Raw genomic sequence first — 72089 nt, 5'->3', positions numbered from 1 at the left:
CTTTGGCTTCTAATCACAGATGTTGTCTGTCCTGCATTGACTTCAGATTACGATTCTATTTGTCCATCTTTGGCTTCTTATCGCGGGTGTTGTCTGTCCGGCCTTGACCTCAGATTACGGTTCTATTTGTTTTTCTTTGGTTTCTAATCACGGATGTTGTCTTTCCTGCCTTGACTGCAGATAACGGTTCTTTTTGTCAATCTTTGGCTTCTAATCGCGAGTGTTGTCTGTCCAGCCTTGACTGCAGATTACGGTTCTATTTGTCCTTCTTTGGCTTCTAATCACGGTTGTTGTCTGTCCTGCCTTGACTCCAGATTACGATTCTATTTCTCCATCTTTGGCTTCTAATCACGGTTGTTGTCTGTCCTGCCTTGACTCCAGATTACGATTCTATTTCTCCATCTTTGGCTTCTAATCACGGATGTTGTCTGTCCTGCCTTAACTGCAGATTACGGTTCTATTTGTCCTTCTTTGGCTTCTAATCACGGTTGTTGTCTGTTCTGCAACGACTTCTGATTACGGTTCTATTTGTCCATCATTGGCCTCTTATCAATGATGTTGTCTGTCCTGCCTTGACCTCATATTTCGGTTCTATTTGTCCTTCTTTGGCTTCTAATCACAGATGTTGTCTGTCCTGCATTGACTTCGGATTACGGTTCTATTTGTTCATCTTTTGCTTCTAATCACGGATGTTGTCTGTTCTGCAACGACTTCTGATTACGGTTCTATTTGTCCATCATTTGCTTCTAATCACGGATGTTGTCTGTCCTGCAACGACTTCAGATTACGGTTCTATATGTCCATCATTTGCTTCTAATCACGGATGTTGTTTGTCCTGCCTTGACTGCAGGTTACGGTTCTATTTGTCAATATTTGGCTTCTAATCACGGCTGTTGTCTGTCCTGCCTTGATTAGATATAGGAAGATGTGACTCCAGATTACGATTCTATTTCTCCATCTTTGGCTTCTAATCACGAATGTTGTCTGTGATTACGATTCTATTTCTCCATCTTTGGCTTCTGATCACGGATGTTGTCTGTCCTGCCTTAACTTCAGATTACGGTTTCTATTTTTTCAATCTTTGGCTTCTAATCACGGGTGTTGTCTGTCCTGCCTTGACCTCATATTACGGTTCCATATATCCATCGTTGGCTTCTAATCTCGGATGTTGTCTGTCCTGCCTTTACTTCAGATTACGGTTCTATTTGTCTATCTTTGGCTTCTAATCACGGATGTTGTCTGTCCTGCCTTGATTTCCGATTACGGTTCTTTTTGTCCATCTTTGGCTTCTTATCACGGATGGTTTCTGTCCTGCCTTAACCTCAGATTACGGTTCTATTTGTCTATATTTGGCTTCTAATCACGGATGTTGTCTGTCTTACCATGACTTCAGATTACGGTTCCATCTGTCCATCATTTGCTTCTCATCACGAATGTTGTCTGTCCTGCCTTGACTTCAGATTACGGTCCCATTTGTCTATCTTTGGCTTCTAATCACGGATGTTGTCTGTCCTGCCTTGACCTCAGATTACGGTTCTATTTGTCTTTCTTTGGCTTCTAATCACGGGTGTTGTCTGTCCTGCCTTGACCTCAGATTACGGTTCTATATATCTATCTTTGGCTTCTAATCACGGATGTTGTCTGTCCTGCCTTGACTTCAGATTACGGTTCTATTTGTCTATTTTTGGCTTCTAATCACGTATGTTGTCTATCCTGCCTTGACTGCAGATTACGGTTCTATTTGTCAATCTTTGGCTTCTAATCACGGATGTTGTCTGTCCTGCCTTGACTCCAGATTACGATTCTATTTCTCCATCTTTGGCTTCTAATCACGGTTGTTGTCTGTCCTGCCTTGACTGCAGATTACGGTTTCTATTTGTCCATCTTTATCCTCTTATCACGGATGTTGTCTGTCCTGCCTTGACCTCATATTTCGGTTCTATTTGTCCTTCTTTGGCTTCTAATCACAGATGTTGTCTGTCCTGCATTGACTTCAGATTACGATTCTATTTGTCCATCTTTGGCTTCTTATCGCGGGTGTTGTCTGTCCGGCCTTGACCTCAGATTACGGTTCTATTTGTTTTTCTTTGGTTTCTAATCACGGATGTTGTCTTTCCTGCCTTGACTGCAGATAACGGTTCTTTTTGTCAATCTTTGGCTTCTAATCGCGAGTGTTGTCTGTCCAGCCTTGACTGCAGATTACGGTTCTATTTGTCCTTCTTTGGCTTCTAATCACGGTTGTTGTCTGTCCTGCCTTGACTCCAGATTACGATTCTATTTCTCCATCTTTGGCTTCTAATCACGGTTGTTGTCTGTCCTGCCTTGACTCCAGATTACGATTCTATTTCTCCATCTTTGGCTTCTAATCACGGATGTTGTCTGTCCTGCCTTAACTGCAGATTACGGTTCTATTTGTCCTTCTTTGGCTTCTAATCACGGTTGTTGTCTGTTCTGCAACGACTTCTGATTACGGTTCTATTTGTCCATCATTGGCCTCTTATCAATGATGTTGTCTGTCCTGCCTTGACCTCATATTTCGGTTCTATTTGTCCTTCTTTGGCTTCTAATCACAGATGTTGTCTGTCCTGCATTGACTTCGGATTACGGTTCTATTTGTTCATCTTTTGCTTCTAATCACGGATGTTGTCTGTTCTGCAACGACTTCTGATTACGGTTCTATTTGTCCATCATTTGCTTCTAATCACGGATGTTGTCTGTCCTGCAACGACTTCAGATTACGGTTCTATATGTCCATCATTTGCTTCTAATCACGGATGCTATTTGTCCTGCCTTGACTTCAGATTACGGTTCTATTTGTCTTTCTTTGGCTTCTAATCACGGATGTTGTCTGTCCTGCCTTGACTTCTGATGGCTTTGCTGACTTTCCTAGATTTACTTGTACTTGTTAACCTGGTGCAATCAGATGCGAGTTTTTATTCAACTGATCAATTATAGTTTTATGACGATCTTTTCAGAATCGTAAAAAAAGAGTTCCAGTTGAGACTGCTGTAGGATTTACAAGTATGCTCTTGTTTATTTCTGTTTTGTTTGTAAATAAATGATATACTAGTATTACAAATATGAGTTGTTTTCCTTTTATAAGTTTTATAAGTTTTATAGTACTTAAGTTTCATGTCGTGACTTTTTATATTTCCAACTATCGAGATAAATAACGAAGGGCTAAGATATTAAGATACCAACACCCTTGTTCTACCCTGCCCCATGTGTAAGGGCAAAGATAATAAGATACCAACAACCTTGTTTTACCCCTGCCCCATGTGTAAGGGCTAAGATAATAAGATACCAACAACCTTGTTTTACAGCTGCCACATGTGTAAGGGCTAAGATATTAAGACACCAACAACCTTGTTCTACCCTGCCCCATGTGTAAGGGCTAAGATAATAAGATACCAACAACCTTGATTTGCCCCTGCCACATGTGTAAGGGCTAAGATAATAAGATACCAACAACCTTGTTTTACCCCTGCCACATGTGTAAGGGCTAAGATAATAAGATACCAACAACCTTGTTTAACCCCAACCACATGTGTAAGGGCTAAGATAATAAGATACCAACAACCTTGTTTTACCCCTGCCCCATGTGTAAGGGCTAAGATAATAAGATACCAACAACCTTGTTTTACCCCTGCCTCATGTGTAAGGGCTAAGATAATTAGATACCAACAACCTTGTTTTACACCTGCCACATGTGTAAGGGCTAAGATATTAAGACACATACAACCTTGTTCTACCCTGCCCCATGTGTAAGGGCTCAGATAATAAGATACCAACAACCTTGTTTTACCCCTGCCCCATGTGTAAGGGTTAAGATAATAAGATACCAACAACCTTGTTTTACACCTGCCACATGTGTAAGGGCTAAGATATTAAGACACCAACAACCTTGTTCTACCCTGCCCCATGTGTAAGGGCTAAGATAATAAGATACCAACAACCTTGATTTACCCCTGCCACATGTGTAAGAGCTAAGATAATAAGATACCAACAACCTTGTTTTACCCCTGCCACATGTGTAAGGGCTAAGATAATTAGATACCAACAACCTTGATTTACCCCTGCCACATGTGAAAGGGCTAAGATAATAAGATACCAACAACCTTGTTTAACCCCAACCACATGTGTAAGGGCTAAGATAATAAGATACCAACAACCTTGTTTTACCCCAACCACATGTGTAAGGGATAAGATAATAAGATACCAACAACCTTGTTCTACCCTGCCCCATGTGTAAGGGCTAAGATAATAAGATACCAACAACCTTGATTTGCCCCTGCCACATGTGTAAGGGCTAAAATAGTAAGACACCAACAACCTTGTTTTACCCCAACCACATGTGTAAGGGCTAAGATAATAAGATACCAGCAACCTTGTTTTACCCCAACCACATGTGTAAGGGCTAAGATAATAAGATACCAACAACCTTGTTTTACACCTGCCACATGTGTAAGGGCTAAGATACTAAGACACCAACAACCTTGTTCTACCCCTGCCCCATGTGTAAGGGTTAAGATAATAAGATACCAACAACCTTGATTTACCCCTGCCACATGTGTAAGGGCTAAGATAATAAGATACCAACAACCTTGTTCTACCCTGCCCCATGTGTAAGGGCTAAGATAATAAGATACCAACAACCTTGATTTGCCCCTGCCACATGTGTTAGGGCTAAGATAATAAGATACCAACAACCTTGTTTTACACCTGCCACATGTGTAAGGGCTAAGATACTAAGACACCAACAACCTTGTTCTACCCTGCCCCATGTGTAAGGGCTAAGATAATAAGATACCAACAACCTTGATTTGCCCCTGCAACATGTGTAAGGGCTAAGATAATAAGATACCAACAACCTTATATTTTACCCCTGCCACATGTGTAAGGGCTAAGATAATAAGATACCAACAACCTTGTTTAACCCCAACCACATGTGTAAGGGCTAAGATAATAAGATACCAACAACCTTGTTTTACCCCTGCCCCATGTGTAAGGGCTAAGATAATAAGATACCAACAACCTTGTTTTACCCCTGCCCCATGTGTAAGGGCTAAGATAATTAGATACCAACAACCTTGTTTTACACCTGCCACATGTGTAAGGGCTAAGATATTAAGACACCAACAACCTTGTTCTACCCTGCCCCATGTGTAAGGGCTAAGATAATAAGATACCAACAACCTTGTTTTACCCCTGCCCCATGTGTAAGGGTTAAGATAATAAGATACCAACAACCTTGTTTTACACCTGCCACATGTGTAAGGGCTAAGATATTAAGACACCAACAACCTTGTTCTACCCTGCCCCATATGTAAGGGCTAAGATAATAAGATACCAACAACCTTGATTTACCCCTGCCACATGTGTAAGGGCTAAGATAATAAGATACCAACAACTTTGTTTTACCCCTGCCACATGTGTAAGGGCTAAGATAATAAGATACCAACAACCTTGATTTACCCCTGCCACATGTGTAAGGGCTAAGATAATAAGATACCAACAACATTGTTTAACCCCAACCACATGTGTAAGGGCTAAGATAATAAGATACCAACAACCTTGTTTTACCCCAACCACATGTGTAAGGGCTAAGATAATAAGATACCAACAACCTTGTTCTACCCTGCCCCATGTGTAAGGGCTACGATAATAAGATACCAACAACCTTGTTTTACCCAAACCACATGTGTAAGGGCTAAGATAATAAGATACCAGCAACCTTGTTTAACCCCAACCACATGTGTAAGGGCTAAGATAATAAGATACCAGTAACCTTGTTTAACCCCAACCACATGTGTAAGGGCTAAGATAATAAGATACCAGCAACCTTGTTTAACCCCAACCACATGTATAAGGGCTAAGATAATAAGATACCAGCAACCTTGTTTAACCCCAACCATATGTGTTAGGGCTAAGATAATAAGATACCAGCAACCTTGTTTAACCCCTGCCACATGTGTAAGGGCTAAGATAATAAGATACCATCAACCTTGTTTTACCCCTGCCACATGTGTAAGGGCTAAGATAATAAGACACCAACAACCTTGTTTTACCCCAACAACATGTGTAAGGGCTAAGATAATAAGATACCAGCAACCTTGTTTTACCCCAACCACATGTGTAAGGGCTAAGATAATAAGATACCAACAACCTTGTTTTACACCTGCCACATGTGTGAGGGCTCAGATATTAAGACACCAACAACCTTGTTCTACCCTGCCCCGTGTGTAAGGGCTAAGATAATAAGATACCAACAACCTTGATTTACCCCTGCCACATGTGTAAGGGCTAAGATAATAAGATACCAACAACCTTGTTTAACCCCAACCACATGTGTAAGGGCTAAGATAATAAGATACCAACAACCTTGTTTTACCCCAACCACATGTATAAGGGCTAAGATAATAAGATATCAACAACCTTGTTCTACCCTGCCCCATGTGTAAGGGCTAAGATAATAAGATACCAACAACCTTGTTTTACCCCAACCACATGTGTAAGGGCTAAGATAATAAGATACCAACAACCTTGTTTTACCCCAACCACATGTGTAAGGGCTAAGATAATAAGATACCAACAACTTTGTTTTACCCCAACCACATGTGTAAGGGCTAAGATAATAAGATACCAGCAACCTTGTTTTACCCCTGCCACATGTGTAAGGGCTAAGATAATAAGATACCAACAACCTTGTTTTACCCCAACCACATGTGTAAGGGCTAAGATAATAAGATACCAACAACCTTGTTTTACCCCAACCACATGTGTAAGGGCTAAGATAATAAGATACCAACAACCTTGTTTTACCCCAACCACATGTGTAAGGGCTAAGATAATAAGATACCAACAACCTTGTTTTACCCCTGCCACATGTGTAAGGGCTAAGATAATAAGATACCAACAACCTTGTTTTACCCCAACCACATGTGTAATGGCTAAGATAATAAGATACCAACAACCTTGTTTTACCCCAACCACATGTGTATGTGCTATGATAATAAGATACCAGCAACCTTGTTTTACCACAACCACATGTGTATGTGCTAAGATAATAAGATACCAACAACCTTGTTTTACCCCAACCACATGTGTATGTGCTTATCACAAGTTAGTTACCTTATCAGTTGTTGTGTTTTGATATACTTTGATGATATTTGTCATTTAGAGTTGTTTTGCTGTTAATGACAAATACATATTATGAACACATCTTGCATTTTCTATCATGATTGCATTAAAAGAGGTTGCTACTTACAAAGAAACTATTACACTAAGAGTTCCAAATGGTGAAGTTGAAATCATTCTTTCGAAAATTTTACGGACGCCATCACGAGCTAGTTGACTGTTATGGAATATCTGTTTCACAGATGACGAGGGATATGTTTCAATTGTAGTAACCACAATCACGTCCTCTTTTCCTCGAATTTGACCTACCGAATTAGACTTATCATACGAGCAACATGACGGGTGCCACATTTGGAGCAGCTCTGCTTACCATTCCGAAGAACGTGAGATCAACCTCGGTTTTTGGTGGTGTTCGTGTTGCTCAGTCTTAGTTTTCTATGTTGAGTCTACTGTTTACAGTTGTTTGATCGTTTGTAGCTTTGGAATCTTTTGCATCTCTTTGATAGTCGATTTAATCACAACTTATCAAGACCCAGGTTGAATTTCAAACTGTGTATTGTCATGGGCAGCTTCAAATTACAAAGAGCAATACACTCGAGATCTAGAAGAGACGTACACAACTATTGTTTGTTAAAATCTAAACAGGCGAATAGGGAGGAAAGATGATAAATTAACTCGTACTTACCATATTTAATTTAAAAATAAAATGTATTACGTAAACACTTAATTCTGTGTCATATGTTAAACTTCGGGAAAGGTAGTTTAAAACTCATACTGACGACAAAAGACGACCATTTTTTCCATTATGAACTTAACCTTTGTTTTCAACACTCCAGAAAGCATGCATATGAGATGCTTTCCATAACGGTGACCCCATAAAATTTATATTGTATAGCAATATTATTAAAAGCATTTACACTTTATCAATATATTTATGTCCTCGAAGTAAAAAAATAACAAAAAAAAAAGAAGAAATTAGTGAATTAAAAACATAAGAAAGAATAAACATATCTGTTTACTAGACCTCAAAGATATTAAAAAGGCTAGTTTAATAACTATCTATAGTTTTCTGCGACTGAGAAAAAAGAGTGTGAGCTTGTCGTTCATGTGCGTATACGGAGTCTTATCAATTATTCCATGTCCACAAACTGTTTTGATCAGTAACAACTCTTTATTACCTGTACCCACCAGTTTATATGCTAAACTGTTAAACTGCAGATGAATTCAGGTACATTTACGCCTGACAGCACTATTTTATTACATATTTTATAAGTTGACAAGAATAAAATTCCATATTATAACACCTAAAAATGATAATAATACATGTTTATCGATATTATGGTAAAGGGTTCAATTTTATGCCTGAACTGAGACTATCTTTAGACATTTAAATCGATATCTTAACTTTATGATAAATTTTAGGATATATCCAAACTTGAGACATCTTTATAGATATCAATTAGGACTTAAGATATGTATTTAGACCAGCATAGGATATGTCTTAGTTTCTGTGACACCTTCAAAAACATGGGTGGAGGATAAGATTTGCTTCGAAATAATTTCAAACTATATATTTAAGAAAAAATTCTAAGTATCAGTGACAATAGTCGTAGTAAAAAATTTCTGCCTCACCCCTAGGTTCGTTTTGGGTAAGAAAATGTGGTCAACTTGAACTCTATCGTTAAACATTAAAAATCATGCTGATAAAGCGTCAGTTTGACTGTGTTGGATATATAAATATAAAACCACGGTCAATCTTATTTGGGACGTAAAACAATTAAACAAAGAGTAAGTCAATTTATAAGAGGAAAAATTTGCACTCATTTACCAGTTAGAATTCACAAAAATTTGTAAAACACTTTGCGACCTTTTTTTTTCTTAAACTATGAACACGAAAAAAGATAGTCAAGTACTCCTGACTTCTCCAACATTTATTTTTTCGGACTACATAACCCCAGATATTTTCACACATGTTTAATAAAAAAAAGAAATTCTTTTTATTTTTGTTCAATCTAATAAGAATATATTCAAACGCGTACGTACTGAACCCGACCTCAACACGTCAACATCTGTGGAGTAATATGTTTTGTTTTCATTGAGAACTATTTAAAAGTAATGCATTTCATTATTTTGTGAGATTAATTTATTCAATTGTTTATTCATATAATTATTCAATTTCATTTTTTTTCACCTGCTTTGTTTGGTTCATATACTATTATGTTGAGTTTTGTCCAAGATGGAAAAATAAAATAAAACAAAATAAAACGTTGGTCTGAAACAGGAAAAAAGTATTAAAATCCGCGTGGTTTTGAGTACCAAGGAGTAACCAGGTGTTAAAACGACGTAGATGACACTTTCTATAGGTAATGAAAAGAAAATGAATATATCATAAACATAATTACTTGTTCATTAAACTAGGTAAATAAAAACCAAGGTACCTTCAGGTTGAGTCGCATCAACTTGACAAGTCTCTTCATTTTAAATTTTCATAACCTATTTCATAGAGTATCTTCTTTCATAAACAAAATAATGACGAAATCCGATGATAACAGATGTGACAGCTAGTGTCGGACACATTTATTGCAAAAAAGTATTTAATGTCAACATTTTAAACTTTACAGTTACCAAAGGTTAAATGTAAAATAATATACATACCTAACATTCTAACGTGCGCCTGTGAGGGTCTTAGAGTGGAGCGTAAATCTTATTTATTGTTTTGCAAGTGCGAAGTAAGAGGCAACAAATGCTGTAGTTTGAAGATGTTGAAATATCTCTTTTGAACATACAAATCAAATGAAAAACTTATTATTGAGTCGTATGTATTCTAATGTGAAAAAAAGACCGAACCACCTGTAGTAAGCTTTACAAACTTATGAGCGCTATTTTATGGAGGATGAAAGATAAACGAACTACGGACCTACTTTAATTGACATTTTCATTTACAACGACCCTCAATAAATCATGAAAAAAACCTACTAAATACATGTGATTTATAACGTACATGTAAACCATGAAATAGTGAACTCCATTTTACATAGCATTTGCCAAGCATGTTTTCATCAGTCACTAACGAAAGTCAGAGGTTCGAAGACGATCAGATACCGTCATAGTTTTTACCATAAAAGATGCCAACTAGCGATTTTAACCCAATTACACTTTTTTTAAGTGCTCTAAAAGTCAGGTATATCACAGGGTTAGACTGTAATGAAATAAGGGATATGTGATAAAATAATTCAAGCCAAGCAAAATCATCGTATTTAGATATGGCTAACATTTTAATATTTATAGTTCCTTATTAGCTTTCAAATGTTTGGGTAAGAGCGTAACTGATGAAGAGAAATCCAGAAAAAGCTCTTCGGAAGCACAACATTTAATAAGTATTATTTTTATTGTTCAATAGGCTTAAGCATTCACTATGATTGAAGAAAATACAATTTTTGATATTTCTGAAAGTATTACAGCACAAACAATCATGCTGAACATTTGATAGTTGACTTGGGAAGGTGGAGGGTATCGCTGTTTCCTTGGATCTCGTTGCCTTACCAAAAGCTTAGTCTATAGCACGAAACAAAAAGACGAGAGTGTGAATATTATCTAAAGTAAAACAGTTGAAAATCGCTTTAAATTGTGCATGTTAGCAGCAGAATCGCAGTTTTATTTTACCAAACAAAATCCACTTACACACATTGTCAGATTTATTTATTTGGTTCATGCATCGTACATGCTATTTACATTTTCTCAATCCTATTTTATGAATGAATTATGAATTCTAATCATAGTACACCAAGCTTGTACTTGGTTTCGCGGATGACACATACAAGATGTATCTTGAATAATAAGAAGTATAAATGAATGTTTACTTTCCGAAGTTATTCGGTACTTATTTACATTTAAAAATATCGGTTAGTCACATTAAATGAAACGGTTTTTTCTTCTTCATTTAATTCATCATAAATATTTCCTGTTACATAACTGAGTAAGCAATTCTTATAACGGGAAGAAAAACAATTGTTCAAGAGTCAAGGTTTCAATTTGGCAAACCGCATACAACCTAAATATTATTATCTTTTCTATGTGGTTACAACTTGTTCTATTATTATACAAGATAAATTTGCTACTGTGAAAGGAATTTTATGTTTGTAGTTCCATACTTAAATTATTTGCTGTTCGAACAATTATATATTATTCTATTTAATTCTTCTTCCTATAGCATTATATGATCTATAAGTAAAATCAATTTACGTCAGTAATACATGCTTGTTTAGAAAAAAAATCTTATACTAGATGATCGAATGGAAAGAAATGAGCTACATATCTGCCACGATATTGCAAAAAATATTGCAAATGATATTGCTACATTTGATATCGCAATTAAAATAATATTATATTGATATGATACTAATATACAACAGGTTATATTAAATTAATTTTATATCAAAACACACACACACACACAACAAATATGGTATTGTTTATATAAAGAAAACTTTATACAGATTAAAAAAATGAAAAAAAAATTGGTCAGTATTTCAGCATTTATAATTTAAATCAACGACCAAATTACTTTTTTAAAACAACATAACAATACATATATCATAAACAAAACCAATATATTATAGAGAAACTACTGTCCTAAAAATGTAGACACCTCATGGAAATTTCGAAGCATCTATCTAATTTGGAATGTTTAAAAAAAATAGAAAACGAAACGCTGCTTGTCAAGTTGGAAATAATGTTTATAAAAAAAAATTATAAAAAATTTGTTAGAAATAAAGGAGTTAACAAGAAGATATGATATGACTGCCAATGAGACAACTCTCCACCAGAGACCAAATGGCGTTGAAGTAAGCATCTATAGGTCATCCTACGGCCTCCAAGCATGCTAGAAGTGTATGCAAAAAAAGATAAAAGGGCAAGATCTCATTGTAAACCAATATCGTGTTCAACAAAGGCAAGTATTTTTTTTTAAATTCCAAAATGTGTTTCATACCGGAAGGTTAAGTTGACTTCGTAGATTTTCAATCCAAATATGACACCGTGTTTCTAAAGAAGCACTGATTACATTGATCATTATTCAAAGAAAATGAATGCAATGCTTAAAATCTCAAATCATTTCACATGCAATATTTAAACATTTAGGATAAAATCTGCTCGACTTCATTGCATATTAGTTATATAAAATATATATTAAAGAAGATATTTCACCAAGCAAATGATCGTGTTTTTAATTGTGTGGTTTAAAGTATTTGATATCTATCATAACGGGACGAAGAGTGCAGGTGAAAAGATAGGATCTATTATATCTGATCCTGTCATGCGCAGACTACCTGTACCGATTAGCGACCAGTACCTGTAGTAAATACGTTACTCTATACTGTTTGAATCACGGTCTTATCCATGTCTGAGATCCATGTAAAGGGGAAATATGCTATAATAGTTAATTTCTTCTTTTGTACTTTAAGTTAATTATTTCTATTGCATGTACATGAGTTTTTCTAATATATAATATATTCCAATAAGAAGTACTAAAATATTTTCTGGACCCCTTATTTTTTATCAAAAGAGCTGATACTATCTCGGTACTTTTAGGCAAAAATTACTTTCTCATTAACTGATTAATTGCTTTTTAACAGGAACTAAAGTACAATTATAATAACAATTTGGATGAATTTACTGAGAATATTGGTAAAAACAGGTCTTTCAATGAATTGCATTTAAATTCACACACCCTCAACATTCACACACCCACAACGAGACAGAGAAAACAAAATCAATTTAACAGTTTTTAAAATCATTTTCTTATTCAGTTGTTGCAAGTGAGCAGTTTCTGGATATTTGGCAGTTTTATGACCATTAGCCTACATTTGACTTGAATTTGAATGGCCATTAATATAATGCCTAAATACTTGATACAGAAGGAATCCAATATATATATATAAAAAAAAGAAGTTCAGAATCTAATTTAATGAAACGAATGCGAAAATTCAATTCTTGTCAGTGGTGATTGAATCAGCTTGTCATTGATAAAGAGAAATATGTTTTATTGCATTCTATGTTATGCGTTCTTATATATATGCCGTGTCGTGCCATGCCCGTGCACATGTCGTACATGTGCCCGTGCCATACAGTTCCGTATACTGTGTCGTACATTCATTACGTTACAAGTCGTCTTATAAATAATTAAATCATTTCCTTTTCGCCTCAACAAAATTAAATTAAATCCGATAGTGCACATAAAACCGTATTTCAGTGTAGAGATAGCATGATATTTCATTTTTACACATGAATAAATGTAAAGTCATCTTACAGTTAATGTAGTGCACTGAACTCGTGAGGTACTAATGGACCTCATAAATTAATGTCATACACAAATATTATTTTATAGAAAAAAATATTAATATTAACTGACCTAAATGTAATCAATTCAACACATTTCACGCTCTTACAGATATTCTCGATTTAATCTGCAATAATTAAGAGATGTAATATATTTTAGTGAAAATTTAATTGCATCCCCCATGAAGGTAAAATTAAAAATCATAATTGAAATGTTTATTCTTTTATTTTCTCAAATCTGAGAAGGTTTATATGGCGCCATTTGCAGTGGAGGCATACAGTACTAATACCTTACAAAAATTATGATAATAAAATAAATAATTATTTGAAAGACATTCTGTCAATAACCCGCCACATAAATTGTACAAATGTGTGTCACTAAAAGGAATCTCTAACCGCCAGATGGCAGAAAGATGGGCACTGTCAAAACGCTTATGTAATACAAAAAAAAAATATCCATTATATCACATGCAAGTTTTTTTTTATATTAAATTTTTTGTTTGTTACCAACACATTTTTTTACATTATTTTTCTTCAGCAGATATCACTTTATGAGGGTCTGGATGGGGGTCCTTTATTTCTAATTTTTCAAATGTTTAAAACTCATTTTTCTCTATTCTATATATTTTTTGCCCATTTTTCTCTATTCTTTATATTTTTGCACTGCATTATTCTCTATTTTTTTAAATCCCCCCCCCCCCCCTTATTTGGTACCGTTTGCCCATTATTCTTTATTCTGTAAACCCCATCCGTACCCTCCTTTATATCACGGTTGACATATCAGCTGAGACTATTAAACTAACACTATAACTAATATATAAGTCCGAGATATCAGGTATTTTGACAAGAAACTATATAGACCCAACCCTCTAAAATACAGGACTCTGTATACAAGCGGATTTCCATACATTGAAACATTTTATTAATGTTTTTTTCTCCTGCAGTTGTCATGGAATAGAAGTTCATTTATAATGTTAGTTCCAAATGGAAGAAATATTCAGGAATATTATTACCAGTGGAAAAAACATCATAGACTTTGTTCCTTTAATACGGAATAAAGTGTATATAATATTTGCTCCAACAAAAACATATTATAGCATTTGTATAACAAAGTTTCCGGGGGAACTTCTGTTAGGCGGAATAAATATACGTTGACACAGATTTCCCCAAAGAATTGATACAAATATGCTTCTTAATATCAGTTGTCGAGAACAATCGTCACGTCCATAAAATCAGAAAATAAGAAATAACCAATAACCAATAGAAACAAGTTAATGAAAGAAAGAAAACACAAGAAAACACCCGAAAGGGAATACATATGTTCACCAAACACCCGAAAGGGAATACATATGTTCAAAAAACATCTGACAGAAAACTAAGGATCGTAAACACGAACCAAACTGTAAACCATGGTTCTCCATAATTGGAACAATTCCTTCTTAATTAATAACATCAATTGTGCTGCTCATGGCAAGACATATTCAGTGATCAATGCCATGAATGAAAATTGGATTTAGACTACAAAAATTAATCAAATCTATGTCCATTTATGACATCTATCATATTCAAGAGCAGCCATAATGGACATCAGACCGTAAGTTTTTTCCTTACTTTACATTTGTAATTTCGGGGCATTTTATAGCTTTCTATGCAGTTTGGGTTCTACTCAATGTTGAAGGCCCCTATAGTTGCTAACTTATACGCCATTTGGTCTGTGGTGTAGAGTGGTCTCATTGGCAATTATACCCCATCTTCTCTTTTTGAGGAGGTCAATTTTTAGGTGGTTTACAATTTTTGCGTTTAAACCTTGTACTTGTTTTTTTATTCTTATAACCATTTCGCAACCTTTGCAACATTTGCACGTATGTAGTGTAGATGGCAAAGTCTGGAATAACAGGCTACCTTTAAGTTATGCGTAAAATGTTCTTTTTGGTATAATCATACCGATTACAAACACAATACCATATATATGTCAGTAAAGCCATCAAAACGAGAGGGCAACAGGTATATGTATTGTTTCAGGCCAGTGATAATCAAGGTTAGTTAAAATTGTCGATTCATGATAGACGTAAAACTACTTCTACCTTTGGCAAAACAACAAAGGGAAAATTCTACTTTCACCGATTTGATCTTTAAAGCCAATGATCCGATGAATAGTCGGACAAATACGAAACAAAAACATGCAAAAAATCATTCATAAAAAATAAATCTGATTAATACATTCATACCATATAAGTAATATCTCCTCAAAAAAGGTTCTATCCGTCATCAGATAATCAGAAAGTGTCAAAAGGACACGCGACAAAAATATAAAAAGGTGTGTTTATTTTCATGGAACAAAAAATGTTTACACAACCGACAGACTTTAAACAATATAAACAAATAATTAAGACGTTTCGATTTTCAAGTTGATTTACTTACTAAACCATTAGTGAGATCTTAGTTGATAGATATATGTTTTTAGACGTAAACGAAACCTAGTAGACGTCAACATATGACAATATTTGACCAAGCAAATTATTGTGACCCTGTTTGTCAACACTAAACCATAAGTATTTGTACTTAATATCTTGGTGTGTGTAATTTTTTATTTTGAAAATTAGATGTTTATGGCAGATCTTTGATATATTCTGTTGAATTTATTTACATCTTATCTTACATATATATAGCCAATGTATGCAGTCCCTTAAAGGCTCGACAAACATCACTGAAAACTAATTTAAAACCAAGAAGAGGCAACATATAACAATCCCACCCTTTCTGTTAATTCAGAAATTATTGCGTGCATTTATTATTGAGATTTTTGAAGAAAGGACACTAATGCGAGGTTTATTATTGCAATTTCAGAAAAATCTGCATACATATATATGCAGCTTTTTATACATTGTAACGTGGATGGAGAGTTGTCTCACTGGCACTCATACCACATCTTCTTATTTATATCAGATATCAGAATGCGACATCATATTATCGCGATACTCACCTAGTCTCATTATTCGCATTAACACAAACCTTGGAATAATTTTTGAATTTACAGCATTGAAAACAACAGCAAGCTTGCAATACAGACACATATAAAACGAGTAGGTGGTTAAAAAAGGTATATAATTGACAACTTTTCAGCTTGTGAAATACCAAAACGATAAGCTATTCAGAGTATGCAAACTAAAGATTGGTAAGTACGGAGACTTTTAAATGAAAAGCTTAACATTACATTTTATTTATTGATTGCTATTGTCCTAACGCTCAATGTTAAAGATTTCATGTATATTTAGGACAAGATAAAATTAACAATTATTAATAAAAGATCTGTCAATAGGGTCGATCTGGATAGAGCGCCGGAAATTTAGACTTCCACTGGAAATAGAGGGACTGTTGGACAGTGACAGAAAATGATTTCTTGCAACAGACTTACAACGGACCACAAAAAACTGTTATGGTTCTTCAAAGCACAGAGATAATGGCATTCTCCCTAGGAGAGGCATCAGATGAGAATATTTTTATATCCAATTCAACCCTTGTTATTTAACAATCATGATATCACCATGGAAACTTAAGGGTACACCCTACGGACCGCTAGACAAGGATTACATAGATAAATAAGCCTTCAACTATACTGAAAACTTGATGAAAATAAGGCATCGGTCAGCAATATTAGGTGCTAAAAAGGGATTTTATTGTTTAATCTATATCTATGTGTGAACACTGTCCTATTACCCAAAAAAATCAAGTTCAAGAAAAAACAAATATCCACAAGTCGTTTTCACCGGTAGTGGCCAGAAAAATATCATTCCCAAGTGATGTCCTATTCGGTAAAATTTACGGTCAATTTTACTCTTAAGATTAAGCTACTGAAATAAAAGAACGCTGGTTGCATTTGTTCTCGTTTATATTGTTCAACTCTGTCTTCTTATGTTCGTATTAAGTAATTTAAAATCTTTATAAGATTAAAATCGGCCGAAAAATAATAAAAGAAAGAGATTTACTAACAATAGGCATAAAAAGAAAACAGGAATTGCCAAATATTATAGTGCACGGTACATCAGACAATATTAACCATCAACCCCCGACCCCCCTAAAAACAACAATATACAAAATAAATCTAGCAACAACCTGTCTAGACCATATGTCGTAAATCACTGTCTATACCATATGTCGTAAATCAAAAGCATAATAAGAAACTGTACATTGCAGCTACCAAGACTAATGATAATTAACTTGAACAATGACTTATGCACACAACACATCATTTGGAAAGCAGGGTCAAAATGTGCTCAGTACTTGATAATCTAGCTAATGTGGCTACATCTGTTGGTTGGATATTGCCGCTCAAGAATAAAGAGAAACAAAAAACAGAAGAAAAAAAAAACCAATTATTTATATCATCTTAATCAAATCGTATTTTTTCAAATTGTGATTTTTTTGTAACGCTAAAACAAAATCTGGTCAACGTACGAAATGACCCTTATCATCTCCTACTGGACAACGTCAATGATCGGAATTTGAGTGTGAAAAATGAATTCCTGTCTAACGATAATGTACCAAATAACATTGTATAAAAATGACAAGATTCTTCTCGAGGACAACAAATTATATGTTCATGGTCAAGTGTGACACTTATTGCAAATTGCTTGTCAAATTGTTCTTAATAAAGCCATGATATAGTATTATTTATGCTTAATTTTTCTACTTAATGAACCATGTCCGATATTGAGAATACCCCTTACCGTAGATCGTGGGGATGCTGTGTCAGTAACCTAAGATGAAGAAAAATAATAAATTTAGTCAGGTAATATATATTGACTGGGCTCGGTGACCGAGTGGTCTAAGTAGTTACTACTGTAATCACTAGCCAGTCAACACTGAGGTTGTGAGTTCGAACCCCGCTCGTGCGGGTGCACTCGACTCCAATCTTAATTGACTAGGATTGTCAGTTTTCCTACCGAAGGTCGGTGGTTTTCTCCGGGTACTCCGGCTTCCTCCACCAATAAAAACTGGCCGCCACGAAATAGCCCAAAAGCGGTGCTTAAAAGTGGAGTTAAAACACCAAAAATCAATCAAATTATATTGACTGGATTCGATTAGATCTCGGCGTATCACATAGACACAGTCATGTCTACAGTTGAAAACCGTATGCTGATCTCTGCATTTCCTTCTGATTATTTCGGTTTGTAGGTTACTGTCTCATTGACGAATAACACTAACCCACATCTTCTTTTATTTATAAATTTATCACATTTATCTTAATTCTATATTTAGGAATACGAAGTAGACGACACTGTCACATTACACCAAGGGAATAACATAATAATAAAAATAAGAGGATGTGGTATAATTGCCAATGAGACACCGACGAGAGACCAAATGCCATAGAAGGTAACAACTATAGGTCACCGAACGGCCTTCAACAATGAGAAAAACCTATATCGCGTAGTAATCGTAAAAAAGCCCCGAGATGACTAATGTAAAACAATTCAAACAAGAAATCTGGGGCTTGATTTATGCCCAAAACAATAAACGAAAAAGCAAATATGATATACAGCAACAAACCACAGCCACTAAAATAGGGAATAACATAACACGTTCTTTTTATTTAAATTGTTGGATTGTTGTCAGTAAAAATGGACAAAGGACTGAAATTACCGGGTTTTGTAAAACGTTTCTTTTACAACGTAGAAGGGTCTATAATGAACATTTAAATATATTCAATATAACATGTAATATAAATGTTGTATGGAGTACAACTTCAATATGTGTACAAACTTGCTGTGAGGTTTTAAGGATCTAGGTCTAAGCTGTAGAAATAGTTGAGAAGACAAAATTAGTATCGTCTGTCATCGAAAAATTACTCAGTTCGGAAAGTCTGCAGAAAAATTATGAAATATTCTTCAAACTTTTTCATCATATCAGGTGCACAACTTCGATCTGTGTTCAAAACTGTAGAAGAAGTTGATTACACAATATAGGTAACAATTCGTACAAGGCAGAAAACTAACCGACCATTTCGGCGTTGATATATAAGAGGCATTATATTTTAATGTGTGTTATCAATAAAATACAAAAATGAATGGTAAAGTCGTTTTATTTACACAATCAAGTGCACTTCGACAATGAACACATCTATTATAAAAACTACCTATGCAAACATCTAACGTCTGTTACCATCAATCTTACGTTAGGTAAGCTTCAGTTACATAAATAAAAAAAAAACTTGAACGTTGCCAAAATGTTTGAACTTTGTTTGGTAGTATGACTTTGATTGTATTGAAAGCTTGTGATTTCCCAGTCAGTCAAAATTCGATAATGTCATATGTGAAAAAATACTGTAATTTTACTCCCTCTGTTGTCAAAACGTTGTCAAGTATTTTCATTAAACGAAGTGTGAACGCGTTGAAAAAGATGTAGTTTTGCATTGTCTACTCCCGACCAAACAACAGTGACGATTTACCTAAGCGCTATGTGTTATATTAGTAGTCCAAATTTACCAATTTTCAGTAGTAATATATGTTCTGTCTTATCAAAGGCATTGTTTTGTATTAAAAAAAAATCCTTTACTCAGATAAGATGGATGTTTTTTCCCATATGAAACTTTTTAATTCTTGTGTTAGTCCAATATTATTGAATTGAAGTGAGATATGGTCACTAAATATTGTGAAGAACAACAAAACTCTTGAATCTCAATACTTATCAATGGAATCAGTAAAACTCCAGATCAAATTTGCGAAAAGTCTTCTTAATGTTAATTCAAAGGCAGTAAATACAGCTGTATTAGCTGAATTGGGAATGTACCCTATTGGTATACAGGCCCTTAAGTCTTCTGTAGGATTTTGGTTACATATTTTAAATTCAAATGAAAATGAGTCTTTATTATATAATGTTTATAAAGTTAACAAGCAGTTAAATGATGGATTTGCTTCAAAAATTAAAATGCTACTATCAAAATTGAATTTCACTCATGTTTGGGAAAATCAATGTACCTTTTCTAAAAAACGATTACTTTTAGCCCTCGTGAAGAAGCTCAATGAAAATTACATTATATTTTGGAAAAATTGTCTCTTTAATGATGATAATTCAATAAATGGAAATAAACTAAGAACCTACAGAAAATTTAAAGTAAAGTATGAACTAGAAAAGTACCTTTTATTGAATTTAGATAAAAATGTTACAAAAAAATATGCCAAAATAAGAATAAGTAATAGTATGCTGGCTGTTGAACGCGGTAGATACAACAAAACAGCCTTGGAAAATAGAATATGTCCTTTATGCCATAAAGAGGTGGAAGATGAATACCATTTTATCATAACATGTACAGAAATTAATAAAACTAGGATCAAAATGTTTAATGAAATTTCTAGTATTGTCCCCAGTTTTAATTCAATGAGTAAAGAAAACAAATTTGATTTTATATTTTCTTGTGAAGAATGTGATATTTTACTTATCATTGTTAACAATATAAGTGAAATGTATAATGAGAGAAACAATTATAATGTCAGTATATGAACTGTGTGTGATTGGTGGCTTAACTTATAATGTTATATATAAACATAATATTTGAATTGATAATTTTATAGAGGAGGCATGCTGTCAAAAATAGTATAATACTTAATATTAATAATCTTTATTTTTTTTTTCAATGCTACATTTTTGTATTGTTTAATGTCTATCGTTTTGTCATTAATATGCCTGTCTGTCTGTCTGTTTGTTTGTTTTGTTTTGGTTTTGTATTGGTTTGTTTATTTAGTAACAATCCCATTGTTTGGATTTTAAACTAATAAAATTCTTATTCTTATTCTTATTCTATGGCGTTTAAATATCTCATTGATACGTTACGCTCGTGCATGTTCCCAATATACGGACATCATTAGCAGGGATGTGCTCCCTACACAAACAGTCTGCCCCAATAGAGTCATGAGAGGGATGACTGAAATCGACATCAATTTAACGATCACCTGCACGAAGTGGTTGATCGACACGATATGTTTGTGATTCAACTAACTTGCAAATTGTGTTTGCAGTGTTATATCTTGAGACACCAAAAAAGTCGTCTATTCTGTAAATTTACCGATTCTCGATTGTGACATTTTGGCTGAGTGTGGATTCGCATGACGGGTAATGCATGCACAACAGGAGACGCTTACCCTGTCGACGCACGCAGTCTTGTTCTTTTTAAACTTCATGCGAAGTTCATGCAATTTCCTTACCTTTCATTTATTTTCTTGATTTGTCTTTCAAATCGATTTATCAGATTTGAATATTAGTGAACTACTTTTTAATTTTCTTCCATAATTCATCGATGACCTTGAATAAAGTAAAGTAGTATTACCAGCCCAGTACTTCGGTACTTGCATGACAATACGGATATTGTTTTATTGAACTTCACTGCCATAAAACTTCAGAAATCATTTGAAATTAAGGAATGTTTCTTCTTCATGCGTAGGGCGGATTTCTTGTGCAGGTTTTGCCATCATTTTTGTAGATTTTGGTTAATAACAGTTCTATATTTTTTTTATATAAGGTCTTGTATTATTAAATAGTAAAGCTTTGAGCATCACTAAAGAGAAATTAATTTTCGAAATGAACATCTGGTACAGTAAAATTGGTACCGTTAATGTTATTGCTACCATGCACTGTGTCGATAACTCTCTTGATGGACTGTTTTTTCTCAGTGGTATCAATAGCCCAGTAACTCTGTTCTTCGGTATTGGCATGAAAAGAAAGATAGTGTTTTTCAAAAATGCCCGTATAAAATTAAGGAAATATGTTACAATTTTAGGAATATATTTCCCTCACGCATAGCTCGCTTTCTTTGTCGTGAATTGTCTAATCTATTTGGTCCTTTTTGATTAATATCAGTTCCGCAATGTTTATTTAAGATGCTGACATTTCAAATATTTTGGCCATGAGCTTCACTGACAAATTGTCACTATGCAACTGATGAAAAGATCTGAATCCATGTCTGGATTTGGCTATTCATTTGGTCAGCTCCACAACGTGTATATTAGGGTGTGGAATTTTTCAAACATTTGGGCCATGAGCATCACTGAAGAGAAATTAATTGTCAAAATGTGAAAACCTGGTGTAGCGTACTAGATGTCGTTATTGTTATTACTAGGACTGGGTCGATATTTCTGCTGATGAACTGTTAGACTCATATGGTATTACTAGCCTAGTAGCTTAGTACTTCGGTACTGGCATGAATTTAGGGATATTGTTTTATAAAAAATAGTTGTGTTTCGTAGATATAAATTTCTTGTTTTCGGTCATGAAAAAATTTACTTTGTAAAGAACCGCCCTAATTCCAAAAAATAATTATACATCGAGGATGATTATCATCAAAATGCTGGACAATTGATCAACAACATATTATTAAGTTTTGGTGGACTGCTAGTTCCCGGGGGTATCACTAACCTAGTAGCTCAGTAGCGCGAGGTTTGGATAGCCACAAAACCAGGTTCAACCCATCATTTTTTCTTAAAATGTCCTGTACCAAGTCAGGAAAATGGCAGTTGTTATCTTATAGTTCGTTTCTGTGTGTGTTGCATTGTCATTTGTTTTTTGTTCACTTCAGTCTTTCTGTTGTTTCATTGTTTTCCTCTTATAGTTGATGTGTTTCCCTCGGTTTTAGTTTGTAACCCGAATTTGTTTTCTCTCAATCGATTTATGACTTTCGAACAGCGGTATACTACTGTTGCCTTTATTATTCAGTACTTTGTGAAAAAACCGATATTGGTCTTTTTAATTTCTGTTATGGCTCTCACGCACAGATCTGATTTCTTGTCTGAATTTTACTACTCTTTTTAATCCTTTTCGGTTGATATCAGCTGTATAATGTTTGTCTTAGGTTTTGGAATTCAAATAATTTGTCCTTGAGCGTTAACTGTCGAAATACGCATATGGGGAAAGTAAAACTGGTACCGTTAATGTTATCATTACCACTGGGTCAATACATCTGCTGGTGCAATGTTAACATGTTAATATAATGTTTATTTATTCATATGAGGCTGTCTTATGAAGAAAGAAAAGAAGTCAGCAGTATCCTTTGACTTTACTTTCCGCTAAATAACTCAAAATATGGTGACTCTGATGAACGCATCTATCCCATCGAACTTGAGATAAAGGATACAACAGATACATTTAAGCCTGTCTCATACCTTCACTTACATCTAGAAATTGACAATGAGGCCCGGTTAAAAACAAAACTTTACGACAAAAGGGATGATTTAAGCTTCCCAATTGTGAACTTTCCATTTCTATGTAGCAACATTCCAGCAGCGCCTGCATACGGAGTATATATCTCCCAGTTGATACGATATTCCAGGGCTTGTATTTCCTATCATGATTTCCTCGATAGAGGGTTGCTGCTCACAAGGAAGCTATTAAACCAACATTTCTAAATGATGAAGTTGAAGTCATCCCTTCGTAAATTTTACGGACGCCATCACGAGTTGGTCGACCGTTATGGAATATCTGTTTCACAGATGATAGCGGATATGTTCCAATTGTCGTAACTACAATCCCGTCCCCCTTTCCCGGATTTATACTAACATGAGCAACACGACGGGTGCCACATGTGGATCAAGGTCTGCTTATCCTTCCGGGGCACCTGAGATCACCCCCAGTTTTTGGTGGGGTTTGTGTTGCTCCGTCTTTAGTTTTTCTATGTTGTGTTTTGTGCACTGTTGTTTGACTGTTGATCTTTTTCTTTTTTAGCCATGGCGTTGTCAGTTTATTTTCGATTTATGAGTTTGAATGTCCCTTTGGTATCTTTCGCCTCTCTTTTGCCAGTCCAGTAGCTCAATACTTTGGTAATGACATGAAATTAGGGATATTGATTTACAAAACAATTGCTTTGATAGGATGAAGGGAATACTTTAAAGTTATCGAATGTATCTCGCTGAAACATAGCTCTGATTCCGTGTCTGGATTTGGTGATTCTTCTTGGTACTTTAGAGTTAAAATCAGCTTTGAAACGTTTGTATTTGGTTTTGATTTTCAAATAGTTAGGCCTTGATCTTTCCTTAAGAGACATTAATTGCAAAATGTCCATCTGGTGCACTACAATTGGTTATCTAGAAATTGACAATGAGGACCTGTTGAAAACAAAACTTTACGACAAAAGGGATGATTTAAGCTTCCCAATTGTGAACTTTCCATTTCTATGTAGCACCATTCCATTTGTATTTGGTTTTGATTTTCAAATAGTTTGGCCTTGATTATTACTTAAGAGACATTAATAGCAAAATGTCCATCTGGTGCACTACAATTGGTTAGTTTGATTACTGTATCACTAATTAGATATCTCTGCTGTTGGACTGTTAATCAACGATGGTATCACCACTCCAGCAGCTCAGTACTTCGGTACTTATATGAACATTGACATTGTTATATATTGCAAAGAAGTGCAATTAAATCGTCTGCTCAATCGTATAAGGATTCTTTGTGATATTTTTTGTCGCACATTTATTTGTTGAAATAAATGTATAATTATTAAAGAAGAAACCCAGTTTTGACCATGACTTTTATGCAAAAAATATTACCATTGAATATCTTCTTTTTTCATAATTCGAACTTTATATGACATAAGTATAAAATATGACGACTATTAATTTCCACCAACGCAAATGTTGTGGCGACATATTTGAAGAGTAGCTATGGGGTCTTTGATTCGACATTAATTAGAGTTTTACAGTTAATTTCATTTGTGAAACTGAACAACTTTGATGTCAGGCAGTGCTTTTTGTGCCTTTGGACATTAAATTTGAGATACTGTTTTTTGTTGTTGTTTTAACCTTGATTATTAACTTTCCAAAACAAATTAAGAATTTCAGCCTTATTGCACTTTTTGTAATTAATTATTTTATAAATGTCTTGTAACCAAATTACTGTAAAGTAAGAGCTTTACATATCCGTTAGCTAAACTTCCCACGATAGTGTAACTTCTCAAAGGTCAACTGCCTTTGAAAAAGAAGACATGTCTCTGAGGAAGGCGAAACATAAACCGGTAACTAAATTAAGATAGAGACATGAAGTACAATTTACTAGAAAGAATTTAACTATTTAACCTTTAACAGTTCGGAAGAAATAAAGACTAAACTGAAGACGAAATCCGTCAAATTGACGAAATAATTAATTTCGGCCCTCGGAAAATGTAAGTCTTGCAATCAATTAGAATATCATTGGTTTTAAATTGGCTTAGTAATATACGTCCATACCAAATCAAGTTACATTTGACCTTTTCGAAGTTGTTCAGTTGAACAATAAATGCACATCACATAAATTGACTCACCAAATTGGAAACATTTAAAAATATGCCCGAACCGTCTGTGCATGGTTTTATTTTTCATTGAAACATTAATAAAAATAATATCAACAAATAAAAAACTTAAATGGAAAGGAAATAAAAACATGTGTTCAACACTTATTGATATTATTGTATAAAGTATCTGAACATGGATTCAATGTTTGTATTTTCTATTTAAAGACAAGTATATATTCCAACCAACAATAATGCCTTATATGATGGCACAATGCACGAATTCTGCAACTTTTCGAGGTGGCGTTAGACATAATTTTTTATTCGGAAAACTTTTTCCTATAATGCTTATAATAAATAATCGACGAAAGCATTAACATTAAGTAAAATATATATCAATACTTATTTTGAAAGACGGCTGTCATAGTTCCATTGCAGTAACTTCTGTCACTAAAGTTATTAATGTCAAGGAATGGTGGCAAACATCAATAAGACAGCATTATGAAAAGGGATTGTGTCAAACATAAACAAACAAGGCTTAATAAAAATGGATAGTGTCAAACATAAAGAAACAAGGATTAATGAAAATGGATAGTGTCAAACAGAAACAAACAAGGCTTAATGAAAATGGATAGTGTCAAAGTGAAACATAAACAAACAAGGCTTAGTGAAAAGGGATTGTGTCAAACATAAACAAACAAGGCTTTATGAAAATGGATAGTGTCAAACATAAACAAACAAGGCTTAGTGAAAAAGGATAGTGTCAAACATAAACAAACAAGGCTTAGTGAAAATGGATAGTGTCAAACATAAACAAACAAGGCTTAGTGAAAATGGATAGTGTCAAACATAAACAAACAAGGCTTAATGAAAATGAATAGTGTCAAAGTGAAACATAAACAAACAAGGCTTAGTGAAAAAGGATTGTGTCAAACATAAACAAACAAGGCTTAGTGAAAAAGGATTGTGTCAAACATAAACAAACGAGGCTTAGTGAAAATGGATAGTGTCAAACATAAACAAACGAGGCTTAGTGAAAAAGGATAGTGTCAAACATAAACAAACGAGGCTTAGTGAAAATGGATAGTGTCAAACATAAACAAACGAGGCTTAGTGAAAATGGATAGTGTCAAACATAAACAAACGAGGCTTAGTGAAAAAGGATAGTGTCAAACATAAACAAACGAGGCTTAGTGAAAATGGATAGTGTCAAACATAAACAAACGAGGCTTAGTGAAAATGGATAGTGTCAAACATAAACAAACAAGGCTTAATGAAAATGGATAGTGTCAAACATAAACAAACAAGGCTTATTGAAAATGGATAGTGTCAAACATAAACAAACAAGTCTTAATGAAAATGGATAGTGTCAAACATAAACAAACAAGGCTTAGTGAAAATGGATAGTGTCAAACATAAACAAACAAGGCTTAGTGAAAATGGATAGTGTCAAACATAAACAAACAAGGCTTAGTGAAAATGGATAGTGTCAAACATAAACAAACAAGGCTTATTGAAAATGGATAGTGTCAAACATAAACAAACAAGGCTTATTGAAAATGGATAGTGTCAAACATAAACAAACAAGTCTTAATGAAAATGGATAGTGTCAAACATAAACAAACAAGTCTTAGTGAAAATGGATAGTGTCAAACATAAACAAACAAGGCTTAGTGAAAATGGATAGTGTCAAACATAAACAAACAAGGCTTAGTGAAAATGGATAGTGTCAAACATAAACAAACAAGGCTTAGTGAAAATGGATAGTGTCAAACATAAACAAACAAGCCTTAATGAAAAAGGATAGTGTCAAACATAAACAAACAAGGCTTAGTGAAAAAGGATTGTGTCAAACATAAACAAACAAGGCTTAGTGAAAATGGATAGTGTCAAACATAAACAAACAAGGCTTAGTGAAAAAGGATAGTGTCAAACATAAACAAACAAAGCTTAGTGAAAAAGGATAGTGTCAAACATAAACAAACAAGGCTTAGTGAAAATGGATAGTGTCAAACATAAACAAACAAGGCTTAATGAAAATGGATAGTGTCAAACATAAACAAACAAGGCTTATTGAAAATGGATAGTGTCAGACATAAACAAACAAGCCTTAATGAAAAAGGATAGTGTCAGACATAAACAAACAAGGCTTAATGAAAAAGGATTGTGTCAAACATAAACAAACAAGCCTTAATGAAAAAGGATAGTGTCAAACATAAACAAACAAGGCTTAGTGAAAATGGATAGTGTCAAACATAAACAAACAAGGCTTAGTGAAAATGGATAGTGTCAAACATAAACAAACAAGCCTTAATGATAAAGGATAGTGTCAAACATGAACAAACAAGGCTTAGTGAAAAAGGATTGTGTCAAACATAAACAAACAAGCCTTAATGAAAAAGGATAGTGTCAAACATAAACAAACAAGGCTTAGTGAAAAAGAATTGTGTCAAACATAAACAAACAAGGCTTAGTGAAAATGGATAGTGTCAAACATAAACAAACAAGGCTTAGTGAAAATGGATAGTGTCAAACATAAACAAACAAGGCTTAATGAAAATGGATAGTGTCAAAGTGAAACATAAACAAACAAGGCTTAGTGAAAATGGATAGTCTCAAACATAAACAAACAAGGCTTAGTGAAAATGGATAGTGTCAAACATAAAAAATACCACTTATTGAAAAGGGATAGTGTCAAACATAAATAAAACATAGCTTAATAAAAAGGGATTGAGTCAAACTTAACAAAGCACCTCTTAGTGAAAATGGGATTGTGTCAAACACACACACACACACACACACACACACACACACACACACACACACAAAACCCACAGCTTAATGAAAAGGTATTGGTTGTCATCCCAATGTGAGTTTAACAGACTACAATCAGAGATTCAAGGCAGAAAATCAGACCATATCGAAGTTTAGCAGGCTACAATCAGACGAATTAATTTTTGTTTCAAAATATACAAGACACAATAATCGAACAACAGCAATATTAACACAACCTTTATCAATGAGTCTATTATACAAAAAAAAATTGAAAGACTATTATTTTACCAGTTTGTCTTAAACGATTTATATTACTGCTTAAAACTTGTTTGTAAATAGGAATTTTTGTAAAATCCTGCTGGTAAAATCTTACTTCGGGAATCCACAATAAATCTGTATATTTGTGATTAGGTTTTGTTCACGAAATGCCCTAAAAAGGAGTTCTATTTTCATCTTGTATCATTTTTTATCAAATAAAAATATTACATTCATTGAAATATGTGACGTCACTGCAAACACACAAATATCAAACCAACTGAGAAATTTAAATCCCATCAATAGAAACCAGCGAATCATTAGCATCAAGGAAAAATGGATAACAGGAAAAATCGTTCTATTTTACCGCGTTGACTTTAACCTATACAAAAGATGTTAGGCATATTTGTAGAATTTAAGCTAAATTACTATCGTTACTTAAAATGCTCGTTGATTTTAACAATGAAACGGAAAAAAAGAAAGCTTTTTTTCTAATGTTATGCTGTTTTCATTTCCTACGTTATAGTTCTGCCACGCCCTCCACCTCAACATGGCAAAGGTGATCATTACAAGTCTAAATTTAAACTGTATGAAGAATTACTTTTAGCTTTGCACTGTCCAACCTTACAGTCATTTAACATTGTTTTACCTTGTTAAAGACTTCTAATGTTTCCGTACACAAACTTTACTTAGGTATTTATTTTGTTTACAAAAATAAATGGCTAAATTTGATGTAAAGTTGTAAAACAGTTCCTTAAAATGAATGTAAAACTTAAAGTACAAATTTGTAGACAGAGAATTTCCTTTCCTTTACAGGTAATCGTACTTGATATTATATAAATGTTTTGCACTGGCTTAGGCTAAAGCTGTAACATAATCATTAAAAATGTCACCCTTTATTTTATTTCGCTGAGATAGTCAAAATCGGAAAGGTGATAAAACCTAGTAAAGTTAGAGTATGAGAGGGTAAGAATTACACACTTGATGGGTTTCCGGACAGTTACAGATTATCCATAAAATCAAATGCTATTCAGTACATATATTTTTGTGGTCTTAGTTTTAAGACACCAGAAAAGTCACATGATCTGTAATTTTACCGACTGTGTTTTATTCCCTATAATGTGACAATTTTATTGAGTTGAAAGGCACATAGCGACTGATGCATGCATGCATGGCAGTTTGGCTATACCTGTAGAATCCTTATATAGGTTCCTATTTTTTACGGTGATGTTGTCTATAGATCCCGTAAATTTAGATGCGATCCATGTAAACTTATTGATCCTTTAAATATATTTATTCCTGAAGTTTATGATATCAACATAATAATTACCGTAGTAATATCTTTGAATATTGTCTTTATAGGTACTAACATTGATTTTGTATTTAATAATTTAGATCATAACTAAACATGTATTGCTAAACAGTTGTTGATCATTATGGTCGTAAACCCGAAAATACTTATATTTTGGCATTGCAAAGTGTTTTCAGTAGATGGAATATTTCTCTAATCGGTCGATTGTAATGTGATAGTGGTAGGACCATCGTGGAATTTTCACCAAGCTTAAGCCCGATTAACATATAATTTAAAATATATAATGGTTGCAATAGTGAAAGTATCTCAACATAAATAAAGTAAAAAATTTAAATGCTAAATGTGTTTTTAAGATCTCGTAAGTCATACGCATTTGAAAAAAATCATAGATTGAAACAAGTTATACTTTAGAGAATTGTAATTTTTGCTAAACAACCATGTTTTAGATAAAAAAACTCGTGTTTTTTCTAACCATCAATTAAATTTTACTGCTATTAATTAAGATATAAAACATTTAAATGGGAAGGTAAAATTTTATTTTTTACCACATTACCCATCTAAAAAGCATTTTATATGTTATCTGTTGCCAATCTTTAATATGATATTTTCTTTGATCTAGTACAAAATTCCTCCGGCCAATGCCAATTGACAAATGTCCAACAACCAAGGTTAATATCCTTCTCTTTCCAGATGTTACATGTCTAACTATTTACTGCCCGGATGATTTGTGGTGTTGCACTAAGTCTTATCCATGACATGCCTACTAAATTAAGCCCTTAACAGTCAATCCAGTACTTTGTCATGTAAACTATTAGATACTATAGATATACTGACATCTTAACGATTATTGTGATAGTAAATTATTAGAGTGTTATTGGGATCTAATGAAAGCTGTAGTCGATTATTACACCTTTGCAAGTGCTACACGAGTATTGGCTGTTTTTTTTTATGAAAACAAAATTTGCAGCAGACAGGGTCATATGCAAGGTGTAAGTCACGAACTTCTAGTACATATCTTGTCTTGCTTGCATTGTTATCGAAAGTACAGGTAAACTACTAGTGTATTAAGTGCTCATTAAAGAATAAACTGAACAATATAATGTACTAATTGGTATTACAGCACACAGCTGCAACATTTGGAAATCGGGAAATGGAAGACTTGGTTAAAAGGCAAATAAAAACACAGCTATTAGAACACATATATTTTCGATGTATAAAAAAATTCTGAATGTGGAATTAAATCATATGCCCCGTACTAGGAGTATGTTATGCTATCTGCAACTTAAAATAATTAACCCAAGGGACCCACAACTCATTGGGTACCATCGTCTCTTATTTGCAAAACTGACCTCAACTATTTATTGTTAAAAGTGTACTAGAGATAAAAATCAACCGTAACACCAGAAGCACCGGAAAGCTTAAGCATGATTGTCATACCCCGGATTTATTTTTAGTCAATATCTTTTATTTTAAACATAGTCATAACGTCATTATGTATAGGCTAAGAGATTAGTAGACACAATGATCAATAAAATACTACAAACAAAATAACATCGATTGTTTGTACTATAATAGCCAAAGTAATAACTTGTTATAAGATGAAACTATGACTAGATAACTATATATGATAATTGTACATGTTTCATATTTTTGTCGGCAGAAAATACATTGCTGAAAGATCATGTGTAAATTCAAAGGAAATCGTGATGCTATGTCAATATGATTACGAAGTAAATATAAAAACTGATCTAGATTTCATTTTTAAGGTTGCTTAATTTGCCGACCATGTTCAGACATTTTTTTTTTTATCTATAAACATCTCTCTATAATACAATTTTAATGTCAAGAGCCTGTAATTCAGTGGTTGCCGTCTGCTGCTGTATATTATATTTGTTTTTCGTTTATTGTTTTGTACATAAACCAGGCCGTTAGTTTTCACGTTTGAATTGTTTTAAATTTGTCATGTCCGGAATATTATAGCTTTGCTCATTGTTTTAAAGCCGAGTTGAGCCCAATAGTTGATAACTTCTTTGTCATTTGGTCTCTCATGGAAAGTTTTCTTATTTGCAATCATACCACATCTTTTGATTTTTATATAGTAACATATCTGAGATTTTTTACAAAAAATTACTGCCCGGATATGCACTAGAAATTACAAATTTTACAAAAAAAATTACTGCCCGGATGATTTGTGGTGTTGCACTAAGTCTTATCCATGACATGCCTACTAAATTAAGCCCTTAACAGTCAATCCAGTACTTTGTCATGTAAACTATTAGATACTATAGATATACTGACATCTTAACGATTATTGTGATAGTAAATTATTAGAGTGTTATTGGGATCTAATGAAAGCTGTAGTCGATTATTACACCTTTGCAAGTGCTACACGAGTATTGGCTGTTTATTTTTATGAAAACAAAATTTGCAGCAGACAGGGTCATATGCAAGGTGTAAGTCACGAACTTCTAGTACATATCTTGTCTTGCTTGCATTGTTATCGAAAGTACAGGTAAACTACTTGTGTATTAAGTGCTCATTAAAGAATAAACTGAACAATATAATGTACTAATTGGTATTACAGCACACAGCTGCAACATTTGGAAATCGGGAAATGGAAGACTTGGTTAAAAGGCAAATAAAAACACAGCTATTAGAACACATATATTTTCGATGTATAAAAAAATTCTGAATGTGGAATTAAATCATATGCCCCGTACTAGGAGTATGTTATGCTATCTGCAACTTAAAATAATTAACCCAAGGGACCCACAACTCATTGGGTACCATCGTCTCTTATTTGCAAAACTGACCTCAACTATTTATTGTTAAAAGTGTACTAGAGATAAAAATCAACCGTAACACCAGATGCTCCGGAAAGCTTAAGCATGATTGTCATACCCCGGATTTATTTTTAGTCAATATCTTTTATTTTAAACATAGTCATAACGTCATTATGTATAGACTAAGTGATTAGTAGACACAATGATCAATAAAATACTACAAACAAAATAACATCGATTGTTTGTACTATAATAGCCAAAGTAATAACTTGTTATAAGATGAAACTATGACTAGATAACTATATATGAATAAGAAAAGAATGATAATTGTACATGTTTCATATTTTTGTCGGCAGAAAATACATTGCTGAAAGATCATGTGTAAATTCAAAGGAAATCGTGATGCTATGTCAATATGATTACGAAGTAAATATAAAAACTGATCTAGATTTCATTTTTAAGGTTGTCTTAATTTGCCGACCATGTTCAGACATTTTTTTTTTATCTATAAACATCTCTCTATAATACAATTTTAATGTCAAGAGCCTGTAATTCAGTGGTTGCCGTCTGCTGCTGTATATTATATTTGTTTTTCGTTTATTGTTTTGTACATAAACCAGGCCGTTAGTTTTCACGTTTGAATTGTTTTAAATTTGTCATGTCCGGAATATTATAGCTTTGCTCATTGTTTTAAAGCCGAGTTGAGCCCAATAGTTGATAACTTCTTTGTCATTTGGTCTCTCATGGAAAGTTTTCTTATTTGCAATCATACCACATCTTTTGATTTTTATATAGTAACATATCTGATGAAAGAACCCTACTCGGTCACATAAGACAAGTAGTAACACGTATGATGAAGTACCATTACATCGTCTTCCCCATCAACTGCATGCATTGCTGATGAAGGGAAGCTATATGGTTGCAAATATCGACTATTTGCATGCATGATGATAGAAAGCTACATTGTCTCACATGTTAACTTGTAAAATGTATAAGGAATAAACACGTCTACACTGTCTCATATGTCGATTAAGAACATATGTCTGTTGGAAAACACACAGATGTAAGATGACTTAATGATAAAATGTTTCATATGACAAAACTGAATTATTGAGGTATTACGCGGAAGATCTGACCTTATTTTAATAAAGTATCGGTCGAATGTTCTTAACCGAGCCATATGCGTACCTGTCTTATCTACACCTAATTTTCCCGCGATTTTTTAACATTTTTTTAAATCAGGTAAGAGAAAGAATCAAATACAGATAAGAGTACAAGATTCGGAAATCTCTTTTACTCTCTTGTGCAAGAATTGTCATCGCCACGAACTCAGACTAATCTCGTTAGAGACTGAACATTTTACCTTTTGGCGTCTAAATATTTCCCGTCTTGCATGTAAATACTTCTGAACAAGGGTATAGTTTCTCATGTATGTAAATGGTTAACCACATCTTACGAAACTATTTAAATTATTTATTGTCGATGTTGCGGCAATGCTACCTCTGTGTCTTATCTTACTAGCGACATATTTTCGCGGTCTTAGATCTTTATTATAAATAGTGGTCTGATTTCTACCGATTGTGTCCTATTCCCAACTGGGACATTTCTACTGAGTGTGGATTCGAACGGTGAGTGAAGCATGGGACACGCTAACCTTGTCGACGCAGTCGGTCGCTTCTTTTGGAGTTCGTGCGATTCTCTCATTTTTGATTTGCATTTTCTTAAAGTATCTTTGAGATTTGCCACGAACATAGGTAAATTACTGTTGCCTCTAAATTTTCCTCTTTGCATGTTTTTGATATCTTGTGTATCATAACTAGTAAACGATATTAGCTTGCGTTATCCTGACTAATACGACAACATGAAACTTGTCTTTAGAAATAAATGTACTTTGGTGTATACACTACATGTGCAATATCTGGCGGAGTACCGCCATCTAATGGGGATTTTGAGATCGAGACTTTCAAATTTACACTGTATATAAGATGTTCTAGCAGAGCAAGCATATTCGGTTCCGATTATGTCACAAATATTCGCATTTATTAAACTGAGCATATTTTTCTAAATGAAACCCTTCACCGTGTAATATTTGCACTTTTGATCGCGCTAAATAATGACCTAATGAGTAAAGAAACAACCACTCGTTCTTTGATCTCACACTTTAATGTTTATTTAATTATTTGTGAACATATTGCTAATGAGCTTTCTGGCGGCAAGTATGTCAGTACAAGGGTATAAATTCTCATGTATGCAAATGGATAACCACATCTTACGAAATAAGTTAAATTAATTATTGTCGATGTTACTGCGATGCGATACAATTAATAACATGGTTATTACTAACTATTTCTCTAGTACTATATCAACATTATATAATGGTAATTATAACACATTTTTAAAACGGTTGGTTCTAAGGAAATATATTCATTTTTTACTACATTGTGTAATTTGTTTAGAAAAAATATAGTTCCAATAAGTTTGAAGGTACAAACAAATAATTTACAAATTTTACAACTATAATGTGCAATTTAAATTTGCCGGTAATAAACTAATGCCAATTAAAACATTACAAGTCAATGTACAAACAGACAAATATGGCAGTAAAATATGCAGGAACATCAACTCTAAAAGAAGGAATACTATGGGCCCTGTTATCACCCCGAGACTACTAAATAAGCCGGAGGAGCTATCCGTTTGACATGGGTCGAGTGATGATTCCCGGGCCTTTATGGATCAAGTCGATCACTAATCTGTATATATATACTTCCGATACCCAAATTAACCGATATTAACCCTAGCACATGACATCAGGCCGGGCTGATATGGGGTTTTCAGCCTGGATACGTTCAAGCAGCACTTTGATTACGTTTATCGTACCTTGTTGCTTTTGATAAGTGCCATTTATTTCATACTTAGTAGTAAATGCAGGAAAATTGTATGTGTAATACAATTGATGACAATCGTGCTGTATCAGCCATCCGTGATGATATCGATATTAGTCACGGTTGCAAAAGCTTTATCAAACCCCTAAACTATATGACGTCACGTCATCGATATCGGTCACGGTTGTAAAGGCTTTATCAAACCCCTTATCTGAATTACATCATCTCACGTTAAAAAAAAACACATCTACTTGAAGTATATAATAAAGTGTATATGATATGGCTTTTATAATATCACACCCCGTATCAACCCTCAACCAATTAATATAATCCCTCGAGCAGAGCTCTTTGGATTATATTGGTGTCTCGGGTTGATACGGGTGTGATATTGAAAAAGCCATATGATATTCTCTATTTATCTCTCGGTTTAATTACATACACAGTATTGGACATGTCTTTGTTCATCATAAGATAATAGATATTACTTACTATGGCTCCAAATCTATATCAACCATAATACTATCACACCAGTAATAGCTTTTCTGAAAAGCTAGCCGTCTCATAGCTGATGAAATTTGAAAATGTTTTCCATGCATTATATAGTGAATTACAAAAAATAAACGGCAAATACCAATTTTGAGATTTTCCAATATCTTTTTTGTATGGAATCAATGACACTTGTTTCTGATTTTTTCCACATATACCTTTAAATAACATTAAGTTAAATATGACATTTTTTTCAGAGACAAATGGATGTGGGGGAATGTATAAACACCGAAAAAGAGGGTGGGGGTCATTACTTTTTGAGGCCTTTTTCGAGTATACATTCCGACGTAACTTTCGAAGCGTTCGATAAATATAGATTATAACATGGCATTTTTCATATCAGCCCGAGAGCCGACAGGCTCGAGGGATGATATTGACCATGGGCTGATTAGGGGTCTGATATGAAAAATGACATGTGATGTTCTTTTTATCATATACTTCAGCAGAAGACATACAAAAACTATTTTAAAACTTTGAAAAAATGCATTTGTTGTAATGTTTGTTTTTCATTTTTTAATTATATTTTCTTGATTCCTAATATTTTTTTCATCCAACTTTGTTATGTTTTACACAAAATACGTACCATTTGAGGTGTATTTTCCGGAATTTACCGAATGACGTCGAATTGTCATGCGATAACGTTACAGAAAAGCATGCGCTAATAACCGGAAGCAGTTGATATAAAACGGAAGCAGTTGATATAAACCGGAAGCAGTTGATAACAAAAGTCATATCACACGGCTAAAGCAATTCTTCAAATTTAATGAATAAATATATGTACAAATTAGTTTTATCATGGGGTACAATTATACCATTATTTTCTATAGCTATAAAATTCGTTCTATATCACTTTGTCGCATGATGGACTTGATATTGAGAGAAAAAATAAGGCATTTATCGTACTTACCCTTCAAAGCTAAACATGCTGAATTAACATATTCTTTTGTGGGAGAGAGTTTATATGTTGACATGTAGATGTCTCTCTGTTTATATTGTCTTTTTCATATAGCATGTTTAGTATAAATAGTCAATAAATCTCAAAAACAAGTATAAGACGTTTGTTTCTGACTCTGTTCATTGTTTTCAGTTATATATATTATATTAATTCGTTTTTTACATAATTTTTTTAACATTTATTCACAAATATACTATATCTAGCTAGACTTTGGAGGGTTAAAAGCTGAACATTGTAATGATATAATATGTCCATTGTTGAAGACTTTATAACTTTTGAGAGGCATACTCTGTTTGAACTTTAGAAGTAGTTAAGCAGTTTTGTGTGTCGATTAATTGGGTTGCCTGTCTTTATTGTTTATTTATACTTCTCATCTCCTTTAAATCATATTTAGAAATTAAAATATGTTAACATGGTTAACATGCACAAATAATTGTTGTTTTTTTCTTCTTATTATTATACCCTCGCCTTATGTTTTTCACATTTTGCTATCTTGCCACAAGAAGATAGCTATGCATTTTCTAGCCCAGCGCAAACTCTCCTAAATTATTCCCGTATTAATAAATATTCTTTTTAATCGAAAATAATTGATATGGTTATATCCGTTTTTCAATTAAATTGTTACCTTCGGATTATCTTACATAGTAACAATATGTATAACCGAGGAAAAAAGCATGCGCGGTGTGTCCCTAGGTTTTCATATACGTTTCAACTATAATGACTCTAAACATTCATAACAACGAGCGACTGAATAAAATGTGGAATGATCACGTGTGCGCCAAGGAGTTTCGGCTATATATAGAATCATGTTCCTGTGTACCGATATTCATGTTTGATCACGATGAAACTTTAATAACTAAAATAAAGAGTTCAAACCCGATACTCTGCGGGATTGAAGGACATTTACTAGGTTTCGAATTGCCCCAACCAAATCAACAGACTTTTACTATGAAAGAGTCAGTAATATTTTCCAATCAGGTAGGAAGAAAGCATTCAGTCCGAAGACTGTCCATCGTTCAACTTATACGACCGTCTCCGAGGAGACGGTAACAAAGAGGTTACAAACACTATTACACAAAGTTATTATGAACACTAATTGCAGCCATCACTTTAAGATTTCAGGTTTCAACAGACATACACGAGGGTAAAATAAACAGGATCATTAACTCAATAGAAGTGAGACCAGGTGTAATCATCTCTTGCATGTGATTCTTATGTCATATCTAGAAGCCCCTTACCAGGTACATGTACATTGTTAAACCGACAGTTATAAAGTGTACAGTATAGTGAACATTCTGTATGTGCTTGTCCCAAGTCAGGAGCCTGAAATTCAGTGGTTGTCCCTTGTTGCTGTAAATGATACTTTTGTTTTTGTTTGTTGTTTTGTACAACAATTAGCCCATTGTTTTCTAATTAGAATTGTTTACAAATTTGTCATGTCAGGGCATTATATAGCCTGCTATGCAGTATGGGTTTTGCTAACTCTTAAATGCCGTACGGTGATCTATTATTGCTAACATCTGCGTCATTTGTTCTCTAGTGGATAGGTGTCTAATTGACAATCGACCCACATCTCGCTTATTTTATATTCGACACATTGTAAAACACACGGTAATGAAATATACAGTATAGAGTATAGTGGACATTCGAGCTTTATAAAATCAAAACGTGTTTAGTATGTTGAAACAGTTAGACAAAGTAACGATCAACCATTCGTGATTGCAGCCATTATAAGGTAAATATAAAAATACTGAAATTTCATGGACGAAGCACATTCCTAAATTAGAAATGGTCAGCTTCAAGTGAAGTATGTACTACTAGGTACTGAGCAAACTTCAACCAATTAATCAATCAAAAGATATTTAACATCTATATCAATTAGAATTATCATAAAAATTAACGGTAACACAGTCAGATGCTCTGGAAAACTGTCCTACCCGGATTTTGTTTTTTTTTCAATTTCTATTATTTTAAACATGCATTTGTAGTTATATATTCAAATGAGTTTATGTTAAATCTATGGACATACTCTAATAAAGATTTGTAGTTTTAATTATAACTAAAATACTTCATAACAAGAATGTGTAAATAGTACACGGATGCCCCACTCGCACTATCTTTTTCTATGTTCAGTGGACCGTGAAATTGGGGTCAAAACTCTAATTTAGCATTGAAATAAGAAAGATCATATCATATGGAACATGTGTACTAAGTTTCAAGTTGATTGGACTTCAACTTCATCAAAAACTTTAACCTGAAGCGGGACGGACTAACGAACAAACGAACAAACGAACGAACGAACGGACGCACAGACCAGAAAACATAATGTCCCTACTACTATCGTAGGTGGGGCATACAAATAATGTCAATGGGAGGCGAATAATACTTAAGTGATATTCAAACTCATAAGTCGATGACAAACTGACAACGCCACGAAAAACAACGAAATACGACGAAAAGCCAAGCAACGATCCACAAAACACCGCTAAGTTGAATCATAATAGTCAAAGTTACCACTTGTTACAATACATGAGAGTATTACTAGATAAATATCAGGGAATAAGAACTTGTTACAATACACGAGAGTATTACTAGATAAATATCAGGGAATAAGAACTTGTTACAATACATGAGAGTATTACTAGATAAATATCAGGGAATAAGAACTTGTTACAATACACGAGAGTATTACTAGATAAATATCAGGGAATAAGAACTTGTTACAATACATGAGAGTATTACTAGATAAATATCAGGGAATAAGAACTTGTTACAATACACGAGAGTATTACTAGATAAATATCAGGGAATAAGAACTTGTTACAATACATGAGAGTATTACTAGATAAATATCAGGGAATAAGAACTTGTTACAATACATGAGAGTATTACTAGATAAATATCAGGGAATAAGAACTTGTTACAATACATGAGAGTATTACTAGATAAATATCAGGGAATAAGAACTTGTTACAATACACGAGAGTATTACTAGATAAATATCAGGGAATAAGAACTTGTTACAATACAAGAGAGTATTACTAGATAAATATCAGGGAAATATCAGGGAATAAGAACTTGTTACAATACAAGAGAGTATTACTAGATAAATATCAGGGAATAAGAACTTGTTACAATACATGAGAGTATTACTAGATAAATATCAGGGAATAAGAACTTGTTACAATACATGAGAGTATTACTAGATAAATAACAGGGAATAAGAACTTGTTACAATACAAGAGAATATTACTAGATAAATATCAGGGAATAAGAACTTATTACAATACAAGAGAGTATTACTAGATAAATATCAGGGAATAAGAACTTGTTACAATACATGAGAGTATTACTAGATAAATATCAGGGAATAAGAACTTGTTACAATACATGAGAGTATTACTAGATAAATATCAGGGAATAAGAACTTGTTACAATACATGAGAGTATTACTAGATAAATCTCAGGGAATAAGAACTTGTTACAATACATGAGAGTATATTTAGATAAATATCAGGGAATAAGAACTTGTTACAATACATGAGAGTATTACTAGATAAATTTCAGGGAATAAGAACTTGTTACAATACATGAGAGTATTACTAGATAAATATCAGGGAATAAGAACTTGTTACAATACATGAGAGTATTACTAGATAAATATCAGGGAATAAGAACTTGTTACAATACATGAGAGTATATTTAGATAAATATCAGGGAATAAGAACTTGTTACAATACATGAGAGTATTACTAGATAAATATCAGGGAATAAGAACTTGTTACAATACATGAGAGTAATACTAGATAAATATCAGGGAATAAGAACTTGTTACAATACATGAGAGAATTACTAGATAAATATCAGGGAATAAGAACTTGTTACAATACATGAGAGTAATACTAGATAAATATCAGGGAATAAGAACTTGTTACAATACATGAGAGTATTACTAGATAAATATCAGGGAATAAGAACTTGTTACAATACATGAGAGTATTACTAGATAAATAACAGGGAATAAGAACTTGTTACAATACATGAGAGTATTACTAGATAAATATCAGGGAATAAGAACTTGTTACAATACATGAGAGTATTACTAGATAAATATCAGGGAATAAGAACTTGTTACAATACATGAGAATATTACTAGATAAATCTCAGGGAATAAGAACTTGTTACAATACATGAGAGTATTACTAGATAAATATCAGGGAATAAGAACTTGTTACAATACATGAGAGTATTACTAGATAAATCTCAGGGAATAAGAACTTGTTACAATACATGAGAGTATATTTAGATAAATATCAGGGAATAAGAACTTGTTACAATACATGAGAGTATTACTAGATAAATTTCAGGGAATAAGAACTTGTTACAATACATGAGAGTATTACTAGATAAATATCAGGGAATAAGAACTTGTTACAATACATGAGAGTATTACTAGATAAATATCAGGGAATAAGAACTTGTTACAATACATGAGAGTATATTTAGATAAATATCAGGGAATAAGAACTTGTTACAATACATGAGAGTATTACTAGATAAATATCAGGGAATAAGAACTTGTTACAATACATGAGAGTAATACTAGATAAATATCAGGGAATAAGAACTTGTTACAATACATGAGAGAATTACTAGATAAATATCAGGGAATAAGAACTTGTTACAATACATGAGAGTATTACTAGATAAATATCACGGAATAAGAAGAACATGATAATGTTCTATAAAAATAAGAAGATGTGGTATGATTGCAAACGAGACAACTCTCCACCAGAGACACACCAGAGACCAAATGACGTAGAAGTTAATTGTTATTGTATTTTTATGTTGGCAGATAAGTCACTTCAAAACAAAATGTTGGTAATATCAAATAAAGTCTTGATGCTTTATTAACATGATGACGGAATTAATCTGAAATCTTTTAATTTCAAATCGGTTCTAGCTTCTAATTTACCAGAACAAGTGTACTATTTCTCATATATGTAAATTGGTTACCTCATCCTACGTAATAAGTTTAATTAATTATCGTCGCTGTTTCAGAAATTTCAGAAATGTGTTACAATTAATAACATAGTTATTTCTTACAATTGCTTCTAATATATGTGACCAACAACGATAACAGTATTTCATATATTAGCACTGGGTGGATATTACTGCTGGCGAACTTAGTTCCTAAGTGTATCATCAGCTCAGTAGTCAGTCCTTCGGCCCTGACATAATTTATAATATATTTTTCCCGTTGATAAATTAACTAATTATTATTAAAAAAAAGGCTCAAATTCCCGCAAGCAAAGTTGACCAACAGATAATTTTGGCCATATTTTATGTAAATATGTGGTGTAAGTCTTTTCGTTCTGAATGTTTAGGCAATGATACTGCATATACTTCTTCCTTCCTTAATGCTTGATTTTCCCTTGGCATTGTTTTATTTTTTCATGCAACATTCATTTGATACAATTTGAATTACAGATATTATTGTTACGGAACATTCTGGAGTTGAGATTGTAAATTCACTGAAAGTTAAATCGTGAAAGCGCCATATTTTCACAGTAATATGTTGATAATATGATATTTGTTTTGATTCAATTAATAAGTCTTGTGTAATTGTTTACGCACGCTAAAAGGTAATTATTTGAAACAAAGGTTATTTACAAAATGACCAGAAACAATGCCAATTCACTTTCAACCTTCTCCACCGAATATAATCTAATGGGAAAACAACCCTATAACGAGTGTACGACTGCAGTTAATGTCATATTAAACGCGTTTTTCGAGATGATAATATGAAGGATTTTTTTTAACCAATGCAGGAATATATACTATACTAAGTCTTCTGTGTACGATTTTTAAATGTAGTACGAACCCGGAACTTAAAATCGACTAACAAATATTTCATTAATTTATTATGGAGCGAAATATTCGGCTGCTTGTTTACTTTCGGATTTTTGTGTCGAAGTTTACCAATTGTGACCCTGATAAGCCAATAGACACAGAATCATGGAGCACGTTTAAAATAAGTGAGATAATAGAGCGATGTTTACTTGTCTTTCATATTGTCCATGCGTTCCAATGTTTAATTAAACTTTGTCATAACAGTTGTTAAATGATTTGGTGTATTAAGATTTTTCTTTCAGAATCGATTGATAATATCTTCTTTCCACGCTTGTTTACCTTATTTTTCTTTACCATTTTTTTTTAATACAAACAAGCTGTCGGTGAGACAATATATCAATAACAGTACCTTTTGGAAGATTTTGGATATAACAAAGGATTTTCTTTTAAAGAAATCTATGTTCACGAGTTTTATAGCAAACATTAGCCATTCTAGTATATAAAACATATTCAACTTTGTAAAATTTGAGGTATCATATGACTTTAAGTCCTATTACTTTTGCCGGGAAGTTGCTTGGCTTTCTTATCCTTTATATAAGTTCTGAATTGACCCTTGGTATATTATTTTTAAACATCAGGTTTTATTTTCATTTTTTTAAAGACATTATTGGAAGGAGATATATAAAAAGGACGTGCAATAAAAATCAGCACAGAGGAAGTACTTTACCATATAAAAAGTAAAATAACAAAAAGTACCGAACTCTAAGGAAAATTCAAAACGGAAAGTTCTTTATCAAATGGCAAAATCAAAAGCTCAAACACATCAAACGAATGGAAAACAACTGTCATATTCCTGACTTGGTACAGGCATTTTCTTGTAGAAAATGGAGGATTAAATCTGGTTTTATAGCTACCTAAATCTCTCACTTGTATGACAGTCGCATATAATACCTCGTATAAGATCACAAACATACATGTCAAAACAACGCAATCATTTATAATAATACATTAATTCGTCAACTCAAAATGGAATATCTAGACGACATGTCCTTACTTTTATGATTATAAACAACTTAAACGTAAAATCCTGATTGTGATATTACATGCATTCTTTTTTATCAATTAAGGTTTTTTGTTGTAAAAAAAACCCCGCTGTGGATGCAAAACAACCAACACATTATATGTTTTTGACTTATATCTCCAAAATTAAAACAGGTGGAGAAGAAAAAAACGTCACCTCAAAATGATCTACTACTCATTGTTGGGTATAAAATAGAACATCGACTTCTGATAAGAGTAATTACAATTGTGACTATTTGTTTCTAATTTATGAGCTGTGGATATTAACTTGAAAACTTAACAGATAGATAGAAACTATAACAACACTAATTATCAATAGGACAAAAAACGTCGGGACAAAGAAAATCATATAATTTCTCCTTAATGAAGTAAAAGATTATTTTAAAACAGTTTTAACACTTTATCCCTCTTAACTTTAAATATTTGATAGACAGAAACTATATAAATATATAAATCAAATTGATTAGTAAAACCTTTTTAGAAATGAGGTAATCAGAAAGGATAAGACAAAAAAGCAAATTAGAGGTTACAGTAGTTTACCGATGTTCCAATCTCATAAATCTATTTCGAATATACAAGTCAAGATAAAAAAAACCCCGAGAGAATCGAACATAACTGCAAACATGAGACTTGGTTCGTCGGTAGGGTTAGCGTCTTTTGTTATACATGCATCACCAACCATGAAAATTCATACTCATTCAAAATGCCACAGTAGGGAAATAGACTCGATTAGTAAAATTACAGATAAGGCGACTATTCTGATATCTAAATTTAAAAAAGAAACAGATATATTTTGCTTGTGCGCTGAGGCAAAGACACATCGTATCAGTCAACTAGTGCGTGATGGTGACCGTAAAACTTATATCTGTAGTGTCGATTTCAGTCGTTATCCTTCAAATACCTGCTGGAGCATATTTTGTTTTAGGAGCTCATCCCTGTTAAAGCAATCCGTATAATATAAAAACACGAAAGACGTATTTACGAGTGATAAATGTTTGTTAGTGGTTAGAAATGGGAAGTCGACAATTTGAAAGCTGAAATCGTCAAGTTTGTCATAGATCCAAGTCGTTCATCTATATCAAGATCAATAAAAAGATTCAGATATGAAGCAGACCTTCTAGTTCGGTAGTACCTTTAATTTCAAGTCAGCTGAGATGTATGAGATGCAAGCACTCACTGAAATGATGGTAACTAAATGACAGGACATTATCAGTATATCTGAAAGAGAATATAGAATAATAGTGTAGATCGTCGAAAAGTAAAAAATAAAACGGATTTTGGAGTATTTATTCAGAATTATTAAGAATCCACATCTGTTTGATATCGCTGGTTGAGTCCCAATATTTTTTTAGGCCATCTTTTACTTATTTTAGAAAGAATTGCAGTAAAAGATTTAAAATGATGTTTAGTTGAACATCTAGACCACCCGGCTATATATCATTCTTTATAAGGAATTTTGTGAAGTTAGGCATACAGTCCAAAAAAAAGCAGATTGCCATTGTTCTTTCTTATTTGAATACCAAGGATAGGAGGACTGATTTGCAATCTCCTCTTTCGTGAATGATGTTTGTGAATCGGGGTATTTGTGAGATTCCCAGATTTGAATACCAAGTTCTTTTGTTAGGCAATCAACTTAATGGATATAAAAATGAGAAAATGTGGTATGCTTGCCAATGAGACAACTCTCTACAGGAGACCAAATGACATAGAAGTTAACAACCATAGGTCACCGTACGGCCTTCAACAATGAACAAAACCCATACCGCATAGTAAGCTATAAAAGACCCCGAAATGACAAATGTAAAACAACTGAAACTTGAAAACTAACGCCTTGATTTATGTACAAAACAATAAACGAAAAACAAATATGATTTACAGCAACAAACAAAACCCTTGAATTTCAGGAAGTTTCATATAAAAATGTTATTCTTTCATAAAGCTGGTAATCTTGAATAACACGTTTACCGGGTAGAAAGTATAAAGCTTCTACGACCTCGGACTGGCGGAAAGACTTTTACACCAATGTACTCATGGTACATCGTAGTTTTTGTATGCGCCTCTGATTGCATGACCGAACAACCTTGATTCATTCAGATAAAGTGTTCAGTTTTGGTTCCTCTGGCTCGCGCTTATTCATTTTTCTGAAATGTTTTGTGAACAGGTAAGAAAAGGATGCCTAACAGTCTACAGGAAAACACATAAAATAACTGTACAAAATAAAAATTAAACAATTGACTCTGATGATTAATCTTTATCTTTTATTTTCGAAATAGAACGACTAGAAATTAAAGACAAAGCCATCAAAAAGTATTTCAATTTTAACTGGGTATATCCCATATGAGCTCTAACCTATTTCCCTTTACTTTGCAAATGTATGAAATATCAAAGTAATCAGAGGAAACTCAGTATGCCTGCAAACGGTGTATGTATCTACCAGTTGATAAGATATTCCATAGCTTGTATTTCCTATCACGATTGCCTTAAATAGGTTTGCTGCTTTCAAATAATGTAACATTTTTATGTATTATTTTTTACTACGAAGTCAAAAAAACAGGCATTCTGAGATCAGAAAAAGCGAAAATCAGACAAGACCATGATAAAAAGAAAAACAACGAGCCAACAAGAGGCCACAAAATGCTACACCGAAACTAAAGGTAGGGCAACACAAACCAACCTATTATCCGACGGTGAACCGTGATGATCAGTAAGGGGCAGTATTTTGTGCTACACGAATGACACCCTCATGTCGCTCTTCATAGATACGAGGAAGAGTCATATCCTAAGTCCAAAGGAAATTATTAAATGACTTTTGCCTTTTTCTGTAACATCACCGAATTCACTAACCATCTGCACATGTAAATTCTCTAACTCTTACAATTCACAGAATGTAAAAAAAAATAAGTTTTCCCGGAATTAAAGGACCACCGAATGTGGAAAATGTAGACGATGACATGGAATTATTGGACAAATAATACAAAAGACGTTACCGGTAGAAACTTCACAGAATTCATTAAATATAAATTCTCTATAAAAAGTTGACCGAATGTGAAAACTTTAACTCCAAATTTTAGGAAAAGGAATAGACAAACTTATACGGGAAGAAACAACATGAACATTCGAAAATAAAAATTGAAATATGTATTACTAAAAACTAAAGAAAATGCATCACGAACCCATTTAAAAAAACTAGGGATGACCCTAATTATTCAGAAAAAGAAAGCAGTTCCTGCTCTTCCAGTTGCACACGTCATGTTATTGATTGGGAGTAAAAAGCCGTTCGCTGATGTCACTCTCAAAGGCAGAGATCACGATTATCGCTACAACATGTAGAAAATATCCTTTGTTAACTGTAAAAATAACTCTCACTTTAATGTGTCATTATATCTCACATATCCTAGTGAACTAAATTGAGGATACTTTCAAATTAGAAGGACTGCTTCATATCTTGATATTTTCCTCGATATTGACGCAGATCTACGACTTCATTCTAGAATCTATGACACACGTGATGATTTCAACTTTCCAATTGTCAACTTTCATTTTTTCAGCAGTAACATACTTCTGCTTCATCGTATGGCGTTTACACATCTCAGATGATACGTAACGTTCATGCATTTTCACAATATACGGATTCCTTGTATCTTGATGTTTTTTTATGTCAACTTTCTTTTTTTCAGCAGTAACATACTTCTGCTTCATCGAATGGCGTTTACACATCTCAGATGATACGTAACGTTCATGCATTTTCACAATATACGGATTCCTTGTATCTTGATGTTTTTTTATGTCAACTTTCTTTTTTTCAGCAGTAACATACTTCTGCTTCATCGAATGGCGTTTACACATCTCAGATGATACGTAACGTTCATGCATTTTCACAATATACGGATTCCTTGTATCCTGATGTTTTTTTATGTTCAACTTTTTTATTTCGTTTATGATTTTTTCTTGTTGTTGAACAATTGTTTTCTCTTTAAATTATATTTTGTTATATGATAGTTAAAGAAAATACTAAATATTTGCTTAATAGTGAAAGAGAGGCGAAAGAAACCAAAGGGGCATTCAAATTCATAAGTCGAAAATAAATTGACAACGCCATGGCTAAAAAAGAAAAAGACAAACAACAGTACACAAAACACAACATAGAAAACTAAAGACTGAGCAACACGAACCCCACCAAAAACTGGGGGTGATCTCATGTGCTCCGGAATGGTAAGCAGATCCTGCTCCACATGTGGCACACATCGTGTTGCTCATGTAAGTACAAACCCGGTAATAAGTCTATTTTTTTAGGTCACATTCGGGGAAAAGTGGACGGGGTTGTAGCATTGTAGAATTGAACAAATCCGTCGTCATCTGTGAAATAGATATTCAATGACGGTCAATTAACTCGTGATGGCGTTCGTATAAATAAAGGCAACAGTAGTATACCGCTGTTCAATAGTCATAATTCGATTAAGCAAAAACAAATCCGGGTAACAAACTAAAACCGAGGGAAACACATCAACTATAAAACAACGGAACAACAGAAACACTGAATTACAACAAAAGCAAACGCCAACATACATGAAAACGTACTGTCTGATAACAACTGCGATATTCCTGACTTGGTACAGGACATTTTAAGAAAAAATGGTGGGTTGAACCTGGTTTTATGGCTAGCCAAACCTCCCACTGATATGGCAATATTAAAAATACCTCCAAAATGACAACACTACAGTACAAACAAACGCAAGAACACCCAGCACAGAGAAATACATAAATAAATAATATAATAGTACATTACAATATGTAAACCGCAGAATAACAACGGACACCTCCCATGAATTTACAACAGCACACCAGGACACCACGACACCACACACGAAATATAAACTGCGCGTCACATAAATGGATCTACGTCACAAAAAGTGACGTATTTTTTGTGACGTTAATATTATCACAGGTAAATTTCTAAAAGAAAAATAGATTTGTTTTATTTATAGACACGTACAAGAATATTAAATTGGAATTGAGTCTTAATGATGTTATTTTATGTATTTTCTAACCATGACAAGAATATTAAAACGGAATTGTGTTTGTAATGGTGTTATCATTTGTATTTTCTAACCATGTCGGTTTTTCTTCTAAATCAAAACTGTGTATAAACAAAAAAATCCTATGCATATAGTTGCAGGATCTGCTTACCCTTCCGGTCACCCCCAGTTTTTGGTGGGGTTCGTGTTGCTTAGTCTTTGGTTTTCTATGTTGTGTTTTGTGTACTATTGTTTGTCTGTTTGTCTTTTTCTTTTTCGGCCATGGCGTTGTCAGTTTATTTTCGATTTATGAGTTTGAATGTCCTGCTGGTATCTTTCGCCCCTCTTTTGCATTAACTTTAAATCATATAAATGAAGTAGCTGATTTTTTATCTTAACTTTTACATACATATAGAAAATAAAAATAAAATAACTGTAATATAAGGCAAGACCATGTAAGACCACACATGAAAACAAACAACAAACAACAAACAACATACAACAAAAACCCTGTAGACTAACTCGACTACACTGACAAATAAGACATATGTTTGAAATGTACCGAAAATACAGAATATAATTTTCGAAAGGATGATTTCAACTTCACCACTTGGAACTCTTGGCTTAAAAGCTTCCTTGTGAGCAGCAACACTCTGTCAAGGAAATCATAAAATTTGCTACTTAAGTTCAATATGTCAGTAATTAATATTCCTATTAACACCGAAATAAAATAAATAACTACTTGTTTAACAACCAAAAAGGAGATGATCCGGAAAGTGCAATCAAAACCATGAGTCAAAAGACAAAGAGACACCAGCAATCTACAAAACATTACACATAAAACTATATATTGTGCAATACGAATCAAACAGAATACTTAAGTGAACTAATGTGCTCCGGAAGGGTAACACTTTCAGCTCTACTAGTGACTCCAGTAACTCCTGTAACTTTCACATTAAATCTCATTGAATGGGTTTAGTTTCGGTCCTTTCTGCAATAATTAATATTTTTGAAATGGTTAATAGTATATTACTGGCGATATTAGTACTTGAATGCTTACCAGTCGACACGAAACTTTTTGTGTTTTATGTTTTGTTATCTTTACATGTTTTTCTGAATTATTTCATATCAGATATAAATTAAACTTTTTCATTGGTGTAAAAATGGTCCTGTGTCAGTTAAAAATTCCAGGAATGTGTGTTTAATAGTGCTAATACCCAGTTTGTTCATTTATAGTTACGTACCATTTTGTCTAAACATTCTTGGTTTCTTTAATGAAATAAATATGATAACTACTTTTTGCGCCTTGAGTATTATTTATGTTTTTGTCAATACTAATGTCTCATGGAAAATCACTAAATCACGATAATACCCTCTTGATAATAAGTAACTATTATGAGAAAAATCGGAACACTTGTCCGATTTATTGAAATGACAATCACCCCCAGTTTATGGTGGGGTTCGTGTTGCCTAGTTTTTAGTTTTCTATGTTGTGTCATCTGTACTATTATTTGTCTGTTTGTCTTTTTATTTTTGACCATGGCGTTGTCAGTTTGTTTTCGATCTATGAGTTTGACTGTCCCTCTGCTATCTTTCGTCTCTCCTTTCAGTCCTGTTTCTCACAATAGGCATACTCGCACGGTGGTTATGTGTTAATTATTCGAACGGGGATGCATAAACGTCAAGTAAAATTAAACTACATTTTCATTTTAAATGTTATTTAAATCTAGAACAAATCCACAGATGCAATTAACACTTACAATGTTTACGTCGCGTAAACGAACATAGTCGTACGGTGACATATAGTTGTTAAATTCTATATATTTGTCCGTTGGTCTCTGGTGGAGAGTTGTCTCATTGTCAATCATAACACATGTTCTTATTTTTATATTAGATGGTCAATCAATAGAGGTCAGTTTTGAATAATCAGCTCTTCATGTATTTATTGCTTTTGATTGTTCAAAATTTTGGCCTGGAGCTTTCTTGTTGAGGGTTAGTCCAAAAATGCGCAAAGAAAACCCAAAATTTAAGATATGATGATATACTGGTCATATAACTAATAACAATTTTACAGGTTAGTATTTTTCATTTATATGGATCATGCTGACATGTAATCCAGAAATGTATATCTGGTGGAGGGAGCACAAAATGTATTACATTTTTTCTTCAGTGATATTCTGCTACGACAATATAATATCAAAGGATAATGTTGTACTCATGGGAAAGTACAAATATGATAAAAGATAGATCATGGTAGATATATTTTTTTTGTATGATGCTATTACCTGGACACTCGGAAAAGGGGAACTTTACAAAAAAGCTGATTTTTTAAAAATTTAACCTATAACTGCTTTAATGCTGTTTTTAAAATATTGTTAAATGTTAAGACATAGCCATTTAAGTATTAACACAAATCAAAATAATTTTCCGTGTCTAAATGAGATCCTATTTGTGAAGGAAAGCGATTTTACATGAAATCGTCACTTTTTTAGTATTTTCCAAAAAGTGAACAACAGGAATGGTATTGACTGCAGAAAACAAATTTTTAAAACTGATATTTACATGATTTAAGAGGAAGTGGCCACCTTTTTCCTTACTTCTTGTTTATGGTTAAAAGGGATTATAAAACTTTAGTTCGTTAAATACATTTTTGACCGCATTTAATTAGTTCATTGTCAAGGAAAAAACACACAAAATTCAAGTTCCTAGAAATCGCATTTATAAGTTACTTTTTAAAGAATTTCACATACCAGCATTATTTATCTTGCTTATACTTGCTTCTTAGAAACTTTTTATTTCCAAATCCGTTTTTGCCTCAGGAAAAGTTTGCTGCACTATTCAACCACCGTATGATATATTTTTTGTATAATTCTGTGTTTATGTTGTTGGTTTGTTTTGGATGAAAATTTTGTAAGGTAAGCTTACCAATAAAGAAGATCAGATAATGTTAGCTTTTCGTTCAGCATAAACTATAGATCATTCTGTTTTCTTGAATGCAATTGTGTATACAGGCAAAATGTGGCATACATTTGTAAATCACGATAAACAGATACTTTCCGTATATCATATATAAATAAAAGAGAAATTACCACTGAAATCAAAATATCCGTCCTCCCTTTTTCAAACAGGTCAAAGAGAAACTTAGATATTCACAATTTTGTTTTTGTATTTGCCAAGTCTGCACGATAATATAAAAAAAAACAAAAAGTACCAAATTAATTGCGTGTTTCAAAAGGTGATCCTGAGTGATTGATTGGTGTTTAACGTTACTTTCAGCACTATTGGCTATTTCGTGGCAGTCAGTTTTTAGTGGTTGAGGAAGCCGTAGTGCTCGGAGAGAACCACCAAATTTCGGTAGGAAAAATGACAAATCTAGTCAATAAAGATTGGAGTCGAGCCATCTGCCACGTGCGGGATTCTAACTCACAACCTCAATGTTGACAGAATAGTGATACAGTAGTGGGATTTGTTAGACCACTCGGCATCAAAGGCCTCTGAAGAAAAGGTGTTCTTAATTGATATCCTTAAATAAACAGATTACAATAAACAGCGAATAAAACATATATAGAAAGCAAGACACCAACAAGGGATAAAACAAAAAAGGTAAAACCGTATACGAGGAACGATCAGCATCAGAAATGATAATGACTAACTATCATGATTGACGGACCCAATAAATAAAGTTTGAACAATAGATAAAAAAACACATAGAACGTTACTTAGAGTCTAAACATATTTAACAGAGTTGAAGATTTGTATCATAATATCTTTCGGACATTGAAGAAGAATAAATACAAAAGAAAACCCTCTAGGATATTTCATCTTTAATATTTTGTCAAGTACTAATGTGAACTGTACAATGTAAGTGACCGATATTTTACTCCCTCCACGTGTTGTTTGATATATAACTATCATTTCACTTTTCTTTTATGATGACCGAACCTTCAGATTTAATTATCACTTCACATACCATCACTATATTTTTTTTATCAACATTGACTTCCCATGAGGATCCCGAAATGTCGGCTCTTGTTCACGCCTTTCTGTGAATCTTAAACAATTTTGGTTAACCATATGGAATTGATTTGATTTAAGAAACAAATAAGCAAATATATTTTGAACAAATGAAAATATAAGAATTCAATATAATTTGTTAACTGATGAAACAAGGAATGAAATAAAACAAACGTGTCACAAAACGCTGGTTCAGGGGATTAAGCTTAACCTTGACAAAGAAGGCAACGATGATGTTGCAAAGAGTTGAGAAATTCGATATATCAAAGTTGTGTTGCGAATTTAGGTTTTGTAAATAGCTGCACCAGGGCCAAGAAAGAAGGAAAAATAAAACAATTGTTTGATGTGTGAAAAGTGTCTGTGAATTTATTTGACAATAAAAACATAATAACCGAACAGATATAAGCGTGTTTGTTAGGTCAGGAAAATTAATTTGGGGGAAGTTGTTTTCACGTGTTAAAATTGCTAACTTCCGTAGGGGTCGAGATATGTTCTCTTCAATGCCCTTGTTTTCCCTAGTGGTCTGTTCTCGTCAATGCCTTTGTCTTCCCTAGCTATATATAGTGGTCTGTTCTCGTCAACGTCAGTGTCTTCCTTAGTGGTCTGTTCTCGTCAATGTCATTGTCTCCCTTTGAGTATGGTCTTGTTACCGATGACCACGGATATATTCAAACTGTCGTAAATACAAATCAGTCCCTTTTTTCATAAATTGTGACATCACTTAATGAGACTTATAACCAAATTTATGCTTGCACGAGAAATACGACGGTTGACGCATGTGGAGCAAGAATTGCTTACTCTTCCGGAGTACCTGAATTTCACCCCAGTTTTTTTGATGGGGTGAGTGTTCCTCGATCTTTCTATGTAGTGTTATATGGCTTTGTTCGTCTTCCCTGCGATTTTCGTTTATTGCCATGATTAATAAATTTTGAATGTCCTCTTGTATTCATTCGTCTCTTTTTTGTAAACGAAAGTTACATTTCGGACTATCATAGCTGTCTCCTGTTCCGTCGGAATTCTTACCTAAGATGACACAGAAGTGCACATTTCTTAACTGTATTTGATACCAAGATAACATTAGTTTCCTCACAAATAACGTTGTAGAACTGGAACTTAAAAATACTATGGGAAACTTGTTTATAGATTATTGACATCTATTCTATCATCAATAAAGCCCTGTCTAAGAGATTCTGTAAAACTACATATTCTTTTGACCTGTATAATGTTAAACATTTTAAAAGATGAGTACAATCTAAGTTTGTCTCTTCTCGTGTAGTACTATAAAAACATTTCTCTACAACCTTTATACTAACATTCCTGATTATTATTTTTTCTAATCTATGACAAACGAGAATATTTAAATTTTGAAATTATCGATTTCCCTAACCTTAGCAGCAATATACCAACTTCACCTGCATATGCGATACACATTTCTCAACTCATTCGGTATTCAAGAGCTTGCAGCTGCTTCTCAGACTTTAAAAAACGTCACCAGTGTTTGAGCAGAAAGTTGATGAACCAGGGTTATGTCAAAAAACGTCTCGTCCTTTTTCTAAAAAAGTTCATCGGAGGATACCAAGACCTTGTTGATAAATATTCCATATCAACTTCACAAATAATACATGATGGTCATGAAGTATAGCTTCTATGTACTGAAATAATCTTAATTATTAATGATTAATTAGCTTTTGATTTTGCCATTTGATAAGGATCTCTCCGTTTTGAATTATCCTTGGAGATCGGTATTTATGTTATTTTACTTTTAGAACGTCTCTGCCGGTCGGTTAAATAAGACTTATCACCGGTTTTGTTATTATATGAGTAACACAACGGTGCAACATGTGGAGCAGAATCTGCTTACTCTTGAGATCATCCCTCGTTTTGTGTGGGATTCGGGTTGCTCAGTCTTTAGTTTTCTTTTGTTGTGTTTTGTGTACTGTTATTTTTCTTTTTGTTATGTTTCGTTTTGTGCCATGGCAGCTTCAGTCCGTTTTCGACTTATGAGTTTGAATATCTCTTTGGTATCTTTCGTTTCTCCTTGATAAATAAACTTTACGACTAAAGCGACAACTTCATGTATCTCATTTTTAGCTTTTCATAATTTGTGGAAACATTTCAGCATCGCCTGCATATGGAATACCAGATAATACCATATTACAGGGCTTTCGTTCACTATCATGATTTCTTTTAAACGGAGTAGTTTCTTACGAGGAAGCTATTGTATAAGGTTTCTAAATGGAAAAGTTGAGCTCATCTATTTTAAAGGGTTACGGACATAATCATTATACTTTTGAGCAGTGTCACCTATGACCATGGATATGTTCCATGAACTTATCGTACCCATATTCCAACCTTCTTTCCTTCTTAAGGATAATATTACATAATTCAACGTCTCACTGAATATGTCCTGAAAAAAAAAACGATGCTATCAGAACACTCGAACGTTCAACTAGTTTTTGTGAGGTTTGTGTTGTTCCACAATTTTAAGTTTATCTGTGTTATAGTTCGTGGTCTGGTATAAGTCCTTTTTCTTTTTGTCTTGGTGTTTTGTCTGTAATTTTTCAACTACAGGCTTCCAAATGGCATTGTGATATCTTCTTTCTTCACAAAAGACAACGATCCTCTAGAAATTTAGCTTTGAAATACTGACCAGCTGAAACTATGTTATAAGTCTATGAATGTACAGAAGGATAATCTAGACAAGCGCTTCGGACACACTTAAGTGCTATTTAAATTGTTTTGATTAATAAAGAATTACTTGCTTTATTTCTTAGTTACGTCGGGATGTAAAAGGTATTGACGGTAGGTCATTTGGTGTAAGCACAAAATTTTTATTTCCGATTTAAAACGACTGCAAAAAGTTCTATTTCACAGCATGTATGGAAAAAAAAAACGTCCGTATATCTATGTAAAATATTTGATTTAAAGAGAAGGTGAGCAAAAAAAAAAAAGAATAAAAAAATAACAAATTAAATAACAAATAAATCTTTGAACGCAAGTTTCTCTAAAGTACAACTAGCTTTTTGTTGAACTCTTTCAAATAACACCTATTTCTAATAACTGTAAATAAATAACTAAGTCTTTTATGGTTGATATTATATGTTTATTAATTTGAACTTTTCATGTATTTAAACAATATCTATTAGTGTGTTTATTTTCTATGAAAGTCAGAACAGATGGCACATTGTGAAGCGCTATGTAAATTGTTTTAATAAAATATTCTTCGGTCATGAGCTCCAATACCTTAAATTCCATTTATTTATTTTGTACTTCATTACAAACTACTTAATTTGTCCCCATAATACGATTTCTCAGACGTTAACTATAAGCGTGTTAAATGATTGGTTGTCGACATTTTAAAAATAATTCAAAGGCAATGTAACGAACATTAATTGAAAAAAATAAAAATTTGAAACAAAATACCAGTAAATTATCTATAAAATTACTTAAACAAGGTGTCTTAAGATGGTGAACCTAGGGTATGGTAGATAAACTCAAAACTAAATTCATATATATTGTAGATGTTGCCATTATTTACGCTGTAGACAAAAATTTGCACTGATGTCGTTTAATTACCTATCCTTGTAGTTAGATGTTTAAAACAAATTAATTGTAAGCGTCAAAAAAATGTATCAACATTTTTAGAGTTTGAAAAACAAAACAAAAATGCCTTTAATATATATTTTACAATTTGCAAAAGTAATGAAAATTAACAGACGACTAAAATGATTTCAATTGACAAATTTGTAAATGGACAAAAATGAATAACTGGGTAACTATGCTCAATTCATTTCAGTAGGCGGTAATGGTTGCCTTTTCCTCCATTCCTCTGCCCATATCATAAACTTAGATTGGAGTCGAGCCATCTGCCACGTGCGGGATTCTAACTCACAACCTCAATGTTGACAGGATAGTGATACAGTAGTTGGATTTGTTAGACCACTCGGCATCAAAGGCCTCTGAAGAAAAGGTGTTCCTAATTGATATCCTTAAATAAACAGATTACAATAAATAGCGAATAAAACATATATAGAAAGCAAGACACCAACAAGGGATAAAACAAAAAAGGTAAAACCGTATACGAGGAACGATCAGAATCAGGAATGATAATGACTAACTATCCTGATTGACGGACCCAATAAATAAAGTTTGAACAATAGATGAAAAAAAAAACACATAGAACGTTACTTAGAGTCTAAACATATTTAACAGAGTTGAAGATTTGTATCATAATATCTTTCTGACATTGAAGAAGAATAAATACAAAAGAAAACCCTCTAGGATATTTCATCTTTAATATTTTGTCAAGTTCTAATGTGTACTGTACAATGTAAGTGACCGATATTTTCCTCCCTCCATGTGTTGTTTGATATATAACTATCATTTCACTTTTCTTTTATGATGACCGAACCTTCAGATTTAATTATCACGTCACATACCATCACTATAAAGTGTTTATCAACATTGACTTCCCATGAGGATCCCGAAATGTCGGCTCTTGTTCACGCCTTTTTGTGAATCTTGAACAATTTTGGTTAACCATATGGAATGGATTTGATCTAAGAAACAAATAAGCAAATATATTTTGAACAAATGAAAATATAAGAATTCAATATAATTTGTTAACTGGTGAAACAAGGAATGAAATAAAACAGATTTTGTGACGAAAACAAACGTGTCACAAAACGCTTGTTCAGGAGATTAAGCTTAACCTTGACAAAGAAGGCAACGATGATGTTGCAAAGAGTTGAGAAATTCGATATATCAAAGTTGTGTTGCGAATTTAGGTTTTGTCAATAGCTGCACCAGGGCCAAGAAAGAAGGAAAAATAAAACAATTGTTTGATGTGTGAAATGTGTCTGTGAATTTATTTGACAATAAAAACATAATAACCGAACAGATATAAGCGTGTTTGTTAGGTCAGGAAAATTAATTTGGGGGAAGTTGTTTTCACGTGTTAAAATTGCTAACTTCCGTAGGGGTTGAGTTGTTCTCTTCAATGCCCTTGTTTTCCCTAGTGGTCTGTTCTCGTCAATGCCTTTGTCTTCCCTAGCTATATATAGTGGTCTGTTCTCGTCAACGCCACTGTCTTCCTTAGTGGTCTGTTCTCGTCAATGCCATTGTCTCCCTTTGAGTATGGTCTTGTTACCAATGACCACGGATATATTCAAACTGTCGTAAATACAAATCAGTCCTTTTTTCATAGATTGCGACATCACTTAATGAGACTTATAACCAAATTTATGCTTGCACGAGAAATACGACGGTTGACGCATGTGGAGCAAGAATTGCTTACTCTTCCGGAGTACCTGAATTTCACCCCAGTTTTTTTGATGGGGTGAGTGTTCCTCGATCTTTCTATGTAGTGTTATATGGCTTTGTTCGTCTTCTCTGCGATTTTCGTTTATTGCCATGATTAATAAATTTTGAATGTCCTCTTGTATTCATTCGTCTCATTTTTGTAAACGAAAGTAACATTTCGGACTATCATAGCTGTCTTATGTTCCGTCGGAATTCTTACCTAGGATGACACAGAAGTGCACATTTCTTAACTGTATTTGATACCAAGATAACATTAGTTTCCTCACAAATAACGTTGTAGTACTGGAACTTTAAAATACTATGGGAAACTTGTTTATAGATTATTGACATCTATTCTATCATCAATAAAGTCCTGTCTAAGAGATTCTGTAAAACTACATATTCTTTTGACCTGTATAATGTAAAACATTTTAAAAGATGAGTACAATCTAAGTTTGTCTCTTCTCGTGTAGTACTATAAAAAAATTTCTCTACAACCTTTATACTAACATTCCTGATTATTATTTTTTCTAATCTATGACAAACGAGAATATTTAAATTTTGAAATTATCGATTTCCCTAACCTTAGCAGCAATATACCAACTTCACCTGCATATGCGATACACATTTCTCAACTCATTCGATATTCAAGAGCTTGCAGCTGGTTCTCAGACTTTTACAAACATCACCAGTGTCTCAGCAGAAAGTTGATGAACCAGGGTTATGTCAAAAAACGTCTCTAAAAAAGTTCATCGGAGGATACCAAGACCTTGTTGATAAATATTCCATATCAACTTTACAAATAATACATGATGGTCATGAAGTATAGCTTCTAGGTACTGAAATTATCTTAATTACGTGTTTCTAGTTTTCTTTTTATTTGTCTTTGTATATTTTAAACCTCTTTGTCTATAGAGTGTCCACATGCCATTTTGTACTTCTTTGTTGATATCGTTGTTTGTTTTTATAGTGATTAAGATTAAAACACAATGTTGACTGCTATACTCCTATTTTTGACATTTTTACCTATTATGTCTGTTTGTTTTGCTCACACATTGTTGTCCATATAATGGAATTCTGTGCGACTGTCATACGAGTGAGAGGTTAAGTTAGCCATAAAACCAGGTTTAATCCACCATTTTCTACATAAGGAAATGCCTGTACCAACTCAGGAATAGGACAGTTGTTTTCCATTCGTTTGATGTGTTTGAGCTTTTGATTTTGCCATTTGATAAGGGTCTCTCCGTTTTGAATTATCCTTGGAGATCGGTATTTATGTTATTTCACTTTAAGAACGTCTCTGTCGGTCGGTTAAATAAGACTTATCACCGGTTTTGTTATTATATGAGTAACACGACGGTGCAACATGTGGAGCAGAATCTGCTTACTCTTGAGATAATCCCTGGTTTTGTGTGGGATTCGGGTTGCTCAGTCTTTAGTTTTCTTTTGTTGTGTTTTGTGTACTGTTATTTTTCTTTTTGTTATGTTTCGGTTTGTGCCATGGCAGCTTCAGTCCGTTTTCGACTTATGATTTTGAATATCTCTTTGGTTTTCTCCTTGATAAATAAACTTTACGACTAAAGCGACAACTTCATGTATCTCTTTTTTAGCTTTTCATAATTTGTGGAAACATTTCAGCATCGCCTCATATGGAATACCAGATAATACCATATTACAGGGCTTTCGTTCACTATCATGATTTCTTTAAAACGGAGTTGTTTCTTACGATGAAGCTATTGTATAAGGTTTCTAAATGGAAAAGTTGAGCTCATCTATTTTAAAGGGTTACGGACATAATCATTATACTTTTGAGCAGTGTCACCTATGACCATGGATATGTTCCATGAACTTATCGTACCCATATTCCAACCTTCTTTCCTTCTTAAGGATAATATTACATAATTCAACGTCTCACTGAATATGTCCTGAAAAAAAAACGATGCTATCAGAACACTGGAACGTGCAACTAGTTTTTGTGAGGTTTGTGTTGTGCCACAATTTTAAGTTTATCTGTGTTATAGTTCGTGGTCTGGTATAAGTCCTTTTTCTTTTTGTCTTGGTGTTTTGTCTGTAATTTTTCAACTACAGGCTTCCAAATGGCATTGTGATATCTTCTTTCTTCACAAAATACACCGATCCTCTAGAAATATAGCTTTGAAATACTGACCAGCTGAAACTATGTTTTTAGTCAATGAATGTACAGAAGGATAATCTAGACAAGCGCTTCGAACACATTAAAGTGCTATTTTAAATTTTTTGATTAATAAAGAATTAATTACTTTTTTTTCTTAGTTATGTCGGGATGTATAAGGCATTGACGGAAGGTCATTTGGTGTAAGCACAAAATTTTTATTTCCGATTTAAAACAACTGTGAAAGTTCTATTTCACAGCATGTACGAAAAAAACGTCCGTATATCTATGTAAAATGTTTAATTTAAAGAGAAGGTGAGCAAAAAAAAAATGAATAAGAAAATAACAAATTAAATAACAAATAAATCTTTGAACGCAAGTGTCTCTAAAGTACAACTAGCTTTTTGTTGAACTCTTTCAAATACCACCTATTTCTAATAACTGTAAATATATATAACTAAGTCTTTTATGGTTGATATAATATGTTTATTAATTTGAACTTTTCATGCATTTACACAATATCTATTAGTGTGTTTATTTTCTATGAAAGTCGGAACAGATGGCACATTGTGGAGCGCTATGTTAATTGTTTTAATAAAATATTCTTCGGTCATGAGCTCCAATACCTTAAATTCCATTTATTTATTTTGTACTTCATTACAAACTACTTAATTTGTCCCCATAATACGATTTCTCAGACGTTAACTATAAGCGTGTTAAATGATTGGTTGACGACATTTTAAAAATAATTCGGAAGCAATGTAACGAACATTAATTGAAAAAAAAATAATTTGAAACAAAAATACCAGTTAATTATCTATAAAATTACTTAAACAAGGTGTCTTAAGATGGTGAACCTAGGGTATGGTAGATAAACTCAAAACTAAATTCATATATATTGTAGATGTTGCCATTATTTACGCTGTAGACAAAAATTTGCACTGATGTCGTTTAATTACCTATCCTTGTAGTTAGATGTTTAAAACAAATTAATTGTAAACGTAAAAAAAAATGTATCAACATTTTTAGAGTTTGAAAAAAAAAAAAAAAAAATGCCTTTAATATATATTTTACAATTTGCAAAAGTGATCAGTCAATACAATTCGCAATCAAGCGAGTTCGATCGAGACGTAATGAAAATTAACAGACGACTAAAATAATTTGAAATGACATATTTTAATGGACAAAAATGAATAACTGGGTAAATATGCTCAATTCATTTCAGTAGGCGGTAATGGTTGCCTTTTCCTCCATTCCTCTGCCCATATCATAAACTTAGATATGTATGAAATTTTCACATATATGGTTAGATTTTCGGGGTACGAAGTGATATTATTTTTTCGTAAATTAGCACACCCCGAAAATCCTTATGCGGCTTCTCGAGGTAAATAATCCCTTTTTTCACACAATAAGGTCTTTGAAAATTTAGTTCTTTGTATAGATTTAAAAACTCCATAATTTGTACACCTTTATTCTATGGTCATCTGCTCTCCAAATCAGCACAAATGGTTAAGCTCAATCTCTTGTTAAACATTGAAACATGTCGAATATCATTGCACACAGATTTTGTAGACCAAACTCCTGAGCATCTTAGATGACCCCGATTTTTGGTAGGGTTCGAGTTGCTCAATCTGTAGTTTTTTTTCTAGGTTGTGTTTTGTAGACTATTGTTCGTTTTGCGTTGATTTTAATTTTTGCTTTGTTTTCGAATATCCCTTTGGTATATTCCGTATTATCGAATTAGACCAGTTTTCAATGGAATCTCCCTCAATGAAAGAATAAATAATATATTGAAAATCAGACAATAAAGCTCAATCCCTCAAAAGACAATCTTTATCTTATTCAATGAACCAACATTATAGACAATTACTCTCCCAAGCCTGGATCGAAAAAATGATGTTAAATAATTGTATCTATCTTATGTTATAATTAACTGTGTTTTATTGGATTTCACATTTTCGTGGGAAGAGCAAATTGTCAAGTTTTGACTGACACGTTGTCGTTTGTCGTTAAACGCGGCCTCCGATCAATTTTGGTGGTATTCCAAATTAAAAAAATCAGCATATTTTTTCTTTCAATGTTTTTAAAATTTTGTAAGCATAAATAAACCGTTTCAAATTTATCTAAGAATAAATCATTCAAGATTTATGACAGATACTAAGTCATTTTAACATATTTCACATTTTCTCACTTCCGCGTGTGTTACCATCGTAGTGATTTTGAAATCCCATCAACTGGAAAAGATTGTGATCTGTGCAATGTTATGTGGCCTATTTCGTTTGTAATCATTTATCCATGGTGTTTCTGTTTTCTTCACTTTCTGGTTTTTGTTTGCCTTTGTTGTTCAATACTAAAAACGACAACGAAAATCGCAAAAGACCCGCACGGTACAACAAATCATATCAACCACCAACGACCGACTTCTACAAAAACCAGACATACAAGCAAAGACAAAAGAGAGGCAAAAAATACCAAAGGGATATGCAAACTTATAAGTCGAAAATAAACTGACAATGTCATGGAAAAAACTAAAATACGATAAAAAACAACTTACAGTACAGAACCCAACATTCAACAATACAGACTAAGCAACAAGAACCTCAGTAATCTCAGTTGCTCCGTAAGGGTAAGCAGATCCTGCTCCACATGTCGCAAACAACAACAAACAACACACAATACAGATAGTCGGAGTTGGCACAGTACTTGTACACAAATATGTAGACAATATGTCTTACAATTAAAATTACGAAACCAATACATTCACAGATCAGCTACCAACAGGATGACCACTAAATTTCAAGGAAATAAAATCATCTCACATAACGTAGAAAGTATATAAAAATGATGCTCTACTACATGAAACAACCAAAGGAAGCTTTAGCTGTTCATTTGATACTGCCACTCAAGAAGAAATAAACAAATCAGAAATACATGTAATGAATACGGAAGTATTTGTGAGAGGTCAATGAGTATTAAAAATCATCAGACCATTGAAAAAAAACCTTCCTTCTTATTACATTTTACAACAACAGACTTTGGACCCTACAAATAAAACGTACATTGTACAGAAATTTTTGAAATATAATGAAAAGTAAAATAACAAAAATACCGAACTCCAAGGAAAATTCAAATCGAAAAGTCCCTTATGAAGTGGCAAAATCAAAAGGTCAAACACACCAAACGAATGGAAAACAACTGTCATATTTCTGACTTGGTACAGGCATTTCCTTATGTAGAAAATGGTGGATTAAACCTGGTTTTATAGCTAGCTAAACCTCTCACTTGTATGACAGTCGCTTGTGTGAACAAAACAAACAGACATAATGGGTAAAAATGTCAAAAATAGGGTACAGCAGTCACCATTGTGTTATAATCTTAATCACTATAAAACAAACAAATATGTCAAAAAAGAAAAACAAAATGGAATATAGGCAAAACACATAAGCAAAAATGAAAGACAAGAATACAACAGATGACCACAGCACAACAACACATTGGCGGGATGCATAAGTACCAAGCCACGCCAAAAAAGATATTACCAAAAATGGACTAATCAGTAAAGATTAAAATTTTACAAAGACAAATAAAAGAACACTATAACACGTAATTAAGATGATAAACAACGTCAGTACCTACAATCTATATTTCAAGATCATCATGCATTATTTGTGAAGTTGATACGGAATATTTATCAACAAGGTCTTGGTATCTTCTGATGTACTTTTTAAATAAAAACGACGAGACGTTTTTTGATATAACCCTTGTTCATCAACTTTCTGCTCAGACACTGGTAGCGTTTTATAAAGTCTGAGTAGCAGCTGCAAGCTCTTGAATACCGAATGAGTTGGGAAATGTATATCGCATATGCAGGTGAAGTTGGTATATTGCTACTAAGGTAGGGGAAATTGATAATTTCAAAATTAGAATCGTCTCGATTGTCATAGATTCTGGTACTGAGATGACCGCTACTGTCAAATTCGAGGTATGAGTCTAAAAATGAGCTGGAGGAAGCCGTGTCTGTTGTTTCTTTAATTTCTAGTTCTGGGGGATATAATAAAGGAACGCAATCAGAAAAATTTTGATTGTTAATGGAAAGAACATCATCAATATATTGCCGACCGTGCGAGGGCTTAACAGCCAGTCAAGGTCGTTAAAAACCGCCCAGATCAATATATCTGAATGTGAAATTAAATGATCTGGCTTCTTTGATCTTCTTGTTTTTGACAAATGTCTGAAGGAACTCCGACTCATATGAAAATAAGAAGAGGTCGGCAAGGAGAAGCGCACAGTTCGTTCCTATAAGAATGCCGACAATTTGTTGAAAAAGGATACCCAGTTGTTTCAATTAGGAATTTGATGCTTCCTTTCAGTTTGACAGAGGTAATTACATTTTTACCGAAGTAAATTTTAAGTTTTTCTTTTTCCGTTTAATAAAAATCCAAAATAATTTCGCAGCAAGTTTAATTTTAAAGCTAGTGTGATAAAAGTGTCCTTATAATAATGTAAACTTGTTGATTAAAATGATTAAAAGGCCAGACGAGCAATACAAGTTCGTTAGATGCAATTTATAGTATGAACTTCATTACCTCTTACGTACAACTATGTGTTTATAAGTTCTTTCAATTAACACATGTACTTATAATTGTGGACAAACACCATATTGCGCTTATGATTCAAAGAACATATAATCTAGTACTTTTCCTGAATTATTACTATATTTATAAAGATGTAGTGTTTTAAAAAAAAATCAAGTTCAAAACAAATCTGGCACAGTGTGGAGCGATAACTTGATTCTAGCTTATTCATTTTGCACTTCATTACAAAACTGTGCCTCTCTTTGTCCAGATGTATTCTTTAATTCAGACGAGGCAGACTTAACACATGAGTTTCTTAGGAAGAATGAACAGAAAAGAGAGGCGGAAAATACCAAAGGGATAATCAAACTCGTAAGTCAAAAACAAACTTACAATGTCATGGCAAACCACCAAAGGACAAACAACAATACACAAAACACAAAATAGAATACTTAAGACTGAAAAACACGAACCCCACCAAAAATCAGGGGTGATATCAGATGCTCCGAAAGGGTAATTTTATCCTGCTTCACATATGGCACCCTTCGTGATGCTCATGTAAATACACACGCGGTGATAAGTCTAATTTTTCAGGCCACATTTGAGGAAAAGAGGACGGGATTAGGATTACGACAACTGGAACATATCAACAGATATTCCATGACGGTCAACCAACTCGTGAAGTCGTACGTAAAATTTACGAAGGGATGATTTCAACTTCACCACTTAAACTTTTGGTTTAAAAGCTTCCTTGTAAGCAGCAGCCCACCCCTTTTCAAGGGAATCATTAAAGGAAATACATGCTCTGGAGTATCGTATCAACTGCCGATAATTACTCCATATGCAGGCGCTGCTGGAATGTGATGCATGCATTACGATATTCTGTATAACTCGGCAGTCGCACATAATAAAAAGGTCCGATACAGATCCAAGCCGCTACTACATGCACTACGCTGTTCGAAAATATGATTATTCAATTGAGGTTTGGTAACCCCAGTTACACCATTTTTTTTTCCAGCCAATATATTTTTACAGCTTTTATCTGGGATATTGTACATCACAGACGTTTCAGGCAGGTTGGGGATGTGAAAAATAAAAAAAGAGAAAAAACACTTTAAAACCAAAGGTCTAGATGCCAAAAATTTAGACCTATAAATCCTTTGAATAAATTTAGTCATGAATATTATCAATTTAACACTGAAGTAAGGAATTTTAATATTGTCTTTATTGGAACTATTTTGATAAATTAAAACATAACTAAATATTTGATTTTATAAATGCATATCTTAAGGTTTTTCCGATCGTATCACACATTGAGAGTGGATTGATCAATTGCAAGATTAACCAAAGGGTACGATTTCCTTTCACTGTATAATCCAAAGTTTGGTAAGTTTACCCACCAACTAAAGAAACGCACCACCTCCGTTAATTTCTTTGCGTTAAAAGTTCTATTGCATATAACTTTTTGAAAAGTGATTCAAATGACAACAACATCATCATTTTGAAACAACATTTCTAATGCCAATAACACTAAATTCTGTGAAAATCATATTTGTCTTTCTGCTAATTTTTAACATCTCAAAAACACTTTTCAACCAAACCAAATCAGACTTTCGATTTTTGAATATTTGGATGAGCTCTTCATTCTCGCCGCTAAAAAGAAACTTTCTCTGCAAATATAAAAATAAGGAATAACAACTCTGCATTATTTCAAAGTTATGGTTAACAAATAATATATTTCTGCAAATTTGTAGCAAAAACAGGTAATTGTGAAACTACTATATATGGTAAGATGTGGTACGTCATTTGCGTTGTAAAGTATATATATCACCCTAAGTTTTTGGTGAGGTTTGTATTGTTCATTGTTAGTTTTCTATGTTGTGTTTTGTGTACTGTTGTTTGTTTTCCTTTTTCTATTTTAGCCATGGCGTTGTCAGTTTATTTTCGACTTATGAGTTTGAATGTCCCTTTGGTATCTTTTGCCTCTCTTTTGAAATCAAGGATACAAGTGATTCAATAGTTAAATCTGTTTGTACCTTAAAATACTTCTAGAAATTTACAAGGACGATTTATAAGAACTACACTTTATGACAAAAGTAGATGATTTTTAAGCCCTTCGAAAGTTCTAAGGAGGCCATTATGAGTTGGTTGGCCGTAATAAAATACATGTGATAAAGATTACAATCGATATGTACTTCTTGTCAGTACTTCAAGCCCGTTTGTCTTCTTTCCACGATTTTGATTCACTGGATAGAATTTATCACTAATTTGTTTTCTTTGACATACTAGTAACACGCCAGGTGTCATTATGGAGTAGGAACTACTAACCCACCGGCGCACCTGAATTCACTTCCGGTTTTTAAATGGAGTTGCGTTGCTCAAATGTAAGGTATTCGTTAACTGTTTTGTGCATAGTTGTTTATCCTTTTGTCGTTTTCTGTATTGCCATGATGTAGTCTGTTTTTATTTTAATTGTAGGTTTTCATTATGGTCTTGATTTTGTCCTTTGCGTATAAATGTAAATGCTCTTTTGTTCCGACGTTGGAAAGTTCCGGGCGGAAAGAACTAACTAGCCGAAAAGTTCCGGAGGAACTTATTAACTAGTTACTTTGTTCTTCCTCTGGTTTAAAAGTTCCACCGGAACAAAGTGACTAGTTGAAAAGTTCCAACGGAACATAACAACTAGTTAGAAAGTTCCTTTTTGCCAAATTAGTCAAAACCGGTACTAACAAACTAGCCCAAAAGTTCCAACGGAACTTATCAACCAGGCAGAAAGTTCCTATTATATTTGAACCTTTCAAAGGGAAACCAAGATACTGATTACAAAAGTCAAAAGGATCTTATCAACTAGCCACAAAGTTCCACTTTGGCAAATAAGTCAAAACCGGAACTAACAAACTAGCCCAAAAGTTCCAACGGAACTTATCAACCAGTCACAAAGTTCCATTTGGAGAATTGATGCAAAGAACCACATGAGGAGGGGGTATTCTTCCCTCTCTTGAGGGTACTATGAATACTAAATTTGCATGATAATGCAACTTATTCCGTTTTATGTGAGCTATGAAATACAACTTAAATTTTGCATATTTGTCCCCAAAGAAACCCCTTTCAGTGCGTTGGGTATTCTTGTAAATTAATTATTTGCTCTTATATATACTGATACTCATTCTTCCCCATCTTTCTACAAAAAGGACGATGTAACTAGTTGTTCAACTAGCTACATTGTTCCGGGACTTTTCAACTAGCTACTTTTTTCCGGAACTTTTCGACTGCACTCGGAATAAAACAACTAGTTGGAAAGTTCCATCGGAACGAAATAATTAGTTGAAAAGTTCCGCCGGAACAAAGTAACTGACGGAACATAGTGGCTGTTACACATTCAAATGTAATATATATTACTCAAAGAGAATTTTGCAACAGTTCCATTGAGGTAATTGGGTCACAAACTTTGCGGGCACATATTTTTGGGGGAAAGTGACTCTCCCAAATTAAAAAAGAAACATTTTGCGAGGGAAATGTTAGTTTCTGTTCATATGTAATTAATTGTGCCATAAAGTTCACCAATTCGTCAAATTTGTTCGTTGAATGCATTTTTTAACAAGACTATGTGCAAAACAATGATAAAACCTTGACTTTCAATTTTGACCCCTTCCCTTAAAGTTTGCGAACAGTGAAGCTGTCGGAAAAAAAAGTATGAGAAAAATACTGAAATCCAACTTGAAGGCAAATTCAAAAAAGGGAAGTCCATAAAAACTGACAAAATAAAACGATATCAATCAACGGAACAAGTGAAAAACAACTGCCATATTCCTGACTTTTCCGAAGAAAATGGTGGGTTTAACCTCGTTTTATTAGCTAGCTGAACCTCCTACTTGTATGACAGTTGTTTATAGTTCCGTTATATTGACAAAATTGTGTAACCCAAACAGACATAAAAGGTTTATGTGACAATAATTGAAATTTGACTTTCATAACTGTAGCATTTTTAAATACACAAATGATTGGCGATTAAGTGAATACAAACTTGAAAGAAAACTGGAGATTTGTTTTACTTTATTTTCAGTCAAAAGTGTGGTTAAACGTTTTTGAGTATCATAGAAACAAGCATTAAAATTAATTTTGTACGCCAACCGCACGTTTCGTCTACAAAGGACTCGTCAGTGACGCTCGAATTAAAATAGGTAAAAAGGCGATATTAAGTATGAAGTGGAAGATCATAATTCTGGAAGTTTTTACAAAATACGGCTTAGGTCATCTATTCCTGGGGAAAATGGAGATATCAAATATAACAATGGCTGTTGCTTATTTTCTCCTCATATAAATTTAAAAAGGTGATGTGGAATATTACTTTTAAGGCATCTTACGTTAATAACTTTTTATCAAGAGATAGACATTGACCATGGCTGGCAATAAGAAAAACAATGGTATACAAAACTTTTACCGGAAACTCAAAATCAATCAAAATGTATGCCCAGCAAATGATTGAAGGTCACTCATGTGCTCAGTAAGCATAAAAAAGTTTTTTTTTCATTTACTGCTAAACGTCTTACTTTCGCAGATAATGTTTTGCGAGTAATCTTTTAATAGCTGACTAGGCGATTCATGTTCGCGACTTACTAGCTTTGTTTAATGCTTTCGTATAATAGATGATTCAAGATGTACATATTCGGGACGATTTATACTCGCGTTGTTTTCCTGATTGCGAAAGTCACTTATACAAATCGCTCGCGAACCTTTCATGTCGTACAATTACCTATCTGCTGCGTTTCTAAGTATAATGTCAAGTGATATATTTTGCCCGGGGATAAAATGACTTGATTGCCTGTATAAAAAATAGGACAGATTGAAAATTGAAATCAGTCATATAAGGACATGGAAGGGAATGGTATAATAAAAATCTAATTTAGACTACTGAAAGAAAAATTGTCACCTAAAAATATTGCAAACTTAATCAGGAGGTAGCATCTAGACATCGACAACTATGTTAAAGTAATGACCATGCCGATTACAAGTATTGTGATTCAAACTGAGTTTCAAATCAATTTGTCTTTACATATGGTAGCTTATTTAAAACGTTGCCGTAGCTTGTGATATGCAATTTATGACATTAAATTGTGACTGTAACAGTTACAATTCCATAAGAAATAATCAAATCGATGAAACAGCTTATAAAATGAGTAAATTATTCCCGACAAAATTTTGTGGTAATGGTGTTCTAATTTACTTTTGTCTAGTTGTGCAAAATGTAAATGTGAATAATTACCCGACGTCACTTCAAACACAAACACCGAATATCAGTTGAGAATATTAATGAATGGATAAAATATGTCATAGCCGTAAAAGAGAGGTAGAAGATATCAAAAAGGTGTTCAAACTGATAAGTCGAAGACAAACTGACAATGCTATGCTTAAAATATCCAAGAAAATCCAAAAGGACATACAACAGTCTACAAAACACAATGTTGAAATTAAAGACTGAGCAACAGGAACCTTACCATATACCTGGGGTGATCCCAGTTGCTCTGGAAGATTAAGCAGATCCTGTTCCGCATGTGACACCCTTCTTGTTACTCCTAATAAATACGTTGATACATTATATAAAATGATTGGGCTTCACGCAATAGCGGATTGTTGATTGACTCTTATCTAACCCTAAGACATCACCAAATTCGTCAACGATAGGTCATGTAAATTTTCTTACCATGCAACTTGACTGGCTGTGAAGTTTGAATTTGAAAAACGTGTTTCACAACAAGGATAGTCTAGACTGTTACCGGTACAAATAACACGGACATTGAAAAATCAAAAGCTAATACAACACTTAAAACTAAACCAAAAACAACTCGAACCCTTTTTAAACAAAGAGAGGGTTGCTCTGAAACAGAAATATTGATACTAAAACAGACAAATTGACAAAAAACTCATTAAAGATACCAGGACTAAAATTTTGTACGCCAGACGCGCATTTCGTCTACATAAGACTCATCAGTATTAGAGCTTGAAAGAGTTAGTTTGTTAAGGAAAGGGTCTTTATCTTTATCTATGCAAATAACATACGAACATAGGTACCTTAATACTTGTAAGAATATAAAAAAATACTTTGATTTCGTACTTTGAAATGAATATGAATAAACACATCATAGATACCAGGCTTAAAGATTTGTGCGCCAGACGCGCGTTTCGTCTACTGAAGAATCAAAATAGAGAAAAAGGCCGGATAAGTATGAAGTTGAAGAGCATTGAGGAACCAAAATATCGAAAGGTTTTTTTTCAAAATACAGCTAAGGTAATCTTTTCATTGGGTAGAAAATCCTTAGTTTTTCGGAATATTTCAAGTTTGATAAACTTTTAATTCATAATTATTACCATATCAATGATATTGCATGTCAACTCATAAGTGCCGACTACTAGGCTGGTGATACCCAAGGGGAGAAAACCTCCACCAGCAGTTGATCGACCTGGTGGTTGTAAATACACTCACTATAAATACCAGGATAAAAATGATTCATAAGCCTTTTGTTTATCTATATATGGACTCTGCACTTTTGAACGAGACACCAATGAGTTGTTTATTGTATGATGATAACATGTTATTGTTGTCTTCGTGTGAAAGGGATTCTTTTGTAGCCTGGGGACACTAGTTTAACCTGAAATAAATCTAATTAACACTAAATGTGTGATATTTAGCACATCTAGTAGCTTTTTGTACAAACAAAAAGGGTAATAATATTTAAAAGTACCCTAGGTTAGGTGCTTTTTTCATGATCTGATGCAATTAAAGAGGTCAAGTCTGAACTCTAAAAAATCGCTTTAAAGGCCTTTTTCAATCTATAAAAAATTAGCATCTTGTGAGTCAGAGATGTAACCATACAGTTTTGAAATATACA

The sequence above is a fragment of the Mytilus californianus genome, unplaced genomic scaffold (assembly GCF_021869535.1).
Source record: "Mytilus californianus isolate M0D057914Y unplaced genomic scaffold, xbMytCali1.0.p SCAF_5, whole genome shotgun sequence".
In the NCBI taxonomy this organism is placed as follows: domain Eukaryota; kingdom Metazoa; phylum Mollusca; class Bivalvia; order Mytilida; family Mytilidae; genus Mytilus; species Mytilus californianus.
Note: the sequence above shows the minus strand (reverse complement) of the source record.